General features: G+C 43.3%; 3 protein-coding genes across 3 annotated transcripts; all 3 read right to left on the reverse strand.

Moving 5' to 3' along the window:
• Window positions 1–9,067: 9,067 nt before the first annotated feature.
• pik3r6a (phosphoinositide-3-kinase, regulatory subunit 6a) lies at window positions 9,068–18,869 on the reverse strand (the record flags this gene model as incomplete). The annotated part of the gene is made up of 6 exons (XM_079219393.1): window positions 18,782–18,869; window positions 13,470–13,590; window positions 11,854–11,927; window positions 10,881–10,995; window positions 9,387–9,457; window positions 9,068–9,180 (listed from the first exon to the last, which is right to left on the reverse strand). Exons 1-6 carry the CDS (start codon window positions 18,858–18,860, stop codon window positions 9,068–9,070), a joined length of 573 nt encoding a protein of 190 aa, XP_079075519.1. The 5' UTR covers window positions 18,861–18,869.
• Window positions 18,870–19,264: 395 nt separating this feature from the next.
• pik3r6 (phosphoinositide-3-kinase regulatory subunit 6) lies at window positions 19,265–32,370 on the reverse strand (the record flags this gene model as incomplete). Its single annotated transcript, XM_079220194.1, has 20 exons — window positions 19,265–20,933; window positions 21,171–21,277; window positions 21,417–21,478; window positions 21,627–21,717; window positions 22,555–22,616; window positions 22,733–22,835; window positions 22,956–23,063; window positions 23,842–23,964; window positions 24,598–24,697; window positions 25,457–25,747; window positions 25,854–26,091; window positions 26,923–27,009; window positions 28,191–28,338; window positions 29,808–30,006; window positions 30,134–30,203; window positions 30,710–30,842; window positions 31,093–31,161; window positions 31,449–31,540; window positions 32,090–32,194; window positions 32,313–32,370. 20 exons carry the CDS (start codon window positions 32,368–32,370, stop codon window positions 20,777–20,779), a joined length of 2,403 nt encoding a protein of 800 aa, XP_079076320.1. The 3' UTR covers window positions 19,265–20,776.
• Window positions 32,371–42,756: 10,386 nt separating this feature from the next.
• On the reverse strand, window positions 42,757–57,578 carry pik3r5 (phosphoinositide-3-kinase, regulatory subunit 5; the record flags this gene model as incomplete). Its single annotated transcript, XM_079220401.1, has 17 exons — window positions 42,757–43,998; window positions 45,103–45,218; window positions 45,759–45,841; window positions 46,590–46,683; window positions 47,117–47,193; window positions 47,721–47,814; window positions 48,425–48,553; window positions 48,734–48,859; window positions 48,977–49,866; window positions 50,078–50,146; window positions 50,262–50,430; window positions 50,748–50,922; window positions 51,375–51,444; window positions 52,119–52,257; window positions 53,194–53,262; window positions 53,391–53,506; window positions 57,479–57,578. The coding sequence occupies 17 exons, from the start codon at window positions 57,576–57,578 to the stop codon at window positions 43,848–43,850; spliced, it is 2,667 nt and encodes an 888-aa protein (XP_079076527.1). The 3' UTR covers window positions 42,757–43,847.
• Window positions 57,579–67,546: the final 9,968 nt, after the last annotated feature.

The following is a 67,546-nucleotide window of genomic DNA, read 5'->3' on the forward strand; positions in this document are numbered from 1 at the left end:
GTATTAGGGCTGCAACTAACGATTATTTTAATAATCGATTAATCGGTTGATTATTTTTTCGATTAATTGATGAATCGGATAAAAAAAAAAACAGAAGTGACAGTGCAAATTCAGAGTGCAAAACATCTTCAGAAAGCACAAACAGGATGCTCCTTGAACATAAACCAGACCGGGGGGTTACGCCATGTCTCATCATGGTATGTATTTTTCCAAGCAAGACTGAACTATAACGGAACATAAAGTAACTTTTACGACAATACACAACACAAACACGTTAGCTAACGTGATAGCAAGCTGACTAGTTTGAGGGAAATGAAGACGCTGTAGACATCTTAACTCTGATTGGCCAAGACTCGACACGTCACATCAAAGATGTTCTATTTTTTGCGAAGATCACAACCTCAGCGTTTCTCCATGTCTCACTCCAATCTCAAACGCTGGCCGGCCAGTTGCTCTGCTCTTTTTTTTTCTCCGCGACTTATTGACTGGCGTAATAATCGCGCGACACAACGAATGGATAGTGAAATTTGTTGCCAACTCTTTTGATAATCGATTTGTTATCGATTTTATCAATTCGTTGTTGCAGCCCTAATCTGAATATAGTTACTCTTACTGATACTACAATGGCGCGAAACCGCTAGCGCGCGAATAGCCTCCTTTAGCTAATGATGCTATCCGTAGTTAGCTGTCTCCTGTTTCAGTACTAAACACTTGCTAAACATCAAAACATGGCGAACTCAACATAAATGTATACGCCGCTTGTGTACTTTGTCTCACCTGTGAATACAACAAGACAAATTAAATGAATCTCTGCTTCATATCTGGACTGTCTTGCTGGTCTAACTTGTTTAAGACAAGAATTACCGTGCCAGTCATGCCAAAAACAATACTGCCACCTATTGGTGAAAATGAGTATGACCCTGCAGCTACTTTAGGGTGAAAGCAGGTGAGTTTCACACAAAGCATTTTAAATTATAATAACCTGAAAATAATGCTGTCGGGGGGCAAGGTACTAACACAATCTAATACAATAACAATTCTGAAAACAATGTTAGCCCTTAACATGTCCAGGGTGCCACACCTGCACAATGTACCAATACAAGAGAGAACACATGTTTATTTTATGTAGCTCAAAATCACAAGTTAAAAGTGTGCTTTTCCCCGACCCCCGACCGGCATTTCTCCCGGCATTTCAGAGTTTTGCTTCCGGCACTGCTTTGATTCTCACCAGCTCCTTTCATCCACTTTTATTTTGTCAATTTATCTTCACATTTTACCTCCTGGTTTCCAGAGTGAATGCGATATTCACAGAAACAACGGAGGGTGAACTTAAAGTCAATGGTCGGACGATGCACTGTGTGCAAATGAAAAGCCTGTGGTGTGAACAGAGTTTAGCATTAACTGACCACTAGGTGTCCTCTGCGGTTAAATTACAATAATCACGCATTAGTGTGCTGTACACCCTAAAATCTCATAAAAGTGACATATTCAATTGAAGAATGTAAACCATTTCCTTTTGTACCTTTAAATACTAAAGATGCCAGTGTGCAGCGTTTAAGGGGATCCATTGGCAGAAATTGAATATAATATGAATAATCTTTTCACATGGATAATCCCCCTGGGGAAAAAATGGTGACTTTAGTTATATCCGTTTTCTTTTCATAACCTCTGTCACATCCCTTATCTGTCCTTTGCTTTTGCAGAAAATGACTTCTGCTGTGTCATTACTTGTTGTTGCTAAAGTGATTCTGTAACCACCCCGTGCTCAAAATATCCCCTCTGGACTTCAGAGCAACTTTGAAATCAAGCACGAATCAAGCACGAATGACTAAGTGCAGCATGCTGCACTTAGTCATTCATCTCTGGCTCATAATTATTAATATAATCTCTTCATTGAACTTCTTTTATTGTGGGTGTAATGGAAAGCCCATAAGTCTGGTGCCGGACAGTGTGCTTCTTCTCTACTTGGTTGTTCCACCTGCATTTATTCATGAGACGTTCAGATCATTGCTGCTGATGTGCGCAACATGTTATGATATTAATTGGTTTATTGGCAGTTTTTCTGAACGAAAACCATTCATTTAAGACGATTATATATTTCAGTTCGGTAGCAAAAACCACACAACCTAGAATAAACGGCAAAACAAAACAACGCTCAGTTGTTCGGTTGCTCAGTTAAATCATGAGTGAAAGGGACAGAACCAGGAGTAGCATTATTCCTTTGTCTGTTGAGCAATGTTTTGAGGACACATGTGGAGGGAGGGAGGAATGGAAGCAGAGAGAAAGCATGCAGGGAGGATTGACTTGGTGAGTCAGAGTTGTTGTTTTTTTAAGAGAGGAAATCAGCTTTCCCCCCCCCACCCCCTTCATTGGTGCGTTTAGGCGGGAGCTAATGAAACATGGCAGTGTTCAAAGTAAAGGTGCCAGTACTGCTCACACTCTGATTGCCAGTTTCTTTTTATTGAGAGAGAGAGAGAGAGAGAGAGAGAGAGAGAGAGAGAGAGAGAGAGACCCATTTAAAATGACAGAGGGTGTTTAGACAATATATGAAAGGTGTATTCAAATTCCTTTGGAATGTCATCACAATCCTCATCAACTGATTGTACAGTAATCATCCCCGTGGCTGTGCTCGTATAAGCACAGGAAGCTCAGATGTCAGTGGGTCGCTAATTAGCCACACAGCCCTGGTCCGGTTCCTGCTAGGGTCTAATAACTTTTCCAGTGAGTGCTTCAGAGCGGATCGCCCTCCAGGAGATCAACACACCTCCAAAATTGCCTCCTCTCACTCTCTTTAGGGGAGGAGGGGAAACACATTTGTGTGCATTTTCTCTCCCATTTTACTGCATTATTGTTTTATATTCGCAGTGCTCAACTTTATTTGAGTAATCTCAGAATGTATATGTATATTATCTGCTATAACAAACCTGTTAATGACAGAGACAGGACACAAACATTTAAAATGGCAATGTAATCCGATTAAAAAAAAAAGAAAAAAAAGATGAATAAATAGTGTTTATTCTCAGAATATGCACATTTGTTTCCAAGAAACAGAAGAACAGGGAGCAAACCCCCAGATAAAAGCTCATAATAACTTATATTCAACCAAAAGAAGGCTTAAGTTTGTGTGTTTGGTTCATTTTGAGATAAAAGGCTGCTTTTTAAGATATCTCTGTGGCGTTTGAAGCCATCAGGAATTGTAATTTGGTTGTTTCATCAGGCTGCGAGGAATCTGCACTCATGTTGAGTTGTGTGGTAACAATTCCCCTTTGTTCATTGCACTAAATTGCTAAATGTCAGCGAGCATCAACAAAGGCAGATCAAAGAGAAGGAATGATGACACATTATCTGCATCAAGTGTAAGAACAGGGAGAGAAAAATCTATCATCTCATCTGTCTCGTGAGCAGCGAATAAATGCACGATCATGTGCGCATGTTCAGTTTCTGCTTCCTGTGTCATGTTTTGTGCTTGGCAACGAGTGAGGAGGCAAGACATTTCCCATTTGCCCTTTTTATTCGGTCTCGCTCCTCTGCGTCTGTGCAAAGACACACGGACCCTTCAGTCAAAGTCAGATTACATAAAACTACAGTCTGAGGGCTGAGTTTACACATTGGGATTCAAGTCAGCTGCAGAGCGGATGTTTTCTCACAGGCAGCTTCCTCCCAAAACGTCCGGAAAAGAAGCATTTTCTTGACATAAATTTCACATCACAGATATACAAAAAAAAGAGCTCCCGTCTAACCACTGAGCTTCAACTTCAGTTATGGACATTTTCATTTTTTTCTTATCTGTGCATCCAAAAAAAACTCCCATCAGCTACTTTGTTAATAACACTCATATTTGACAATCAACAGCTTTCTAATTTCAAGAGGAGAACACATCTGCACAAGCTTTGAGGCGTGAGTATCTCTGAATTACAGAGAAAGGAAAGCCAAAAACAGCAATTGGAGAAAAATCTATAGCTCTAAGTACCTTTTTAAAGTGATACGCTTATTTGCTTTCTTGGTGAGATGAGAAGATCCATATATAGATATTGAGTGCAGGCGGCTAGCTTAGCTTAAAGACAGGAGAGGAGGCAAGAGGAAACAGCCTGTTCTTTCCCAAGTCAAAAACCATGCCCACCTGAACGACTGAAGCTAATTAATACAATGTATCTCATTAGTTTAATCTTTTACACAAGGAGACAAGTCGTGGTTTTACAGGGAGCTACATGCTCGAAATATTTCTTGGGTAACAGAAGCATGCAGGACCATTATTATGAGAGCTGGATATTGGACTCAGTCCCGCAGTCACAATTCCAGCTGGGCCCATGTAGACTTTACATTGTATAAGTAGCAGAAGAAGATATATATATATATTTTTTTAAATCCCTGTTAACTCACTAGCTATCTTTGAATTAGGAAACACACCTGTGCATTTGCAGTATTGTATTAAAAACTGTGTCCTTGGCAAAAGAAAATCTGAATAAAAAGTGTATATAAGAAGTGGACGTAGCTGCCGTGACGTCAACCCCACTGATTTGTAGCATTTGCTTTTTTTGCAACCAGAAGTGACACGGGAGGGTGGAGCTTAGTACAACAGAACCCTGACTAAGACACTTTTAGGGGATCAAAAATGTAACAATTAATTTTCATGAATAGAAAATACACTATGAGAGGTTTAAAGTTGTAAGATGAAAAACCGGACAACTCTCTAAGTGGACAATGTCAATTACAAAGAAGCCCCTTCCTAAAGCATACCCTGCTTTATGGTCTATTTTACTCTGTTTGGATCTCTGGAAAGTTTGATAAAAAAAAAACACATAAAAAAGATTCAGGTGTTGGCTGATAGGCCAAAGAGAACAAAACAGAGATCTTCGTTATTGTAACTTAAAAATGTCAAACTTCCAAACGAAAATCATGTATTAAATGACATTGTTTGCAATTTCAGCTGCCCTGTCCTGCGTTTTAGAGATATCTCTTGAGTTTTGGGCCGTAGCTGGTATTCTTTTCATTGCAATACCCCGAGTGGCCACTAGGACAAATTAGCAGCGAAACTTAGTGCCACCATACCGAGCTCTCTAATTACATCCATGAGCAGACCATGTCAATTTACTCAAGTCTTATAATTACCATGAGGTTGCCAAGCAACCAGCAGCAACTTGGCATTTTAATTATATGCCTTAGAGGTGTTAGTGGGCTTATTTTGAACTAAGAAGAGAGCAAGGCTGTTTCCCTGCTTCCAGTCTTATTTATCTGACAGCTATGAGAGTGAGATTGATCTTCTCAGCGCTCAAGAAGAAAGGGAATATTTCCCAAACTCCTAAACTATTCCTTTAAGAGATGAGGATTGCCACCATTTAAATAATCTGAATTATAAAAGTGAAACAAGATGTAACATCCAAGCTAGCAGCTGTTTGGTTGTACTTAGGCACAGCGGTGATTCAAGCTCATGTCAGCATGCTAGCACTGACGACGTAAACACGCTGATGTAGAACTGTACCTTGTTTACCATGTTAACCCTCTTAGTGTAGCATGTTAACCCTCTTAGTTTAGCATGTTAACCCTCTTAGTTTAGCATGTTAACCCTCTTAGTTTAGCGTGTTAACTCTCTTAGTTTACTAACCCTCTTAGTTTAGCATGTTAACCCTCTTTGTTTAGCGTGTTAACTCTCTTAGTTTACTAACCCTCTTAGTGTAGCATGTTAACCCTCTTAGTTTAGCGTGTTAACTCTCTTAGTTTAATAACCCTCTTAGTTTAGCATCTTAACCCTCTTAGTTTACCACAATATTAGAGACTGACCTGTTGATGGCGCTAGATCAAAGGTTTATAGATAATAAAGGTTTTTACAGTTCATTCAGGGGAACATGAATGTCTTCAAAGTCACACGAGATTGGGACAATTTCTATTGCCTCCACGCGGCTCTCAGCCCGGCGATGGCTAAGCCGAGGGCTTGCAGCTAACGGTGCTAAATGTGCTAACAGTGCAAACTACAGCAAAGACATTACTCCACCATGTCTTTATAAAGCTACTAGTTGTTTTCTGCTTTATTAGTGCTCTGATTCCCGTAAATTGCACCGTTAACCAAACACCATATCAATCTTTCTGTAGTTGTTGAGACATTTCACTGAAAACCACAGACGTCAACTTGCTGGTCAGGGGATCACCAAAGTCATGAAGAGTCATCTTCTGGGCCCCACGCGTGTCTGGGTCAAATTTCATGACAATCTGTCCGACAGTTGTTGCGATATTTCACTGTAAGTTTGTAATGATGACAATGAATCTTGAGATAGGCTTGAATTTATTACATTTGCAGCTTTAACTGAACATTTAAGAACCCTGTACCCCGAACATTATAAAAACAGGTCCTGACGGTCTTCCCCTAGCCGTTCAGCAACACATGCAGCCCTGCATCAGGATCCAGATGACTTTACTACACGGCACGAACAAATGAACCAAGGAGCGAGAGGATGCCGTCAAGTCACAGTAACCATAGTAGCGAAGCGGTGGCGGATACAGTGCCACTCGTCAGCACCCTCCTGTCTCGAGGAACGCAAACAGGCACAGGTAAACATACACTCGGGTTATTTCTCTTTTCTCATTTCTATCTTTCTCACACATTGTGCTATTTCCTCCGATACCCACTGAGGGCGGGCTCAGGATGTAGTGTTTGAGTGACAGCCGTGCCATTTTCACACAGCGCTCACTGTGAGCTGCCCTTGCGGGAGCTCACTGAGGATGACTCACACTGAAGATCACACCCCTATCTAACTTTGTGCTCTCCCACTCTTTCTCTCTCTATCCACCAAAAAAAGAGATCTTGAATCCTCGCTTGACTCGTGCAGCGCACAGCCATGGGATGTTAACACGCCCTCCAGCTGGTGTGAGCCGCTGGTTTCATGTCTAAATGTGAACAATGAAGAGCAGAAACATGTCACCCACAAAAGAAACAAGTACTGATTACATGAAGGTTTCCACAGGCGTGTGCATTGTGCAGCTCAACTGCGGGGAGCAGACTGGGGAAAAGGGAACATCGTAGTTTGAAGTCAATGACACATTGGGGTGGGAATGTGATAACTTCAGATGATAGATATTGTATTTCCAAAATATGTTCGCACCTAACTGAGCATTGCTGTCTCTTTTTAAAACTAAAATACATTTGTTCTGCTTTGGCTAAATGGTTTATAGTCTATAATACTTCACATTTCGAGACAAATCCCACATCAGGGTGTTCACCTCTTCCCACATATAATAAAAATAAATCCTTCCCCGGTGTTTTTTAGTTTTTCTACCCCGGCTGTCCTTTCAACAGTATTGGCACAAATCTAATTCCCCTGTGAACCATCATGACAGCACCAGACCTGGTTGCCGGGCGATATGTGACCCAAGGCCTCCATGACAGTTTTCGGACTGAATATCAATAGACCAAAAGAGACAGCTGTATCATCCCCAGGACAGGTTTGGAATAAACCAAGCGATACTCTGTCAAACCGGGACGAGAAACAAAGAGTACTGAGAAATATATCATCTATATCTATATCAATATCACATCGCCTCCTGCTTTCCTTCCATCAGGTCGTCGTGATAGTTAGTCCTCGAGTATTTGTTTTCGTCACATCTGTGAGGTCTCATCCCTCCGATCCATCCAACCATCCTCATTGTAAAGATATGGGATGTACGAGGTTGCTATGGCGACCATTCTTCTTGGCAACACAGAGGTGCTCAGTAGTTTGGCCGCTCCATCCCTGTGCCCAACATAGTGGATGTATGTGCCACGGGCCATTCAAGGGGTATATATATATATACAGTATATAAGTGTATATATATATTTATATATATATATATATATATATAATTAATATAGCGGTATATATATATATATATATATATATATACACCGCTATATTAAGTTTAGGAGTCTGCAGTGTAAGCTGGGTGCGGATCCATATCGTTTGTGAACACATGCATATGGATGGTACAAAAGAGAGCGCAATGGACTAAGAAGGACTCATTCGAGTGTATTCAAGTCATTTTAGTTGATATGCGCTGAGTTTGCTTATGTGCAACAATCAGAGTATTAATAGTTTGAGTTGCCGCACTTTTCTGGAGATCATTTCCCAGGACATTGTCAGTGATGATCTACCTGGTGGGACAGACGGGGATCGCTCCATCAACTAATTGGTTTCTTTGTGTTGAAGTCCGATTCAAAAGACGTGCAGGTTTGGGCTGTAACTAACCAAATATCTATTCAGTCTCATCTTACGTGCATAGAAATTATGACAAATAATGAATAAATATGATGGCAATGTTATCCGTTTTTAAAAGATCTCTGATCGATAGTCTAGTTCATTCTCAGCGAGAAAAAAAAGAGACTGATTGTGTACAATTAAAGGGAAATGCAGCATAATGAGACACCCGCTCTTTCTTCACAAACCAGCGCTCTTTAAAAGGTTGTCCCCATTTAGCACTGGAGTCAAATCACAGGCAACTTCCTCCTGACGGAGCTCCTGATTAATGTCAGTTTCATTAGTGTTGCTGAGTGCCAACTGGCCTGCTGACTCCTGGAAAACAGCGACATTTTATTTTTAATTAGTAGAGAACAGTTATCATAGCTCAGTGGGGTCTTTACATGTCGAACTCACATGGCGTCATGGTAGTTGATTCCAATTAGTCTGCTTGTGCTGTGCTGTTTCTGTCCCTCAAACCCCGTCCTCTGAATAAACAACAGGCGGCGGGTCGTTCCTTTTGGAAACCGTGATGATTATTGAGATTGGAAAAAAAGTAATAATGAAAACAGGAGTGGGATGAGAGACATGGAGAGCAGAGAAAGAAAGATAGCCGGATTATGAAATCCAATGAAAGAGACAAACAGATCCGACACAAGACAAACTCGGGTCCCTGCATGGAAACACTCGGCACATGATGTTTGTGAAATCCTTCGCTCTCCTTCTGGGAAACTGTCAACACGTGTCTGTCTGTGCTGCTCCAGCCACGCTTCAACGTCTTTCTTGGACTGAAAAGCTGAAACTCAAAAATCCCCCCCCCCCCCCCATCCCCACCCCGCCCCCTGTGTCAGCCTCTGCAGCGGGGTCTACATGATGGAGCATGAGAAGCCACAGCACTCCTTCAGCAGGGTGAGGCCCGTCTTGGCGAAGGGAGAGGAGGCCTGCTGAGCCCGGGATGGAGCCCGTCTGGTCGGAACACCTGAAGCCCAGAGACATGATACTGTGAGGAAAAGATGACATAGTCCAACTAACTAACTGCCAATGCACAAAAGAAAAAAAGCACAGATCGGTCGAAAGCATTTCTATTCAATGCTGAATCAGTCAGTGGACGGAAACACCTTGAACAAGCAAAACATTTGGAACAAGGGAAATATTTGCAGCTGCTTATTTAACTCAAAACCTTACCTTTCTTCTTCATATTTCTTGGGAATTTGGACTTCAGAAAATCTGCCATTTCTTTATCTTCTTCTTTCTCCCTGTAGAGATTGAGAAAGATTGATATAAAACAAAAACTAAAGTAAATGCATGAATAGATAAAGCACCTGGACTACAGTGTAAAGTTTTCACCTCGCATTTCAGATCACAAAAGAGAAATGTAAAGGATTCCCTTGTTCTACAGATGTAAAGGTCATGTTACTTGCTGGCCATCTGTTCCACAAGTGAATGAACATTTCACAGAAGGTAAAGTGAAGAAATTAAGCTGTACAAGAACCCTAGCGTAGTTCTGGCTATTAGGGAAGATTGGATTTACTCTTAGAGGCTCCACTGATAAACTCAATAAACTCAATAAAACCGGCCACTCTTTTCTATTGGATAAACACACTCTGCACATTTGAATATTTGGCTGTTTGAAGCGTCTCGGGATGTTCTATACTGCTAAATGTATTAAGTAGACCCTTATTGATATCCTGCTTTGAAAATAAACTATGCGTTGTAAAAGTACAACATAAAAACTGCAGATTGGATGTTCAGGGTAAAAACAAGAGCTCTCTATATTCATCAGCATGGACAACATGGCCTTCCTCCCCACTCTGCGATCCATTACTCCTCTGTTGGTCTCTTGCTTCCTGCCTCTCACCTTCCCAGCAGCCCCTCTGTTTTCACAGCGTGCCGTCGGCTGCCAACACAAAGTGCTTCTCACACAAAAGAACTGCGATTAAGCCTCAAAAACATACTTGTTGTCCTCTGTCGAGTCACATTAGGTCACGGTAACGTGACCGGTTTCAATTCTTTACCAGCGCAAAACTAAATATGATTCAACAGACAATAAGTCCACATTACGCTACATTTGACATGATTTGACATGATTTTACTCTTCTGGATGAAAACAAAATATAACGACAAACGACCTGCGTCTAATGTGCTAATATTATCTCCGGCATCAGCAGCCAGCAGCGGAGGGAAGAGGCCTGGTGCACCTGATAGATGACAAAATAGAACCAAACTGGGATTTCTGTTTTTTTCATCTTTCTCTCCAACCAATGGCAGCTCCTCTGGCTCCACTGACGCACGCTGACACATCTTTAATTGAAATGGCTCTCTGCTGCGCGCTCTGCGGTGCCCTCTCTCAGCGCTGTGCCTCAGGAGTGGTTCTAATGGAGCGGCTGTGCGTGAGGCGCGCATACGAATGACAACCAACGGAGATACAACTTCACCAGCAGCATTGGTGGCAGCGAGCCCGCTCATGTTTGTGCTCATGAATTTGGCGTTATCACAGAGTAATTTGCATTAAAAGTACACGTCAAACTCGGACAAAGAATTCCCTGAAGTCCTTTCTGGGAGGCTGCACTGTATGTGCACTGCATCTCTATCTGGTGTGCAGTATAGGACTTCATCTTTAATTATTCATTCACAGGAGTCCCGCTGAGCTGTGATGAGACCGGAGAGGCAGAAGCACACCTGAGTCGCTCAAACTCCACATCGTCCACCAGGAAATCCCGGGTCTCGACCAGCTTGTGGATCTGCTGCAGCAGTTCTTCCTCCTTCTGCCGGTCCTCGCTGGACTTGTCATTATCTGCAGCACAAGACATCTGAGTCATCTGGTGGTTGTCACAGAATATACTCTACTGCAAATATAACGAGGAAGTAAAGACACAATTCATGGACTTTATAACTGAATAAGGAGCCGGGTCGATTAAAGGAATGGTTTGATATTGTGGGGAATACGCTCATTATATGCCATAAGTAGTCCCTCTCACTGTCTATACGTCACCAGCTCTGAGGGTTGCATGTTTGGATAATTGGTCTATCCACCAGGGCCATGGGGGTAATTTACTTTCCAATCGACATCGATTACATGCCACCACCACGCTAAATGTTGTGAACAGGCCGCGACCCTTTCACGTATTTCTGTGCGATCAGGCAACAAAAATAAAGAAGAAATCTCAGGAGGGATGCCTCTACCTGGATGGACATACGTGCAATGGATGTGTTGTGCATACAGGAAGCAATTAGCATAGCTTAGCATGAAAACTGGACGCAGGGGGAAACAGCTAGCATGGCTCTGTCCAAACTATACAAAAATATGCACGCCATCATTTCTAAAACTGGCAACTGTTGTATCTTAACTTTAACAGGGAGTAAAAGCAGAAACACTGCACAGCAGGACGGATCATCTGTTGCTCCTGTTTTATTTTATGTACGCGTCTGATTGCATAAGGATTAAGCGAACAAGATATAACACGTTCATTAGTAAGCGTTAGAGGTGCTTGTAGGCAGATTTTCATTGTTGTCGTTTCACTTTTGAGCTTTCATATTTAGCGTGGCATCAATCTTCTGAACACATCTTTGGCCAGAAATCAGATATTTTCCCTTTAATTGCTCTGCCCGTTTGTAATCCTTCATCAACTGCCAATACCCAGAGGACTCCTACCTGGTATGGACACTAATTTCTGCAGCTCCTTCTTCAGACGAGTGATCTCCTTGCACAGCTGAATGTCGTCCATCCTGCACAGGCGTGATGGAACAAAAGAAACACACAAAGAAAACACTTGTGTACGTTCTCTGCACATGCCGCAAAATGTAAAGGGTCGAGATGAGTGGACTCTGGATTCTACTGTCAGGGCAAAATGAAATTCAAACAGAGATGGCGCCATATTGATCTTGATATTTCGCACGGGAGATGAAACAATCCTTTCAGGAGCAGAAATCCCCACGTGGCGTCTCGGAGCCGGGTAGCTTTCACTCCTTCTGTGAATGGCCCTCCAACAGTGGCTCATTACTGACTGAGGCGGGGTGGAGGGCCCTCTTTCCCTTCCCCCTCTGACGGAATTAGAGGCCCTCACGTCCCCCAGCTTCGTCTCTTTGAGAAACATGCAGGCTCTCACTGGGCCAGGCTCTCACTTAGAGAGAGAGAGAGAGAGAGAGAGAGAGAGAGAGAGAGAGAGCCTCACCACGCACCTCCTCTACCTGCCATGTTAGATGCTCACAAACGGTAGGTGGAGAAATGTCCATGAGGTCGGGAATACAAATGATAGGCTTTACTTTACTTTGTTTGTGGCCCGCTTGGGGGGGGGGGGGGGGGGGGGGGGGCTTCAAATAGTGACTCTCCATCTCCGTCCACGTCCCCTCCTCCCATCTCTCATTCTCCCATTTTATCAGCTCGAGTCTCGCTTGCTACCCCATACACACCACTCCCCCCCATCTGCTGTCTGAGCAGTGTTACTGCCTATCTTTCAGAGGAGTGGATGAATAAATATCCATGCATTAGCCGGCTTGGCGGCAGCAAAGGTGGAGCCTTTGGAATTATAATGGGGGCCAGCTCGGGGTGTGATGGAGAGGAATGAGGAGAGAGAATAGAGGCCAAAGCTGCATGATGTGTTTATGATACCACGGCGTGATTTGAACTGCTTTAGGTGGGGAAAAGCTAGGAGAGGGATGCAATTCTCCGGTGAGGCGCTGTAGCTTGTGTGCGACACTGGGAATCAGGGAACTTTTGTGACGGATTAATAAACGGAATACAAAGAATAGTCGGCTGCATCGAAAAACTATTTAGAAAACCTGACCTTCAATTTATGGCAATGGCACCATTCAGCAAAGAGCTTTCTCAGGATGGATGACAATGTGTTCGTCTAACGCTTGTGTGAAATATTTTGCCATTTTGTGTGTGACATTTTTTGACAAAAAGGTCCGGTCCCTTTAATCCCGCTCCATAAATAAATACAAATAGAGCCTGAGGTGTCCTAAACAACCACATCACCAAATGAACGATGGTGAAGGCTTGGTTCGGCAGCTGGGTCATGCTTAAGCTTCAGGTCATGATCATTGTACAGACAAACCAGGAATGTGAAGCGGTGCCAGTGAAAGTCAGCCAGGCACGTACAGCCTCCTTCCCGCTTCTGGCACTAAACTCTGGCCAGCATTAAAAATAATACGGCTTTCCCCGTTCTACCGTATGTTCCGGACTCTGGTTTGCGGTGATTGAAACCGTTCCGGCTCCAGTAATCACACCGGCTGCAGGTGGCCGCTGTGGACTGATGAGCCACTCACATGTATCTGAGCTCGGACTCCCTCCTGACCAGGACGTCCCTGATCCTGTCGATCTTAAAAAGCTCCCCCTCAATGTCGTCCGTGGTGATGGTGGAGTCCGCCATGGACACCACGTCGTCCTCTGGGAGAGAGAGAGAGAGAGAGAGAGAGAGAGAGAGAGAGAGAGAGAGAGATAAAGAAAGTGTAGGAAAGCTTTTAGTTGAACAAATATCTGATATGAAACCATGAAAGTGCATTTTGAATCTTTTCTATATCAAAAAGGAGGTTACCGTGACAAATACTACGCAGAGATAGGCGGACACACTCAGACTGATCCAATTTTCAATATCCAATTTGGCACCACGGAACAACAACTGACCATGAATATGCATTTTATACTGAATAAACGGAGCAGCAGATGTACTCTGAAATTGATGCTTGATGAGGCGCAGAGCATCACAGTGAAATTACCATCTCTCTCTCTCTCTCTCCCCCTCCCTCTCTCCCTCTCTCTCTCTCTCTGCAGAAAGGGTGGTGGGTCAGTACAGGACAATAAGCCTCCTCCAGCACGCACACACACACACACACACACTGCGGTCCTGTCTACGCTGCCGTTGGCTGCTGTAGAGCGATACAGGGGCGTAAATAGGGGACACGGGGAATAACACGACCCCGGATACAGAAAAGGTGCAATGAAACCGTCATTCAAGTTGTTATTCCAAGTTGGGTCGGGCATGATTTATCTTCTTCTGTGGCTGGGCATCCTTATGATATGCACTGCATGGGCTTGGCAGGTGCGTTAAATGTCATGCATGTATTGCAGATTAAAGTTGTCTCAAGCGGACTGAAAAGTAATTCTGCTTTAAAGCTCTTAAACCATCATATACTGCACACAGGATGCTGACGTCAAACACAGTGCTGCGTTTCAATCCGTCACTCCACACACCAGCCCCCCGTGCATCCTTTTAACTGTCCCCTTTCAAATGAAACAGATGTTTCATAATGAAAACAAAGCACTCTAAAATAAAGCAAACAACGTAAAAGTTGAGAGCGTTTGCTGAACAATTCGAAGCCACCGTTTTACAACAATGCGTGGGCTCGTTCCGAACGCCATTGTGATACTTTTGAATGAATCTGAACGGACATCAAAGTGTTTCGTGCAGAGTGGCTTCTAAACACTGAGCAGCTGCACTAGAATTAAATCCACCAGCATATCAAACATGTAGCTGCAATACCAACATCACATTTAATTTACCCTGAGATCCAAGTATGGTTGACCTCCTTGAAGGTAGATGTAGTGGCAGTCGTGACTTTATTATTTAAGAAAATCTCCGTCTCCTACTCTGGAATTGTTCCATTTATAGCGCCGTGTTGGATAACCCTGGATAACTGTCACCTCCCTGTAGAGAGCTGCACAGCATGGGGCCAAGACGATTACAATCAGGGCGATACCAATGCCTCCTGTGACCCTTTCATTTATTTTTATACACACACACCATTACTAAGTAGTACTCTAGTATGTAATATTTCCATTCTAGTCACAATTGGCCTCGGGGAAGGCAGGGCTCAAAGTGCTGCGAAAACACGTCCTCTGCACCAGCATGAAAGAAAGACGAATGAAAGTGGATCATAATAACTCAGACTGGTTTGTGTGACTTCAGGTTAGTAGTGAAAGCCCCGTGGAAAGCATTAACCACGCTTGCTGCTAAATGCCGGGTTACATAAACTCGTATCCCTGCTGGCGGTAAAGCTTTGTTTGAGGGCACGTAACTGCAGCCTGCTTTGTGTGACCGAAGAAGAAGAAAATAGTGTGTCTTGAAGTATGGACACACATCTTCACACAAGCACTCTGTACTCTGTTACTATGACATCTGGCTGACGTCATGGCTTCAACACAACCTTGACATCTCAGAGGAGAAAGCACTGAGTGAAGAGCTGCAGCGAGTTTTAAACTGTGAATGAGATTAGAACCGTAAAAAGATACTTGATAGACCTACAGGTCTACACCAGCGGTTCCCAAACGTTTTAGGCCACGCACCCCCTTCTACATCCTGTATAAATTACAGTTACACAAGGCGTCACTTTTAAAGAGCAATAAGGATGGCGAGGACACACGCACAGGCTCAGAGGCAGATTGCATTTTAAATGTATTTACTTAAACACAGTAAGACACGTAAAGAACAAAGAGTGGCACATGCATAGGCTCAGAAACAGATATAAATAAAAAAGGAGGAGTCCATATGAGGATTTTCACATGCAGCGCAGGTGGCTCAGCCTGCAGCAAGAGAGATAGAGAGAGAGAGGGAGAAAGTGAGAGACTCACGTGAATGAGACTGCAATTGTTTTTGGCTGTTTTGTAACTCTTCCAATTTTGATCTAAAAAATGTAAGGGGCTTCTGACTTGCACTGGCATGCTTGGTGTTCAGGTGGCGACGCAAATAAGAGGCTTCAGACAGCTGTTAGCCAGAACCTCACTGCACAACAACTGATGCTCACTCTCGTTTCCTCTTTTTTCACCTTGACTCCGCGATGGGCCTCTGTGCTCCCGGTTTGTCTGTGATATCCCTTCCTCCTTCTCGGTCTCCTCTTTCTCCGACTCCCGGTTGATTTCTTCTCCTGGTCTCTCCCCAACGCACCTCTCCGTTTCTCTCCCTCCGGTTCCTCCCTCTCTCTCTGTCCCTCTCCTCTTTTATTACTGATAGCTTCAGATGTCCCACCTGACAGCTTCCCCGATTGCAGCCAGTTTAACATATTTTCATGGATGTTGCTGAATGAATGAAATGACGTTAGGTGCACAAGCTAGGCTCGCTAGTGTGTACGTAAAAGACAGTCTGGCGGCCGGACCGGAAGTGCATCTATTTATTAAATTGTACGTTTTTAATTTAAAATTTAAATCTTACAAAGGGAATTTTTATATATATTTTTAAATTATGTTTAATATTAATTATTACACCATTAGACCACCATTACATTTTTCCTCTCGCGCACCCCCTAGAGGCAGCTAATCCCTGGTCGACACCTTCTCGTAGGTGTCGGTGTGTTAATGAGTGAATGTTGTGTAAATGAGCATTTTGTGGCTTCTTTCCCCCTTGGATGCCCCTCCCTATAGGTGCCTTTAAATGGAGAAAACCTGATGAAGTTTCCTCTCAGGTTCCCTTCCAGTAGAGAAAATATGATGTAGCGACTTTCATGAGAGAAAACGTCAAGAATTGTCCTCTGGGGTGTCCTTCAAGTAAAGTAAAAGGGTGCCCTTACACAAGAAAAAATGAGATGAAGCTCCTTAGGGTGCCCAGAAATGTGATGAAGGGCCTTCTAGGGTGCTCTTAGTGGAGAAAATGAGATAAAGTCCTTTCTAGGGTGCCTTGGAAACAACGTGATGCTAGAATTATTCTCTGCCACTGCAGCCTGCAACACCTCTAAAGCTCATGTTTGTGCCAATGCTTCTTCATGCTAAGCTAGGTTGATTGCCTCCATGTTCAAGCTCCATACTTATTGTATTGATGAACGAATTTGACAGAACACATTCTTATCTGTCAGGCACAGGTGTGTGTGTGTGCGTGTGTGTGTGTGTGTGTGTGTGTGTGTGTGTGTGTGTGTGTGTGTGTGTGTCTGAAAGTGAGAAAGTGACAGTAAAAGAAAGACAGAGACACTCACTCCCTCTTTGTGTTCTCATCTCACGTTGCACGCTGCATTCAAGGCGCATACTCGGTACATTATAGACGTCTGCTACACCTGTAACATCTGATTCATGACACTGAAAGAAGAAAAACTGAAAGTGCCTAGTCTGCCACGTCATCATATCTCAGGAATTGCAAGCATATTGTTCATTCACCACTAAAAGGCATAGAAGACCAGGGATTCCCATGTGGCGGACTGAGAGACTGGACCGTGATCTGGGAAATGTGCCACATGATGTTCAGTTGATCTTACAAAGACAACATGTTCTGCTGCAGAGGCTCTGGAGGACAGGTTATTCTGCTGCTGAGCAGCTATGACTCATCACTAGACCTCCCTTACACTTCCTCACTGCCTCTCTCGCAGTTCTCACGTCCCTTTGCGTCTCCTCATTTCACCCAATACCTCGCAACCCCTGCCGCCTCTCTTTATCCAAACCCCCGAAGATGTGAATTACACTGATGAGCTCAGTTTACAGTCTTTGCCCCAACTCCTCTTCTTCTTCTTTTTCCTTCTTCTTTTACACTGCCACAAATTGCTTTACACCTAACACCCTACGGATAGACGGATCAGCCAGATTAGGGACCAAGAGGCGAAAGTGGAGGGATGTGGAGGATGATGAGGAAGTAGTGGACCGGAGGTCGGGGGCGGAAAGGAGTGAGAAGAAGAAGAAAAAAGAGGAAAACAGATAGAAGGCTGAACAGAGATTTCTGCAGAGCTTCGCAAACTTCCCTTCTTACATTTATGAATGGCGCATTAGTATGAAAAAAAACAACCTCGACAAAATGATGCTATCATGAGCATCATGAATATAAAGTAGGAAATCAACGACCATCAGCGATGCAGAGGAATAGAACTCAAACCCAAAGAATGTCGAACAATATTACAGCTTTCGTCGTGGAGATTTGCTGCTTTTCTACGATTTTAAATGTCTTTTTTTTCCAGAGGGGTTTGGACTATTGGTCGAACAAAGAAGGACATTGGAAGACATCACCTTGGGCTGGGACATTGTGATGGACATTCCAAGCGATTCATTGAGAAAAAGCATGCCTTATGGACAATCGAATCACATGTTAGCTTCAGGCTTTGGAGAAAACATTTCTACTGCGATAAAGACTTCCAGTGACTTCTGACCTCATAATCTATAGAACGCTGAGATTCATCATCTGAGGGAGCAGGTTCCTGAGTAATGGGCTTACGCAAATAACAACACACACACACACGCACACACACACACACACACACACACACACACACACACACACACACACACACACACAATAAACACCTGTGGATTCTTGACATTTGCAAAGCTGCTGCCTGTGCTGCAATTAGAGAACTACATTGATCTGTTCCATTAACTACAAAAATAACCCAGATATAAAACTGTGGATAAAATACTGTAGTAATCCCGCTAGTGGGAATATACTGTATACAACACAACCCTATGCTTTACAGGAATATCGTGGGGATGCGACGGACTATATTATAAAATATACAGTGTAGGAACAATAATAATAAAGTAATTCCACTGTACAGTTATAGCTCAGTACATTTATATACATATAGAATGTATATACATATACACATAGGTGTGTGTGTGTGTGTGTGTGTGTGTGTGTGTGTGTGTGTGTGTGTGTGTGTGTGTGTGTGTGTACCTGGTTTGTTGGTGTCTCTGCTCCATTCAGTGCGCTCCAGTGAACCGTACTGATGAGCAGGTCCCTGCTTCTTCTCCATCGGTGCTGCAGCTGCTCCTCTCCTCGGTTCTCTCTGCGCTTCCAGTTGCAGACCGTCACCGGGATCCGGGATACGGGGGGGGGGACTACTGGGGAGGGTCTTGCGGTTCGTTGCAGTGTTTCATTGAGTCATCGGCCAGCCAGACGCCAACCTGTAGAGGCGGGGAGCGCGAGAAGCTCCAGCGGTCACTCAGCAGCTGTCGGCAGGTGTCGGTCGGTGTGCGTGCAGCGCACGGGACCGTCCCCGTGTCAACCTGTGCTCAAGCTGGGCAGATGGCAGCTAAATGGCGCCATCTGGTGGCCGCCGGACGCACCTCCGGCGCGGGGAAAGTTCACGCAACAGTGCGTCAAAACTACTCACATCCACTTCCTCTTTTCAATCGGTTTATTCAAACAAAAAGGCACTGAGGTTTACCACATTTATTATAAAACACAAACTCGCTTATACAATGAAACGTCATGTATTTACACAGTTACATTTTTATTTGTAATGGCGTCCTCATTGTATATGGATGAGATGAAAGATAATGTGCAAAATGTATCATCAATTTGAATGATTTTTACCCTGCCAGGCTAGCAGAGACACACACTCTCACACACACACACACACACACACACACACACGCGCGCGCGCACACGCACACACACACACGCTCAATAATACATCACATCCAGTTTAAGAGGCGGTTGACCTTTACTGCCTGAGATCATACCCGAGGAGGTGGGGCATCAGATATAAGCTCCTGAGACATTCTTGGGTATGTAGTCTAATAGTTTTGTGGCAAAAACAATATCTTCATCTTTTTCATATTTATGCCGTAGTCATATCACATGCTTTACACACTGTTTCCCCTCAAACAATGTTACAAAACCTGCAGCTTCAGTGCAAAATAGATTCAGTTTCGGAAATGTACGCATCATCACACACACGCGGCAGTGAGTGGATGGAGGTGAGAGGTGATTCTCACACCTCAAGGCCGATATGCGTCTGAGATATTTACCGGCAGGTGCACAGGTTTTGCACTTTGTCTCCAGTCCTGCGCGTCTGGCCAGTAGACAGCGGCCCTGAAGGCCGACATGCTACTTCATGCACATCCGTCTGTCTGATGCTGCTGTTCCGCAGCCTTTCCTGTCACGTACACGGACCATAGTGTGCTTCTTGAAGCGTCATGACATGCTTTTTTTGGAGTGATTCAGCAAATAAGAAGGAAGAACAGTTAACTGTCAGCTGTCGTCGTACCAGTCTTTCATCAATCTGCACGTTTCAGTCGCTGACAGACCGGGCCAGTCCACATTCTTTTGTGTGTACTGTGTGTGTGTGTGTGTGTGTGTGTGTGTGTGTGTGTGTGTGTGTGTGTGTGTGTGTGTGTGTGTGTGTGTGTGTGTGTGAGCAGTAAAATGTAGTGTCTATGAAGTACAGTTACTGTTACCATCAGCCCCTAAAATCGGCCTCAACACGTGGTGACTTTGAGAAAACTAAACTCTGACTGCACAGTTTTTTTAGGTTCTTTTTCACGTGATTCGGGATCCAAATTCGCAATATCTTACTTATTTCCCCCTGCCGGTCTCTCTAGTGTTACAGACAGTATTTTTCTTTGGCAATCCACTCTGCATAGATGTACTGAACACATGAACAGTAGTAGAAACACTGTTAGGAGTTCAACAATAACCCTGCTGTGTGACACAACTCCGTTATTGTCAAAAAAAACATGTCATCTCCAAGAGGTGACACTAGTACTGTATGTGTTGCTTTGATTCATAGTCATGCCGGTCAAACTGATTGGTTCTGTTTCCAGGAGCAGCTCAGAGCCTTCTGTCTGTTCGTGTGTCAGACTGGACTTGCAGCCATTCCCGCAATCAAAGCACAGCGCTGACGGTGCTCATTCTCAAGTTTCTCTGCGGGGCCGCTGCTCCACGTCAGGTGATGATGCCGGAAAATGTGTTGATCGGTAGCGGGAGTCCTCTGTTCATGTATTTGCTCAGGCCGGCGTCTTTGTCCTCTCCCAACTTGAATTTGGACCGAATGGTTTTCTGGACGCTGTATCCGGGATCGAGACACGGGGAGATCTCGATGCTGCAACACAAACAGGTTGAAGATGGAGACATCGTCAGTTTTTTGCACAGAAACTGGGTCCACCGGGGAAAAGGGGTGCAAATCAAGATGTGGAACAAACTAGACCCTTTCATATACGCACATTAGGGTTCCACTTAATAAAGAAGAAGATTTCTCTTTGTCAGCAAAGTCGGCTTTCAATAATATTTTTTGGATGTTTACTCAGTGGTGAAAAAAAGGAAGGCGAGACTCTCTCACCTCTGCACGTTTGTGTAGCTCCTGCGACAATCTCTGTCCAGCGTCACAGTGAAAGGTCGACTCTCCAAAGTGCGAATCTTAATGTTGGAGGCCCGAATCTTTGAGTCCTGAGAATTTCAAAATGAAAAGAGGATGAGAGGACTTATCGTTGAATAGATCGCGTACATTCTATGAGTTGTTTTAACAAACGCCGTCTACGGGAGGCGTAACCACTGGGGGTGTTTGAGCCCGGCATGTAAGACTCACCACAACGCTGCTTTTGTTTTTTGTTGGAGGTTCATTCAGAGTCATGGTCAAACAGTTCAGATCTATGGCAGAGAAAAGAGAGAGCGTAAGAGTAAGACAAAGTCATGGTATATATATATATATTTTAAAGCATACAGTGGGGTCTGAGTAGTGAATGCTGAATGTGTTATATTAATAATAATAATAATAATAATAATAATAATACTGGACCTTCTGCCTCATTGGAGGGAATAGCTGTGATCTGAACACCTGACGTCCTGACCGACATTCCTTTGTCAACGTCTCGGCCACTCAATGTCACCTGGACAGACACACACACACACACACACACACACACACACACACACACGAGTGTCAAGCCTTTTTGCATTCACACAAACAACACGATACACAACGCCATTTTTCGGAGAAATTCATCCAGTAATTGATGAGGCACGTGGCGGTAATGTAATAAGGAAACCAGAAAGAGTGCAGGTCTCCGCCAGGTGAGTCTGCGATGGCCGCTGCTGTGTTGTCACATTTGAATGAACAAAACGCGCGTGGTCTGAAGCCGTCGCTCTGAAATTGTCCTCGACTGCAAGCGTATGAGACGTGTTTTTCACTCGCTCGTTTCTCATTTGAATCCACGCAGATGCCTCTGTGCAGGCGTGCGTCTCAGCTCCACTTCGCGGGTCTATTTTTCCAACACGATGCATATAAACTTGAGGTTGATGCCCAATAAAAAAGGCCCAACATAACTGTGTCTGCGGCGATGCAATCAGCTGTGTGCGTAGTTCAGTTCGCTGGTCGCCAAACTCGCTGTACGAAACAATTAAGCATGAAGCCAGCGTGGGCAAACAGTTTCCCCCAAACACAGACAGTCTACGGTTTCCCCCTCACTGTGCCTCGTAGAGTCGTGGGCGAGGAGTCAGTGTCGGGACAAAACAGGCAATAAAAAGGTTGTTTTGAGAAAGTGTGGGTCACCGCAACCACAACATGTCTTTGGGCATGCAGCCATGACTGGCCTCCCAAAATACAATGCCGTTTGTTGCAGCAGAACGAGAGCTTAGCCGTGGACGGACACAGAGGAGCACACTCACTCGCAAACGTGTGTTTCTCCTGGGGGGGATAATAATAGATTCTTTTCTTCTAAACATACCTTTCTGTAATTCAAGGAGACAACCGCCCCGCACACCTCCCCTGAGCTCTTCTTCTGCTTCTCTGTGTGAGAGACAGGCATGTTGTTAAAGTACAGACAGGCCGGTTTGTACAGAAATCAAAAGACGACATTGGTAAAAAAAAAAATATATATATATGTTCCCGTTCACTCAATTCACCTCTGATTGATGCCGACATCTGTCTGAACTCCGGCAACTCCATTTCCAGATGGGTGAGAAACACGTCTTCTACAGGATCCTTTTTCATGTTGGTGAACGTGATCTAAAAGAGGAAACAAACAACTCTTTGAAGAAAAAGAAAGACATTTGAAAAATGCGAATCGCTACGTGTTAAAACCTTTTGGTGTAAAGCCGTTCAGCTCAAACTGTAATCATACGCTACCTTAACGAAGTAGATGGTGAAGTAGACGGGCTGCTGGCCGGTCCGGACGTAGTAGGAAATGACATCAGGCACAATGGGCTCCTTTGGCTTCCCTGGGTCCATCTGTTGCTAGAGAAGACAAAAGACATGAAGTCAAGACATCAAGTGAACATTGTGAGTCCCCAAAAGGTGAAACAGCAGCGCTGGGTAATTTGCCCGGAGTCCATAAAGTAAGAGAAAGTGATCTTAAGTTCGTCCTTTATGTGTCACGTGACTTCAACCATTCAAAAATGCACAATTTGTTTCCCCAAGTAACTTAAAAACTTCTGAGAAACAGGGGTGGATACAGGATTTCAAGGAACACATTTTGTTGTGATTGGATGAATATTTTTGCTATTGAGGATTAGCTGAGTACATTGCTGTTTTTTTTTATTATTTTATTTGGCCTCCCAAAACGAGGAGAGGAAGCACATTTTCACATCTTACTTTGTGAATTATTGCTATTTATGGAACAGTGGGAAGACTGTTTTAGTTTGGTGAAAGAGAGAAACTTTAATTCAGGAGCTGCAAGGCGGGCAAACGAGTAGAACATGGGAAGGTCAACACTAGAATGAGAATTATTATTCTCATGAAAGAGAAGTCACCCACCACAATCTCTTCATTCTTAAACTAGTCATAGATTATTACATCTACCGCTGTAGCTGTGCTTCCATGAAATCGCCGTAAAAGATGTTACACACTTCCAGTGTTTTCAACGGCTGCCACTTCCTGTTTAACTGAAACATGTACGTCATCCAACAAAATGTGCAAGTATCCAAACTACAGAGAATTCTTCTCTCTCACAAGTCCCTCAAACACAAACAAGGGATGTATCGAACATCAGGCTGCTGGGAACAAGTGTATTTACCATCTTGGCCAGTTTGGGGATCATGCTGCCTAAACTCCTGACGTTAGCGTTGTACCACGGATCCACCATGCTCAAGTAGGATCCAAGAGTGCAGAGATTTTCCTTGGATTGATGGAGGTTTTCCTAGAAAGGAAGGAACAGAAATACAACAACTTAACAGCAGTGAGGGAACACAATGAGCCTGGAGGTTTTCACTCCTTCTGGTTCTTCTTTGTCATCGAGGGTCAATTTTGCATGGGGAAAAAAACCATAATCCTCAAAACAGCTCAAGTCTATTTAAATGGAGGTTCTTGGTGGAGAAAAGACACAAAAGCTAACATTTCTTTTTTTAAGTGATTTCTCAATGACATTAGAACAAATTCAAATCTAAAAATGATCACTAAAACCAGATTGTTAGAAAGAAAAGGGGAGCGATAATTACAAGTCACAATGAATGAGGCAGCAAAGCCGATGTTTATATATCATTATTTTTCTTTTCTTTTCAGAAACAAATTAATTTATCCATCCCATTTTAATTACCCTTGACGTTTGCTTATTGACCCTTATTGATAATATAAATAGACAATAAATAGATAATAAACATTGTAGCTAAATTCAATGTCTTGGAATCTCGTCATCTCATTACTGAGCCTTTTGTCCCGTCACTGTTACTGTGGGATCAGGTATTGTGACGTCAGTGTCTTGTTATCTCTAGACGTGCGCGACTCTCATGCAACAGCAGACCGATGGTGCGTTCACAGGAGGAAGTGGCCTCACCTTGGCAGAGGAGATGGGAGCTGTTGCCTCGCAAACAGGGATGTAGTAAAACTGGAGGTTTACTTTCGTTGTAAGAAAAAGCCTCCGCGCTTCCCTTTTCCTGCAAAGACGAGCAAAGATGTATGAGAAACACCAAATGTGTTGCGTCACTCACAGAGGTTTTGAGTTTCAACGTATGACATTGGCAAGAGAAGAGCATAGCAGCATTTAGCATGAAGAGAATGTAAAGTAGTGATTTATTAGTCCTCCAGTTCCGGTCTCATTGTATTCTGAGTGCTTCAATGACAAATATATATAAAGGGAATAACAGGAATTTAGGATTCCACGTGAACAGGCCACATGTAGCTTCCTATTACTGTGACAAAAATAATTTCCACCATACATTTACAGTAAGGCGTCGTTATTACATACACAGGTGTCCTATCAAAATAAAATATTGTATCTATAATCAACATGTATTTTACCGTAGCAAATATTGTTATTGCACCAAAGAGGGGTATTTTCTTTTAACTGTATTGTTTACAACAGTTTCAAGGAAAATACATTTTCCTCATTATTATGCATGTTGCTCCAAAAATCTCATATCGTAGTCAGATGATAAGTACCGATAATATACGGGGACGAATAGTGGAAACCAAATTTTTTGTTTCGGCAACCAAAAGCTGAAAACTCGTCAGCCTTGCAATCGCTTTCTGAAAGTTAATCTTGAGAACTGCTCACGAGGAAATAAACATCATAAATGATAACCTGCAGATCTCAGTTGCCAGAAAATGATACAAAACAACTACAGTGCAGTGTCATAGAGTTAAATCAAACTAAAAGACGTATATGAGCTCAGTCAGACACACACACCCCTCACCTGAAGAAGAAGTAGGCCTTGGCCAGGCGACCCAGCACCCTGTCGTCTCCCATGACGACTATCCTGGCAGTAAAGGGTCTCTGCTGCTTGGGGAAGGGGTTCTGCAGAGTCGACCCTCGTCTTCCTCTTCCTCTTCCTCCTCCTCCTCCTTCTCCTCCTCCTCCTCCTCCTCCCCCTCCGCCGAGGCTGGCGTGTTCCTCCAGGGTGTCCTGCATCAGCACCATGCTGTCCTTCACCGACGGTTTCATCTTGATGGCCCTGCGCCGGGACAGCCTGCTGGACTCCTGCTCGCTGGGGAGACGGAGAAGGTCATTGCTGCTGTAGTGAAAGACCTAATCGTTTCAAAATGACCTAAAATACACACAACTTAATGTAAACTAAGCGGTACTTGATTTACCTTTTGCACTGTTCCCATGATGCATTAATGCCGGCATAGTCCAGAGAGGACGACAGGGAGGGATCGGCGCCGGGGGGCAGGTCTCTCTCGATGCCGCTGTCGTTGGACATGACGGAGTAGCGAGTCATGTCGGACGACGTCACGTCGCCGGGCGACTCGCCCAAGTCCACGTCCTCCTGGCTGAGGGAGAAATGCTCCGACCCGGAGCTGGATCGAAACCACCTGGCCAGCACTCGCCCTGGGGAAAAACATCAGCACCCGTCAGTGGCGCGTAATTCAGACAAACCACAGCAAAGAATTTGTATCAGCTGTGTGTGTGTGTGTGTGTGTGTTAGTTCAGCTGTCATACAAGCACATGCCCCGCTTCACATGCAGACTGAGGGCCCTTCATAAACAGACGTAGACTTGACTTTTCTGTGGAAGCATTTTGTTCTGGAGCTGCAGGGTACGCACATGGCTGCTCTCCCTCTGGGAAACAACTACAACTACCATCTGATCATTCTATTCACAAAGTGTGCCCACATTTGGACAGCATCTGCCTTGTGATCCCTCAGAATTTAATGCTTCATAAATTGCACTCTGTACATAGGCGATAACCACTGTCCTGTATTTACAGGAAACAGTGAGCGATGACATCATAATCTTAAAGTAAACGTGCACACTCAGTTTCACAGAGTCAATGATTTAATTCAAATCAGTTCGGATTTAATCAGTTTGATACATTTAGCGAGTCCAGCTCTGATAAACCCTTGTGCAGGATTTTTTTTAAGATGGTGGGCCTCCTCTCAGTCAAGACTTGATGTTCGTACTTTTAAACTGCCTCATACTTACACTTAACTAGTCATTTGTGACATATTTCAGAATGACTTTCAAAAGCTCTGTGATCATCTCGTGATGCTGCTGTTGGTGAACACACTTTCATTATAAAAGGGGTTTCTACCTGTCTGATTTCCCATTTATGTCTGGTTCCCTTTATTGAGGACATAATTCCAGTTTCAGCCTAATTCGGTTGAGCCGACTGGTAGTAAAAACTTCCTCAAGCCCACCCACAGGTTCCAGTTCCACTCACAGATATCCAGATCCTCCGTCCACATGTGGAAGCTCATCTCTGGGTTCGGAAGAGGGGAGTCGCACAGTCGTCCACTGGACAATGGCTCTGCAACACACACACACACACACACACACACACACACACACACACACACACACACATGAATGAAGGAAGAGCGATAGGAAGAGACCAAAACTGTCACAATGACACTCAAAACAAAAACACCTCCCCGACCCCCATAACGTCCTGTCTGTGAGCACTGCTGTCCATCCCTCCACCTCCCAGCCGGGGAGAGGAGGGAGCAGGTTCATCGGATGGGTCGCTGACATGATACGAGTGGATGTCACGGAAATAGATATCCGGAATATTAAAAATAAAACACAGAGGACCGACTCGACTGATTCGGCCGTGGAGGAAGCCGCTAAATAGAGAGGCACAGTCACATGTTTGAACTCAGGGACAGCCGGTCACAGAAAACATGTCTCACATCTCTCAATATAAGAGATCTCATTGGAATCGGGAGGGCAGCAGAAAGATACTTAATGGTCCTAAAGAGCAACTTGTGGTTGTGAGAATTATGGCTAAATATGCTGTTATTCAGTGAAATGGTGACGTGGCGTGTGCAGGGCTCCTGTGCCAGGAGTCAGCCATGTAGAGGTAATTCCCTCTTTGACACGTTTCACTCTTTGAAAACAACTACCATTCTTTACAACCTTCTTAATTTTTGTGATCTGTGACTTGCGGCGCTCGCATGGCTATGGAAGCCCATTCCCGCCAGTAAAAGAAAAAAATGATGAGATAAGAAATCTAAATTATGAGATAGAAAGTCAAAATATATATATTTTTTCATATATTTTTTCTTTTATTGGTGGAAATGGGTTTCCATACTAATCCCCTTCGTGAAGATTCTTTTTTTTTTTTCAGACTGCAAACCAAGAAAACCCTGAATGCCCAAAGACGATAGGACATGTGCAATACAAGCACAGGTCAGATGTATCATCCCTTTACAACTGAAGTGGATGTCATGTAATGCAAACAAATAGAAACATATCTCAAAATAAAAGCAAATAATGCCGATGGTTTTGTATGGTATTTGAGTATCTTTTTTTATCAGTTAAGTTGCTAGAACGTCATCCAACGCGGTCACATCCTCGTCTCTTGCTGCTTCCATTTTGACGCTGGTTCTTGTGGCTTTTCTTCCTTCATTGGACGCTCGGCTCCACCAATAAGTTGCGGTACGCCTCGGACAGAGAAGCTCTGTGTGTGCCGCCTCGAGGAGCTCCTACCTGAGTCTGCGTCCGTGACGATCTTGCTGTACAGCCGCTGCAGACGGCTCCTCAGCGCTCCACCCTCCCCTCTGCCGCCCTCCTCCGCGCTCTGCTCCAGAGCCGCCAACACTTCCTGAAAGTGCGACTCGACATCTTGACCCATGTCCTGTCGCGGAAAACACACAAAACACATGCGCGGGTGAACTCACGTGCACACAGGAAGACAAACACACACAAACACACACCAATACACAGAGAGAGTCTGTATTAATAGCAAAGAGGTGAGGGGTCAGTAGCGCGCTTGTTTGTGTGCGTTTCTGCCCTCGTGTGCGTCCTGCCGAGGTGTTACTTTAGGATCGGTGCCAGGACACACTTCCACCAACAGACCTTCATTCAGGATGTTTTACACAACACGTACATATGAGGAAGGGACTATTTTAAATCCAGGAGGGGGAAAAAAACTGAAAAAGTTCCTGCCATCACCAAAAATGTAGCCCGACTGCATTCTGCTGACGCTACTCTGAACTTGAGTCACTCTGGAAGGAACTTGATGTCGCTCAAAATGTACAGAAGTGACAGCAAAGGGTCATTCAGTCCCTCCTGAACGGCAATCATCAGCAGCAGATGTAATTTTGCATTCACATGGGGAAAAAAGATGTGCTAAAAATAAAACGAGATGTTGTGAAATAAACTAGACAACCAATCACAATCGTTCACAGAGTGGAGATCAACCGGAGACTAAAGAGAAGAGTAGCAGCATGTCAGGCATAACATGACTTTCTTACTGTAGAGCTGCATTGTTATTAAGGCTGACCCGAGGGGCTTAGACTGTTTTTTTAAAAGTCTGAGGTCTTTTCCTCGTCTCATTAGACAATTAACAATATGAGTAAATATTGTTTTCGAGGTTGAGGAAAGCTTGTATATCTGTTTCTCTTACTGTAGGTTCTCTCCCCCTCTCTCTCTCTTTTCCTCTGTGTGAGCGAGCATATGTGTGAAATATTTGTGAAAGCTATTGATACGGTTCGCCAATGTTACACACTGAAGCCTCAAGGCCCCAGAAACGGTACGTGGGACAACCCTGACCGGTATACAGACTAGAGGTTTCAGGAAACTCAGTTTCCAGCCATATTTCAACACCCATAACAATCGGTGAACCGATTGAGGCTCGTTGCTTGCATGGTCGACTTCCTCAGATGTATTCAGAAAGGGATTTCCGTTTATAATGTTGGATGTAAGGATGTAATTACATTTCCTAGAGAGGGCCTGCCATGTCAGAAGACTTAGTGTTTATGTGAAGAAGAGCACCAGTCAGTCAAGTCCAGGTTACTTGCATCTTTTGCAACAATTACAAAAGTATAGAGTCTGATTTTGAGTCAACAGTCAAGTCACACTGGAAGAGGAAGATGAAAATAATAAGTAAGCAATTAAACACGGAAGAATTCTGAGAGAAAAGAGAAAGCATGCGGAAAGCGTTCACATTTACTCTGCACGCCAAGTATCGGTACGAGGTAATTAGAGAGTCAAACTCAACAAAAAAAATAGACATAATAAAATAAAATCTAAAGAAATATGTCAGCGACACCCTGAGCTGAAAGGAGAAGGCGGTGACTGCACCCTGGTGCGGTTTCCACTGACCTTCAGCGCTCGAGCCAGTCTGGGCCCGCGGCACCGCTCCGCTCCTAAAGACGCCTGAATGGAGTGTTGGACCACACGGCACATGTGATCGAGGGGACTCGGAGAGCCGTCTGCAGCTGAAGCGGACGTCTCAATGTCGCCCGACAGGACTCGTCCCAAAGACCCAGAGAAGACTTCTGGGTCGGCCAGGACGAAGACCCTGCAGAGATTTACACAACGGGAGTCTGACTGCATGCGGCGGTACGAGGAAATAGAACAAGCCTGGGCAAATCTCCAATTCCCCAAAGGCTTCTTCTGATGCATTTTTGTCTTTATTCATGACTCACCTCTCCTGAAAGGGATAGTGCTCGTTTTTTAGTCTCTGCTCGCCTGTGACCATCCTCTGGTACATCAGACCTGTGGATCAAAACGGCAGTTTAACGGCAGTGTGTGGTTGCAAATCCTCCCGTGGATAAACTGACGTGTGCTTGATGAATGAACAGTTCATTAAACATCACAGTGCAGTAAGATCTGGAGTTTATTTATCTTGTGTCAAGGCTGCTAAAGTCTGCTTGTGTCAGTCATTCCAGTCTTTATTAAAAAAGCATGTGTCAACAGTATGAGTAATAGATAATTCATGTTTTGATTGACCCGCCTTTGTTTGAAGTGACAGCGTGCAATCATGGTAAAAGGCGTCATCTTTGATCTATAATACGATATCTTTTGTTCATAACATATCCAGCATAGCAATGAATGCAGATTTAATAGAGCAGCATATAAACGTGTCAAAATAAATACAGGTCGACTGTGGTTGATGACAAGTTGAGCTCCTCGAGCAGGAAGTTCTGAATAAATAAATAATGAAGCAATCGCCTCCCGTTTCAAAATGGGGCCGAAACGTCGAGCTTTGCGTTGGCTAATACCTGGAACGGAGCGCTCCGTTTTGATCTGCCTCGTGTAGCTGAGGCCCACGGTGCAGTAGGGATGAGGGTAGATCAGGAGTCGCTTACAGAAGTCGTAAACCCGCTTGTACAGCTCATCTGGAATGTAGGCTGTCTGGAATATCAACACACAAACAAACAAAAACACACACACACACACACACGTTACAACTAATACCAGAAATGAATACACCTTTTGGATTTTTACGGTAAGCGGATAATACATTGATGTTATTCAAGTCGGAGGAAACACTGTGTCCCCTTTCTCTTTGGCATTTTGTTCCAGAAATAAAAACAAAACATTCCTCCTCCTCCTGTGAAGTACTCTTTGGAGTACCAGTGCTGAAACTACTTTTATAATGTACCTGAATGATGGCATACATCAGTGTGTGGAGCAGAGGGATGATGCATTTGCGAGAGTCCCATCGCTCAGCCTGCAGAGGAAACACACACTCAGTCAGTCAGCCGATCAGCCACGTTAAAGATGTGTTGTTTCCGTTTGTTCCAATTTCATGGATGAAACGATTAGTTGATGGACTCAAATTATTATTAGCGAATAATTAATAGGGTTCATGGTCAATCAATCCGATTACAAATCGGTAAATATTAAAACAACCAGATAAAGCGAGCCAGCCACAGATTGTGTTGTCTGGTAGCAAAAATAACTTTTTTTGTTTTTTGTTGAAAGATTGATAACAGAGCCGCTGCTGACGTCTCATACCTTTTCCAGCTCTTTTATCAGCACCCACACCAGAGATAAGCCATTCGCAGGATTGTTTTGAACCTTCTTATGAAGCGTCCACCTCAGCATACCTACACACACACACACACACACACACACACACACACACACACACACACACACACACACACACACACACACACACAGAGATAAACACAGAAGCCATTAACAGATGCAACATTTCCACAGGGCTATCACAGACTCGCACCCTCTAGCTCTCCATGACAGCTCTACTCTGAAATATAGTCTGATGACTGAACTGCTGACACGGCTAAATGTTGCACAGTGGGATTAACTCTAGCAGGCTGGCTCCGGGAAATATCTGTTGGTTTACTGCTTTGGATACAGAAACAAAAACACACAGAAAGTCGTCAGCAGAGAATCCAGTCAGCGTTGTGACGTCTACACACACACCACATTATTTAAATGATGAGGTCATTCAAAAGTGTTGAACTCTGTACCAAAAAGGACAAGTTAAGACCCTGTGACATGCTCAGATGATGTTGTTTGTGAGATCTCATATATTACATGTGAGCAGAGCCAACGGCAAAAAAATACATAAATCTTGACATGGTGATACTTTTACATTGTTTCAGAGTGGTGCAGTAGATCTACTGTACCTTTGTGGAGACAGTCTTGGGGCTGCTGGTTGTCCGCCTCCCTGGGCAGCACAGCCATGACGCTGCGGTAGAGCTCTGGCTCTGGAACGATGGGCGAGCAGCCGGCTGACAAAGAAGATGAGCAGCGGTTGAGTGTTTAAGTCTGCAAATGCACCGATGTATGTGTGCAGGAGGGAGATTCATATTGTGTGTGTGTGTGTGTGTGTGTGTGTGCTGTGCGTACCTGTAGGCTCCATGCTGCGCATACTGCTTGCGTTATCCCAGGGGGTCTTGTTGGTCATGTCTCACGTGCATTGTGGGTCTATCATCTGTCAGCAGAGAGAAGAAGACACAGACACAACGTTGTCGGCTGTTTACTGGCAAGTCCGAGGTTCAGACGCTCGGTGGTCGGAGAGCCGGCCTCCCGTGTGGTGGCTGACCGTAGATGTGTGTCGGGGTGGATGACTGTTTCTCTTACATTGAACGAAGCTATTTAAAACTCTCTCGTTCACAGGCAGGGGGACGATAATATCATCGCCATAGGTTTCTCTTTTTGAATTTGCGTGTGAGAACTACAACATTCATACTGCTGAAGGGTTGCACCCAAAGTTCGTGGTTTTCAACGGTGCTCGATACGCAAGTCGGAGCATATCGGTTGATTCCACGCGTCTCTCAACGCGGCGGCGGCTAACGGTGCAAACAGTTGTTGCCTTCGTGACCACCCTGTCCTTCATCAGCTCCAACTGAGCGCGCACACACACAAACACACACACTTTTTTATAGATAGTTTTTATTACTATTTTACTGTTTACTTATATTTATTACATGTTTTTTTATTTTTTTTTTATTTTACTATGGTCTCTTGCTGCTGTAATCCTGCAATTTCCCCAGTGTGGGACTAATAAAGGATTATTTTATCCACACACACACACACACACACACACACACACGGTGCAGTTGTCCCACGCTAGCCCTCCCCACCACTGTAAGAAAGTGTTCCTATAAATAACTTCAACCTACTTCAAAGCTCAAGCCACTTTCTTTATCTCGGGTCCCACACAGGTTAGTGAGTCACCTCTCAAACCTCCGCAACACTAAATTCACAATGAAATCTGCATTTATCTGAACAAAACAAAACATTAAAATCACACTAATGACTCGTTTCCCATCCTTCATGATGAAAACAACACAAATAAATCCCCCCAACCACAACAAACGCTCAGCGCTGGTTGCCACAGTGACTGACTTTCCTGCAGCGTATGAATGCAGAGTGCATGTGGATGATCACGTTCATGCTTTAGGGCAAATACAAATAAATAAACTCTTCTGCTCTGCTCTCAACATACCGAGTGTAAATCATCTTGATACGAGAGCTCATGGCGCTGATCATTATCTTTGTGTTAAATAAACACCAGAAGTGTATCATAAGAAGCTTCAGTCACAGAAACTAAACATCAGAAACCAAATGCTCTCGCTCTCTCGCTCTTTCGCTCTCAATGGAACTTATTAGTTTGTCAGCCCCCAAACAGATTGAATCAAAATGTCATCAACGTGCATCCGGAACGTCACACGAGGCAGCGAAACTTCTCCCATTATTAACATTTAGCGGTTAAATCACAACAGGTGTAGATGAGAGATAATAATAATAATAATAATATCATGGAGACTTACTCGGTCCTGCAGAGCGTTTCCATCCACACGAACGCTCTCTGTACTGAAACTAACAAATGTGACACATACACCACACAGCGAGAGAGAGACAGAGAGAGAGTCACAGGCAAGTGAGAAGAAAGGGGTGGGGTGTTTGTGCAGGTGTCATAGAGTCAGAACCTGTTTGAGTGCTGTTTTGTTGGCTGAATGCATTTGGATTTGAACTTCGTGACTCACAACATTTTGCTCTCTTTCATGTCGGCGCACACACACACACACACACACACACAGCGCAGGGGGTCAAAACTTCCACAGGCTGCATGTGTACAATGAAAGGATTTTGTGCGATGGATTAACCTCCATCCAACCCCCGAACAAGAAGCTGTGCTTTCAGAAGTCGAGCAGCTAACAGCAGCGCTGCCTGTTTGACCACAAGTTTCCGGTTGCCTCTGATGTAATCTCTCTCTCTCTTGTCTCTCTCCGTCTTTCACCCCCATACCTCTGTTTACGCCGTCTGACCTCTATTTGGAGTCTGCGTCTCAAAAGATCTTTTCTGCGTCTTCTTCGTGAATGGCTGCAGACACAACAGGCATACCGCACTGCGTCGCTCTAACGTGCACGCGGAAAGCATCCTCGTGCATCCACATACACACATGCGTGCAAAGGCCATCCAAGGGCACGCTTTGTGAACTTTGGTGCAAACTCACATTCTGTTTCTGCTTTTCTGACGGGAACTATTAATGCAGCGTAGGAGCTGACACACACACATACACACACACACACACACACACACACACACACACACACACACACACACAGCATTTCCTCTCTGTCAGAATGAGTGGGCAGACAGCGCTCTATATTTAGACGGCCCGAAAGAGAGAGAGACAGAGAGACGGAGAGAGAGAGAGAGAGAGAGAGAGAGAGAGAGAGAGAGAGAGAGAGAGAGAGAGTGAGCCGGAGTGACCGGGGGAGGCAGAGTTTAGAACAGTTAAAAATAGATGCACCACATCATTCACAAACCTTTACAAATAACTGGCTTGGAAAACCCACAGTCTGCAGAACGAGTTCTGAAGGAAAGCAAGCCTCTAAAAACACAAAATAACCACCATAGCTGCATGATGGTGTGGCATTGTTGTCTAACATTAAGTCCACTGGCTATTTCTGTGCTTCTCCACAAAGAATGTTCTAAAACACGCAATTGCTCCAACAAGCATCACCAGGGAGTCGAGAGGGTATTTGAGTTTGAACAAACGAACACTGAGGTGAGAGCATTGCGATTCACAAAGCACGGATAATATACATAAAATGATTATACGATTAAATTACATGGGAACGCCGCTCCAGACGTCTCCAATCAGCAGCAACACATCGTCTTCCATCATTTGAGCAAACCACGAGTGATCAGGTACGGACTGCAACATCCATGACTTGAATAGCACACATTGTTTCTGTGGCCACTAAATCCTGTCAAATGGCCAGGAAAAGTGCTCATGAATCAACCTTGAGCTGAAAACACTTACAGATGCCAAGGCCGCATGCCAGTGAAGCAAACTTCCCCTACGACTGTTGACTGTTTGCAGTTGATGTGAATTGGTTCCTGATCAGAGTTCCGCTTTGATACATATCTGTCTGGGCGGGTGGTGGGTGTTCAGCTGTGCATCTCGGTGTTCAACCGGGGTCTCTCAAACAATGCGGCCCCCGAAAAACAGAAAACAGGAGCGCTCGTTTCCGTTCAGGCGCGCTGCAGAAATCTCAGAGAAAAAAATGATAATAAAACAGGAAGGACCTGACGGCGTGTGGAAGTGCGTTTGTACGTAGATCAAGAGAGAAGTGGTGCTGCAGTGGGGGTGTGTGTGTGTGTGTGTGTGTGTGTGTGTGTGTGTGTGTGTGTGTGTGCTTGATTGGAAATCCCCAACATACGATAGCATGGTGTGTCTAATCCTCTATTACATATCGACCTGGAAATAGTGGAAGACCAAGGATAGCACCTGCAGAGTTTCTTCCCTATATAGCGCGCAGGAAATAGCTGAAACAAATAAAAAAGTACAGAGTGTTAGCACTTGAAGTTTCTCACAAGGAAATGCATGTTGCAAACTATGTGTGCCAACAAAAAAATCCTCTTCTTTTCTTTTTTTCTTCTCAAGGAGATAGAACAAATATGATGCTGTGCAAATGTGGCATTAAAAAAAGATGTCTGATTGAGCAAAGAAACCTCAGTTGACTGAGACCAAAAGGGGACACAAACACACACACACACACACACACACACACACACACACACACACACACACAAGTTGCAAGTGTACGCCTGAAACGTTTAATTCAGTGTGAGCATCGGGGGGGATATCAATCAAAGTGATTTCCTGCATCAACATGCTGGACAATATGAGGAAGTCCTCTTCGACCGGTGAATGTGTGTGTGCGCGTGCCTGTGCATGTGTGTGTGTGTGTGTGTGTGTTTCTGTTGTCCTGGCTGGCCTGACTGACCAGAGATTATTTTTTCTTCAGGGTCTGCATACAGTGTATGCAATAATGCTGCAAAACCTGCCACAAACAGATGAATATGCTATTTAAAAAAATGAACTAAAGGAAATGTGGTGATTGGAGGAGTTGGTGTAAATATGACTTCCAGCAATCAGAGCTGTGGGTGGACAAGGTGACGCTGTATGCTGCTGGGCGGAGTGTGCTAAATCCATCAGGCAAGAGGAAGATGTGGAGATACAAAGGGGTTTCCCGAGAAGTGTGCGTCTGTGTGTGTGTGTGTGTGTGTGTGTGTGTGTGTGTGTGTGTGTGTGTGTGTGTGTGTGTGTGTGTGTGTGTTCTCTTCTGTGGGGTCTGTGATGGCGATAACTGGGTTTATTGGTCCATTAGGGGTGTCAGGGGTCAGAGGATGTGGCATTTAGGCAACATGTGTCAGTTAAGGAGTTTTTAACAACACAAATGCACTGTGCAGACAGAGCAGGCCGGTCTGCTCCGGCATGTAACCCGCTGTTCGTTCAGTAACAACGCAGTTCCAAACTAATCTTTACCCAAACGACAATCTTTTCCTAAACCTAACTAGTTGTGTTGCCTCAACGTTACTAAGAATGTCACCATCTTTTCCGAAGTGATGGTGACATTCCTAAGTGCTTTTGCTACTTAACTCTAACTACATGCGTGTGGTCCTGTTATTCAAAAGACCATACGCATGTAACTAATGACACGTGTTGCTGGCTTTGGCAGGGACACTTTGCATAAGACATCATACGAGCTGAAGTGAGGATGCGTTGCAGTGAAACAGACACACTGTGTGGTCACACATGAGCACGTACACACAATATGCATGTGGATTCAGTGCACTTGCAACTCCCACTGACAAGATACCGGCGCTTCTTCTAGTGCAGCCGTTAAAAAAGACGTTTGAAGTCAATTCAAAAGACGCATGACCCCTTATTTACGTGCATGGTCATCAGTGTTTTTGGAATCGTGAATAGATTCATTCTTCATGCATGAAATACTTCTAAATCCGTTCTTATCGCGGATCAAATCAGCTCCGAACAAAGACAGCATTGTTCCCCGAGAGGCAGCGGCGGCTTCGGACACAAGGCCTGCGGAAAACCAGAGAGCTGTGGGGAACGCGGAGCGTGAATGATTCATGTTTTCGATCAATCCTCTGACTGAGTAAGAAAAGACAGTTCTGTTATCCAGAAGCATGCTCTCCACTCATCAGTTGGGACTTTGGCTTACAGCTCCTGGACAGTTTGGGAAGAAAACTTAAAAACTTGAAAAAAAAAGACAAAAAAGCTGCGAATGTCTGTTTGTTTCAAGTATTTTAGTTTGCTTTTCTTCATGTTAAATCTACAGGTTCTCAGTTATGCTTATACATAAATTGCCAAAGTCCAGTTGCCAAGTGGTTTGCAAGACTGACACGGGTTTGAGTCTCTTCTTTCGAAGCATCCACGCTGTTTGCCCGCATCTCAGATTTTCCTGATATTGAAGCAACCTGCAGAAGGGCGCAGTCCGTCTGCAACATTTCACACGTTCTCAGACCAAATATTCGGGGTATTCTGCAACTGACGCGAGTGGAAAAGTAAACATTGTTTCCAGACATGGAAAGGCATTGGACAAATGTGAGGATTCCTGTGGATCGCCAGTCTCACCAGGCGGCGGACCGTATTCAGCCGCAGTGGCACAGAGAGGCAACGCAGTAACAGTAATAAGCGCTAAACGTTCACTGGAGGTCACTGGGTGGAAAGTGATACAACTGCTACAAGCACAGGATGCTCCAAGTGCGTCACATAGGCATGATCAGCAGCAGAAATAGATCTGCATGCACACACACACACACACACACACACACACACACACACTTGGCATGAAGTCACGATGGGAGACTGCTTTCCAAGGAGCCCGCCGGTACACGACTGCCAAGAAGTGTTTGACGTTTGTTTTTCCTACTCCTCCACACCACAAGCGCGAGGGTGGCGTCCCAATGTTGAGGAGTCTTCGTCTGTCTGCATTTTCGGAGCTGCAGTGTGTGGAGTTTAGGGTGTTTTGTCATGACTTTGTCACGTAAAGTGTGTCAGGTTTCCTGGAAAATACCGCAACCGGTAGGCCGGGTTGGGCCCAGCACTCCAGCACAGACTCGGCCTAAAGTAGCAAATGCAGCCGAGAGGTTACAAAATTTCTGACGATCGATTCATTGAGACACAACAAGTTCCTTAACAACACGTACTGTAAAATGCAAAATGCTGTAAAGAGTGGTTTGTGCATGATTGTTAACTCTGATAAAAACACTGATGATTGGAGCTGGATTGCATCATCTGCCTCAGCATTGTGTCCCCAGTGTACAGACATGGTGGAGTCCATTTGATCTATCTTCCTTCCAACTACGTCTCTCTGAAACCACAAAGGGGAGAAAAAGGGACCACAGCGGGGTTTTTTGAGCTGCCTGCCGCAGGAGGAACTCCTCTACCTTCTTTGTGTCTGCAGCACAATCACCGGCCTGTTACAGATCAGCTCAGTAATAATTGATTGCAAAGTCTTAGGTGCATGTGTGGCACGGTGTGTAAGGGAAAAAAAGAAGCTTGCACCTGCTCATTTTTTTTTTTACCAAGCTGCTTCTCCGTGCGAAGACTCCCTTGTGATGCGCTGTGTGTCGGATCCACCGCTGGCCTCACGTGGGCTGACTGAGTCATCCCTGTTTGATCTACTGATAGCAGTGTCTCTCATTTGCACGCCTCAATTTTTTAATGAGATCATTATTTATTTTTATAAATCAAACTATTACTTTATTGTTAACAACAGATTTGAATTTCTAATTAATTCGAGCCAACTGCACGCGTCTTGCCACATGTGAGATTAGCTGTAGACAAACACAGAGGTGCACACTCACTCAGTCACGTCCGCACACAGTCACACACACACTATCTGATCTATCTATAAGTTATGATGTGTGTATCACACAACAATCTTTGGCACGATTATTGTGAATTCTCAATGTGTGGATGTACAATTTGTTGTGTTCTACTGAATTACTACTTTATTGTTATTTTATGACTTCACGTGAAATATCAAAAGGTGGCTCACTCGATGACAAAACTACTTTTCACTTTGGTGCTATTAGCATATTAATTGCCACAATAACTAGGTTTTGAAGCTTGAATTAAATGTTTTCTCAGGGTTGGTACATTTTGCAAACAAGAAATAGAGTTGTGTTCAAACAATTCTGAAAAGTGGGCTTTCAGTTGAGAATGTTAAGACTGTTTCAAAAAAAGCAATAGAAATGAGTCAAAGCAATTTAGATAAAAAACACTGTGACCACAAAACAAAGTGTTTTTGGTGTTACGGCGGCTTTGGAATACCCCTCCAAACTTTTGTCCAAAAATGTTATTTAAGATGGTGATATCATTGAAGAGGACTGAGTGTTCTTCGTATGGTCACATGGTGATGTTAACCCTCATTGGGTGCAGGGGCACTAAGTCCCATGTATCATCCATCTAATTTTAACAAAACATGAAGGAGACAAAGGACTCTGTTACAGATAAAGTTCAAAGGTGACCTAGATAGTAAAAAAATAATAATAAAAAGACAACTTAGGGTGAGACTTAACGTTGGTTCATGTTGGACAAACGTTGGAAGGGCGATACATTTTGTTAAGGGCTCATATTCCATTTCTGCTATAAGAGGCACCCTGTTTGCTGCACACTGTGCCTTCAAAACACATTACACTGACTTTCCAATTAATCAAGATGAAATGAAAAATGCCTTTTTAACCCTTTTTGATCAAACCCCCGGTCACATCTAACAATATATGAAACAAAAAATGCAAAAAAACTTTTTTTTTGTATTTTTGTATCAAAATCCAATCGTCTTTTCTCCCTGTAAAACGAAATATGAAGTGCGCTCACATAAGCTAGTCCCAACCAGTTTCCTCCAATAACATCATGACGTCTGTCCACCCAGCTACACCTTTAGAGACAAAGGAGGTGTGTATGCAGTCAACAGTCCTCTGGAGCTCCGTATCGTGCGATACCTTCCAAGCCCGCACACTTTTAAGCGGTCCAGTCAAACGCCACGGATTTGATTTAAATTCCTCTTGTAACTGTACAGCGCTCAAATGTGCCGATTCCCTTAGGAACACGTCACAGTACAGAAACTAAAGATGCTCTTACGCCCGCTTTACTGGAACTATTAAAACGGGTAGGTCTTGAATCTTGCACCATAATTCTGTCATGATACCGTCTACACCTGACAACCATAATGGCAGTGTTGCTGAAGTGCCTTAAGAAACATAATGGCTACTAGATGCCAATTACACAAAACTAATGTTACTGAGGAAACCCCAACTGTACTGTAGCTATTAGCTACAGTACATACTGTAGAGTAGCTAATGGGTTCGTTGACACAACAATGTCCCCTGTTTCATGTCTCAATAAAAAGACACACATTTTGAAAATGATTGTTCTATTAACACAACTTGTTTTGGGGGGAGTTTCCTTAATTGGCAGTAGCCTCATCCTGATAAAGAGACAACTGAAGAGACGGCAGTGATGGGTACATCAGTGGCGTTTCTTTACCGTCCTTGCATGGTGACAACTTTCTACATTGAACTTAAGCAGTTACAGTAAAAAAAAAAAAAATTCAACTGGTTAAATGATGTTCCCTGGTCTCATTTACTCCAAGAGGATAACCTAAGCTTAGCTTTGTGTTGTTTGAAGCTTAATATATTTAATGTGCTCATTATTATTATTAGCCTATTACCAAGGGTGTTGGGTTAAGCCTCTGACTAATGACAGCCAATGAGTTAGTGGTAATCTGTTTTTGCGTTGATGTTTAAATTGCTATCCTGGTTCTCCTGATCTAGTCATCGCCTCGCCTGAACAACTATTCACATGCTGCTTTCGGCTGCATTATGTCACTGTAGTTTGTGGTCGTGACATATTCTGGCACGGTGATCGCACTAATGAAAAGCTTACCATCGGATCTAACATCATGTGGACTGTAACCTTCTATTTTTGCCTCATCACGTGTGGTATAATTGGGATAACTGTTTGTTACTTATAGTTTTACAGTGATATTTGATATTTGAGTAAAATGAGTAAATGAGTACATTTTGAGTACATTTGATATTTACAGTGATATTTGATATTTGCCCCATCATGTTTGAAGTTATTTCCTCTATAGCAGTTCAAGACTGGCTCTCCAGCATTCAGCTGAGAGTCGACATATTTCAAACCACTGTGTCACTGTTTTCACATGTCTTACTGGAACGCCTCACCCAATCAGTGACATCACCAGTCTGATCTGTTTGGGGAGATCATTTTTAACTGGGCGTAGTGTGGCGGTGAATGGCTGAATAACAATTTGCACTCAAGATTGAATACATGCCTTATTGTTAAGGATAGCAATGCCCTTATACTATTAGTTAAATTAAACAATTACTGGCTCGTTTTTAGGGATAAACAAAAAAAAGCACTTGCAAAGTCAATGAAATGGACACACACACACACACACAAACACCCCCACTGCAGCACCACTTCTCTCTTGATCTCTTGATTTTTTTTCCTATTCACACATGAATAGAAACACACACACACGCACACGCACACGCACACACACACACACACACACACACACACACACACACACACACACACACACACACACACACACACGAGCCCCCCTGCGTCCCCTTCACCCACAAAGTGGTACCAGGAAGCTCGCACCTACAACAAGGAAGCTTGAAGAAACACAAGCGTGCTGTTCGAGTCCCAGCAGACACAACAGAGAGCCGGGGCTTCAATCAGACCCGTTATTATTATTATATATATTATATTATTATATATATATATTATTACCCGTGTTATTGACTCAGGAGGTGGACGAGATAAACAGAAGTCGGATCTCAGTGCATAAACCATGACGCGTGGACGTGTTTTTCTTTTTAAATAGCATGACTTAGAAAAGAGAGAGAAAGTCCAAATATAAATATGTCGCTGACATGTCCCGCAGCCTCCAGCCTATCCAGTGACAGCTCTGCGTCTGCGGGACGTGCTAGCTCAACTTTACGCGTTTCGCCGACACTAGACTATAGAACTATAGAAATGTCAACATGTCTGCAAATACTAAAACATTTCAGGTCTTTTCTGGGAAACTTACCTGCTTCTATGGTGTGCAAACAGCGCCATTGACCAACCGTCTCATCCCTCGGTCCGTGACACCTTTACTCCAAGTGTCTGTCAACCTGACAAGTGTGGCTTGTCTTCAGGCCACGCCCATCGCCGAAGCCGACCAATGGCGTGTCACTGCACTCTAACCAATCAGAGCACGTTTACATGTGTTCTATTATTTACAGTAATAGACAGACAGATAGATAGATAGATAGATAGATAGATAGATAGATAGATAGATAGGTAGGAACCTCTTTAAATGAAAGCAAAAATCATGAAGAAGATTAAAGACATACATTTTAATGAAGATGGGTTTCTATTGCGTAGATGATAGACATAATTATAAATATGCATTATGGCAATAGTGCCATCAGAGGAGGCATGCAGGGCATTTATCTGAACATCAAAGTACCTAATTCATTTATCTAATATTCAAGTGCTCCAATTCAATACAAGATATTGACCTGCAGTGCTACTTTTTCAGTCTCGGTCAGGTGATCAGGGTATTATCCCTTTTCCAGCAACACAACAATGTCATATACATATTTCAAATGTCAAACATTATGCAAAGTGCAGCGAATCAGTTACTTTTTATAAAGGTATTTTAGCACCACAATACCAAATTTATATTTTCCATCTGTGCCCTTGATGAAATAAAGGTGAGCACTTTGCAAAAGCTCAAATATGGTTGATGCATTAATTACATTATAGTTATTACAAAGTGAGACGACAGCTATCGTTTATTAAAGTAATCTGTACTTCAACTCAGGTCGGTTGGAATGTCAACAGCGCCCTCTGCTGGTCACACACATAACTCCTTCGGAGAAACGTTATCACTAAATTCCCATTCATGCCAGACATAAAACATTATGACATTCAAGGTAAAGCATGCAATATCATATTTTACAAACATATTATTTACATATTGTGTACATCCATAGTGTCCATTCTCAGATATAGTCACATAGTCCTCTAATGGAGGCATTAGTTCAGTCTGGTCAGCAGATGTAAGATTTCCTCCCTTGGTCCTTTGAATCGAAGACGACGTCTACATTTCAACATACCATCTCCTGTAGATGCACACTGTTTGACAAATTACATTATAATCTTACTGTGGGTTTGCATGGTCACTTCTCCTTCAGCAGGAAAAAAGGAACTGAAACTCCTCGAATGTAATTTCAACAGTTTCCTTAACAACAGTGAACGATTGCTTCGCACGGAGGAAGCTGGACTGCGCGTCATTAGAACAGATGTATACAGTGGTTCTTTTTTTCTCTGGTTCTTTGGTATGTATTTGTATTGACGATCATAGGCCGGGTCTGCTGCTTTCCATCGTGTTGCACCCCACTGCCGCTTCAGGCCACCATCGTGTGAACTTGACGACGGCGTCATTCAGTGTCTGTTATCGAGAGCATGAATAGGTGCGCAGAATACTTCCCTTCGAAACGCCCAGTTCAAACCAGTGGTCAGCAGCTTCAGGGAAGAGCCCCACTGAAAGTGACTATGGGCAGGCAGAGGAGGGAGCAGAAGGTGGGGTTGAGAGGCTGGATCTGGGCCGAGGTCGGGGCTTTTCTGAGCCTCCAGTCGGTGGAGCTGTCGGGCTTATAGCAGACTGATATGTCACATCTGTATGGGACAGAGGGAGACACATGGGTTAGACGAGCAACAGCTGTGTGTGTGTGTGTGTGTGTGTGTGTGTGTGTGTGTGTGTGTGTGTGTGTGCGTGTGTTTCTATTCATGTGTGAATAGGAAAAAAAATCTAATTGCACTCAGAATACGTCAAGAAATAATAAGCCTCTCTCATCTGTCTTTAAAATGAGAAATTATTTCTCTGACATTTGAAACTTATTTAAGCTAAAGACGTTCAAAGATCCGGTCTTGGGGAGATACCACCACTTTACAGAAGTGAAAGATTAAATAGTTGTGGTGTACCACTTCTTTTCCAGACACTGTTTATGTCTACATCAATGTCCCCTGTGTGTGTTGCATACCTGTGTGTGTTGCATACGTGTGTGTGTTGCATACGTGTGTGTGTGTGTGTGTGTGTTTTGGACACGTTATAAATGATTGTGTTTGGGACACTTCTAATTAAGAGTGAGTGCTGATAAAAGAGCTGGAACAAGTACTAGATGTCAGCAGTGGCTCTGTTATCAATCTTTCAACAACAACAACAACAAAAAAAGCTGTGGCTGACTCGCTTTATCTGGTTGTTTTAATATTTACCGATTGGAATCGAATTGATTGACCATGAACCCTATCAATTATTCGCTAATAATAATTTGAGTCCATCAACTAATCGTTTCATCCATGAAATTGGAACAAACGGAAACAACACATCTTTAACGTGGCTGATCGGCTGACTGACTGAGTGTGTGTTTCCTCTGCAGGCTGAGCGATGGGACTCTCGCAAATGCATCATCCCTCTGCTCCACACACTGATGTATGCCATCAGTCAGGTACATTATAAAAGTAGTTTCAGCACTGGTACTCCAAAGAGTACTTCACAGGAGGAGGAGGAATGTTGTTTTGTTTTTATTTCTGGAACAAAATGCCAAACAGAAAGGGGACGAAGTGTTTCCTCATACTTGAATAACATCAATGTATTATCCGCTTACCGTAAAAATCCAAAAGGTGTTTTCATTTCCATTATTAGTTGTAATGTGTGTGTGTGTGTGTGTGTGTGTGTGTGTGTGTGTGTGTGTGTGTGTGTGTGTGTGTGTGTGTCCAGACCTGGTGACACTCTGCAGTATTTTCTTCTCATCCTGGTCCAGACATACAGCAAAGGTTGTGTTTCCAGCACCGCTGACCTGCACCTTGTCCACCTTCACCTCTGTCACGCTGAGCTGCTACAAAAGGAGGATTGCACCTCATGAATAAACATGTTGAAGAAGAAAACACACACACACACACAAAAGAAATGCAAGATGTTCGGAAAATCCCTTCAAAATTGTGCCATGTATATTTGCACATCGTTTGACATGATGTCCATGGCTATTGCAGCTTTTTCTGAGTTGTTTTACTTTTGTTTTCAAAGCATTTGTTTTTGTCCCTGGGTGTGAAGAGAGCCTTGAGCTAAGGACCGATCTGCTGAGGTGCAAAACCACTGCTGCAAATCAAAAACCACACACACATCTAAATGAAGAGATTAAACTACAATGTTGCGCTCATCATATTTTTGGCAAAACAGACCCCAGTCTCGCCTGTGATGTGGCTTTTTGTCAAACTGACAAACTTTGTTCTCAGCAGACGTGAGGATGAGAGAGAGAGAGAGAGAGAGAGAGAGAGAGAGAGAGAGGTCTATGATGCTTTCAAGCGTGTACAGAGGTCTTTGTATTTAAATAGAGAATGTGTTTGCTGCTGCTATAACACCACAAGCCCCCGCTCACCTGGTTGTAGCCCTTCTTGCTTTTGCAGTTCTGTCTCTTCAGGACTTCAGTCATCGTGAGCTGCAGGCACTCCATCTTTGAGTCTGAAGGAGATCGTTTACAACACAGTGTGAGCACACCTACACACCTGTAATTGCTACGTAATTACAAAATGTGGGCATCAAAAGGAAAACATCAAAAGGATTTCAATTCCACATTGGCTGGAGACACAAATGCTTGTTGAAATATTGACTAATGACAATCATTAAATATTATGTCTATGTGCGGCCTCAATAGAGTGCCTCAGGCACAGCGTAGCGCTGGTTCCCTCGACAAAAAGGCACTCGGGAGAAGTTCATCACCAAAGATCTTAAATTATCTCTTAAAAAGACGAGCACTATTTTTCACCAAGATGCAAGCCCATATATATATATATATATATATATATATATATATATATATATATATATATATATATATATATATATATATATATATATAAGTTTAGATCTAAGTTAAAGAAACCCTGTAAATAGAACTTTGAATATATTTTTGTATATCTGTTTGTTGGACTGAATCTTCTTCTTTTTACTTATTTACTTTTCTTTTTTCATGGCCCTTCTTGGCCAGATGCATTTATTTTATTCTTTCTTACCTTTGAAGGATTTATTTCTTGTTAAACTAGGTAAAAATACCTAAATAAAATATAAAGTATGAAAAAAGAAAACGATTAACTTTGAGACGAGGGAACCCGGAGTGCAAAAACGAGACATTTCTAGGTTTTGTGACTGTTTCCTGCAGCAGCATAACCAGCACAGTTCAGTGCGTAGCGTTATATATAGTATAGCGTACCGAGCGCCTCAGGATTCTTGCACGCTTTGGTTAAGTTTACTGACGTGCAGACTTTGGTCTCTCTCTTCCACTGGCTTCTCCCGCTGATCACCACCTGAACGGGAGGAGAAGGGAAACGATAAAAAAAGAGAAGAAAAAAAAACATACACATACTGGGAAATTACAGACACCTGCTGCTTCCTTTCAAATCTGTGAACAATATTTCAATCTGAGGAAACAATGTATGTAATGAAAGACTAATGACAGATGATGAGTAACATCAGTCTGGTCTCTAATGCGTCACACACACAGGACTCGTGACTGATCGCCAGACTGGTTTGCCGCACCATTTCGGTGCCTCATTTCCTGTGGGGGGAGAAGTGACCACAGCCGAAACCAGTTGACTCAGGGTAAACGGGGAGAACCTTCACGGCCTCCAAAAGTAGACAACGGGGACGTTTTATCTGCTAGTATTTATGATTTAATTCCTGTAAAGCTCAGTTTCAAGACTTTCCTCTTTGATAGAGGATTAAAAATCACCCGCTTACCCTGTTGTACAGCACCTCCAACATCAGAGGCACTGCTTCTCGGTCACCGTCGATACCAAACCGTTTACTGGCAGCACCTACACACACACACACACACACACACACACACACATTAGTGATCAATGAGAGCAGTGTTTCAGTTATACCATTACAAAAAATAAAAATATATTATAGTACTGTTTAATATGACTACATGAATTCAGACTTATAAACAAGTGGAGAAAAATGAACACTAGAAATGCTGCATTGTAACAGCATTCAATGCAGATGATAATAAAATGACAATGAAAAAATAGTCCCATTTAAACAAGAAAGCAGAAGGTGCACCTAATCTAAATTATGCAGGAAGCATGAAGAGCTTTCCCTGAATTGTAACTTCTGTAAATGAAATTAAAAAGCAAATTTGCAAGCGTAGCTGCGACAAGTGAAACTAGAAAAGTAGAAGTAGACTGAATCATGGCATATAAATAACTGATGTTCCGCTATATTAAAGGTAGTTCAGCTTCAACCTCAGAAAAAAACAACCGATGATGCATTAAAGTGCTTGGAAAATTGCATTAATTGCTGGCAGGGTTGCTCGGATATGTGTGCGTGTCACACTCACCCATGGCCTTGATGGCTCGTGTTCCTGCGGTGTGACCCAGCTCCAGGGAGTGGACGAACACCTCCGTCCTCCTCTCACCACCGGCTAACGTCAGCTGCAACACCAAGGATCAATCATCATTGTCCCCTTTGTGAACAGTCAGACTAAATACCATGGCTCACAGGTTTTTTACCCTAGAATACTAACGTTAAAAATAGTAACACCATCACTAACGTTGGGTATATTTTACCAAACGTTTTACCCAACGTTTTATTATGTACCTGATCAAAAATACTTCTCATCAGTGTTTGTTAAAATACAACAATAAAAGGCAAATTGAAGTACAGGTATCATGGGGGGGTCCCTAAAAAAGGCTCAAAATCGGGTGAAAAATTAGGGAATCTAAATATAAATAAAGGAGCTATGAACTTGTTCTTTAGTCCACCTGTTCCTGGCACATGTGAGCCTTGTCCTGTGAAGGAAAAGTCTCCCTTCAATGGTAAAACCCATCCACATTTTTTTATAATTTTTCCCAATAACGTCAGTGAGCAGCATGAAGCCACACAAGGACCCACGCAACTCAGACAAAAGCAACACAATGACAATAACGTAACCACAATCGCTCGGGGTGAAAATCACCCAATGTTAGTGTTCTAGGGTTAAAGGGATGCATATAGTTTACTATGGCTGTATGTGTGATGTTTGTGTATAAGCGTGTGTCTGACCTCTGCCTGATAGAGCTGGATCAGAGCTGGCCGGGCAGCATAGCGGCAGTAGTACAGCACCAAGTCGGCCAGGATGGGCAGACACTCACCGGGACTATCGCATGAATCCGAGTCCGTCTTTGAGGTTTGCTGCAGAGCAATGAAAAATAATGAATGAATACTTCACACAATAATATATACATCAAGATTCATGCTCATAACTGGAATACATATTGGTTGAGCAATAGACTACAATGGAGATGGTCTTAGCTGGATAAATGTGAGGTTGAATTTTGTTAAGGCAGTGTAAAAGTTGGACTCCAGCTGTACCTGGCAGACGACGTTGGTAGGCAAGTCAAGCAGGCTAAGGGTGTTTCTTTCGTACCAAGGGTCCAACATACCGAGGAGGTGGGCAATGTCGTTGGTGCTGTCCCCTGTGACCGCGAGGTGAAAATCCTGCTTAAGCAAAAAGCAATAATTACAACAGCGGAATTGTGACAAGTCTTTCTTTGCTCTCTTTACAGTGCAACTCTTTGACAGCTTAGGAAAATGATGTCATGCTCTAAGACTCACATGAGAGAGGGACACTCCTTTTGGACTCATGCAAGGAGACTTCGCAGAGGCTCTCTTCACGGGCACAAAGTAGAACTGGAGCTTGAAGGCCCTGCTGAGACGTGGACACGCACTCTCCTTCCTCTGCAGGCTGTTGTAGGCTCGGGCCACCTTTCCTGCCACGCGGTCGGCGCCGAACACCACCACCCTCAGCGTGGTGTTCTTACTGTCCTCGTCGCTGCTGAGAATCGGCCTCCTTCGGAAGCAGACGTGTCTGAGAGTCTGACTTGGTGGCTGGAGGTAGGGCTCGGGACAGCCTAACTTGACTTGCTGCGGAAGAGAGTTGGAGCGCTTCTCCCGCACCACTAAGCGGTCTTTCGACTCCGTGTTTCCGAGGCTTTTGGCCCGGGACAGCGACCGAGGCCTCTTGGGTTTGATGAAGAGTCGGTACAGGTGCTTGCTGAACCGGGCCGAAGCCTTGGACTTGGGCGAGCATTTTTCAGCGACGGGGGAGGAGCAGATGTCGTCAGAGTCGTAGTAGTCACTGTCGCCGCCCGACGTGACAGAGAAGAGCGACGGGGCGTAGGACTCCGAGGCTACGGACATGGTGGAGAACATGGAGTCTTTGGAGGCGTTGGACAGGGAGGAGATGGTGGAGAAGGTGGAGGCGCGGTGGTTGGCGGTGTAGTCATTAGTGATGGTAAACATTGAAGGCAATTCCACTCCATGTTCCTCCTCATCTCTGTTTTCATCCTCATCTTCTTCTTCAACGTCAATCTCTGTCTCATCCTCCTCCTCCTCTTCTTCCTCCTCCTCCTCCTCCTCTTCATCATCATCAATGTCTCCTTCCTCTTCCTCCTCAGCTTGCTCTTGGTCATCAGGCTCGTGTTCCAAAAGGGTGTTCAGAACATCTGCAGGGATCAAAAAAGACAAATATCCATTTACATTGAGAAATTTAGAAAGATAAAAAGAAAGAAACTCAAACAAATAGAAATTGTAAATGTATTTATGTCACATTAAAAAGGGGGCTGGATTCCTATTGTGCTGACTTCTCTCCATCCACTCAAAGCAGAGAGATATTCCTGTGTATGAATCAATAAAGTATCATGCAGAATACTTTACCAAAGTTATCTGTTTCCCAGTGAAACATGTAACACTTGGCTGTCGGCAAGGGTAGAGTTTGTAGCATTCCTAAAAGGGACGACATCAAAATAACAGCGTCTCAGAGCAACAACCACTAGAAACTGAAATATTATAACGTGATCGTGTGTTCGCATCTCCCAGTTCATAAAATCTGCCCGCTCACCATCAGACCTCCTTCCGTTGGATGCGGGTATTCTCATGCTCTCCCTCAGCTGCTCAAGTCCCTGGATCACGTGACCGCGGCTCTTCAAAGGGTCGCTCATGGCAGCGGCCGCCTCGAGGACATCACTTACCACGGAGAAGATGGACCCCAATTCAGTCACGTCTTTTGCCTGCAAAGAGCATTCACAAGATGTTATAGTCAAGGTACGTGTCCTGAGACATGCAGTGCTATCCCGTCGAATTCTTCAAACAGTGACACACTCTGGTTTGCATCGGCTTCTTTAAAAGTATAGATGTGATCGAAATACTATAAACTACTGGTGTTCGTTTTAAACAGTGTAGTTTCATCTCATATCTGTATAAATGACACTCTAACCCCTGAACACAAAGGACATTTCAAACAGAATTCCTCCTCAGAATATCATTTAATTGTGTTTAAGAACTACCCCTAGACCTCGGTACACGGCCCCCAGCTCTGAGCACATACCTGCAGGGCTCCGTGGATGCTTTGTAGCGGGTATTTGGTGCCTAGTGTGGACTGGAAGGCGTGTTTGATCAGTTTGATGTAGATCTCTCTCTGCGAGTGCTGAATGCCACTGAGCTGCTCGGCCACCGAGAGGAAGTCAGCGGGCACCTCGCACGGGTTCATCAGGAGCACGGTCCTGCAGGCAGCACACAGAGGATGTCACTGGCAACGCATGAACACGTATGAAAAGGGACTAAGTGCTAATCACCTAAATGCTATGATTCAGTTGTTATTTTTGTGGACAGCAACTTTTTCTTTCTTTTTTTCCTTCAAAAGGTATGGCGTCAGATCAGATAAAGTTACTGTGAACCACTGACAATTTTTATTTAATTTTTTTAAATGGTTCATTTGAACAAGAAAGCAGAAGGTGCAAAGATAACACATGTCAGTCTGCACCGGACGAACCATAGATCCTCATGAAATGGCCGCTGATCAGAGAGGTCTTACTGTCCTCATACAGTCCCAATATCACCAACAACTGTTCACTCTACCATAAATCCTAAATAATGAATACATCGAGCGCATGTAGTGTACTCTATAGTTCTCCAGTCTGTCCAGATCCAGTTAGTTTGTATTGTGTGAACGTACATGGTCTTGGAGCTAAGGCTCGGGGTGTTAAGGAACTGTTCTTCTCTCACAAGTCTCTGAAAGGAAATCCCTGTGAGGAAAATAGAAAAAACATTTTATTATTGTTCTCTTCCATCTGTTTATGGTTTCTAAATTAACAACTTGACAAGAACACGGTTATTCATGACAGTGTGCTGGTGGAACAGGCAGAAGGAAGTTACAACATCATCATCATGTTGGCTATAAGCAGTTTGACCTGAAGCAGCTCATCGTGTTCACAAGTTCTCAGCTCTGTAAGTATTAGGCTACTAGTATCAGGGTTGGAAGTCACATATTATATTCATTGATCTCACTGTAAAATAAAAGTTGTTTTGTATACTATATATATTTTTTTAATTGCACTTTACTTTAAGATAAGCACACTTATTAAACCAAAATCACCAAAAGACTGCATCTGTGCCTTCGACTTTCCTGAGAATTTCAGCGTAGGTGTTCAAATGTGTTAAATGTGCGTTGTTTTGTAAATGCTTATGCTTTATCCGATTTTTAATGGCATTACTTCCTGTCATGACTGCTGTTGCTGCAAGTGTTTCTGGGATAAGAAGCACTAAATGCAGTTCCCTGACTTATCACTAGGGGGTGAGCAATTACCAGGGTTTAAAGAAACCAGCAGGGTTCCACTCAGTTCAGACTGGGATAGAAAAAGAAACACACACACACACACACACAAACACACGCTGGCAACACAAACCCATCTATATCTACCTGGGGCCTTGATCTCCAGCTGTAGTGTGGTGAGGAGGCTTCTACACACACTGCAGTACGGCTCAGGCCATGTGAGGAAGCAGCGAAACACCTCAACAGCGCGCTGCAGCAGCTCCGTGTCTGCAGGACAGTAAGGTGTCTGCAAGCGAGGCACAAGTCGGTTATTTCAGTGGCCGTCCGCAACTCTGAGAATAGCTTCATGGACTCCTGCATTAGACTGGACCAGAGGTTTTACCCACAGCAATTGATAATGTAATGACTTGGATCAGATTTGTAAGAAAAACCTGTGAATGAGGTGTATTCCACCCATATATTTAGGGGGAAGCATCGTTTTCTCTCTCGACAATTTTGCCTTAAAACATTTCTTCTTTCAGACTAGTGGAGAGGAAACTTTCAAAACACACATCCGGTGTTCCTTTCACTATTTTCTTTTGCTATAGACCCACCTGAAGTGTGTCCCTTTAATTGACCATAAGAGGTGCAACACATTTTAAACAGATGATAGTAATAACAACATTGGCTTATATGTCACTTTTCTTGTTCTTTTACATTACTGCTTCATTTTAATATTACTTCATCAACGTCTCACATTCTATATGAGGTAATTAACCCAGCTTCGTGTATATAATAATGTGCCACTGTTTTACTATGTTACAGGCTTTGTGACAATAAATAACCAAAGGCACGTTTGTCACGTCATCACAAAACCTCAAAGGTGAAACATTATCAGTTGCTCCAGAGCTCAAACGGAAGTGAAATACTCAGAAGAAGTGTGTTGCATTTCAGTGAAATAAATTAGTGTAAGAATCATGTTAACCTATTGAAACAATCAAACAATGGCTAGTTCTTCTCTTTTCTGTCAAACCAGTAATAAATCAATAAATCAGACATCCAATTATGTGATTTTTGTGTCCTGTGAAAGTTGCGCTTCAGGGTTTTTCAAACTGTGCTGGAGGCTTTAGCCACATACTCTAACACCTCAAGGGAAATGTCTCTATGGTTTGTGTTGAGGAAGCAGCACACATTTTGAGAGGGTACTTTCACATCACATGGTTTTCATCATATCTGGATGCACCTGAAGCAACGTGGAGGAGAACATGATGGCGAGGGGAGCCACCAGCTCGTACTGACACTGCTCCTGAACCTGAAGATGGAGACACACAGAAAGAGAGAGTCGATGAGGCTAAACGCTCAAAGATTACAGCACCATCTTGCAGCCGTGAGGACATTACTAGTCGACAACTGGGTCCTCTTTGCCCTTTGACCTCTCACCTCTTTGGTCTTCCTGAGGATCTGCTTCAAGAGGATGAGGAAGCTCTCGGGGTCCCTCTTCACCAGCTCCTCCAGGCTCCAGCGGTTCATTGACTGACCCACCGAGCACATCAGCACTGAAAGACAGCACATGTGGACTTGTGTTAATGCAACAACGTACACGTGTTAAACATAGAGGCAGAAGAGTCCAGAGCCCAACAGTTTTGCTACAAAAAGACAGTGGCCCATTGTACTGTCGACTCTCACGCTCTGAGTTTACCCATAACAACTTTCAAAACTAGAAAGGCACTCGGAAAGAGCAGACCTCCGCTCTACACCTTTCCACCAAGTTTCCACCAAGAAAATCAGGCCGTAACAACAGTTGACGCTCTGTGGATATGAACAATGCACGGCATGGTCTTGTAATGATAGATCGTCAAGGGGTTGAAGAGAATAAAGGCTGTAAAATTGATGATCAGTGCACACATGCATCTATGACGCACTTCAACAGCTATGTTGTCAGGGTTGCAGCACACTTGGAGGAGACAGAGTCCATCACTAAGGATATTTAATAAACAGCAGCGCCACAAGCCAGGGCAATAAATACAAAACTCTGTTTGTGCTCCGACAGACACACTCGTAGAGCTATATCTGTGTATGGCCAGCAGTGTGAGTTTACATCATTTTCTATTTGCTTTGACTGCTAAATGCGGCTGGTGTATACTCTGACAGCAGCAGAGCGAATACAAGAATGTCAGCAATGCAGTGATACAAGTAATGCAGGCAAAAAGAATGAACATGCTGGGAAAGAGAGCTCAGACAAAACGGCAAGTTTCTTTAGCTTTTATTTAATCAACTATGAATGTCAGTGGGATTAAAATATCCTTTAAAAGAAAGATTTGCTAAAAGAAAAAAAGCCCTGTAAAACAACAATTTCTAGTCCTTCTGTAAATTGTTCCATGTTGAAGAGACACTGCAGAAGTAGGTTTTGTCTCCAGTTACGTTAGCTAGCAACATTTAATTTGCGAGCACGGACAGTAGCGGTTCTGGTTTCTGAGGATATACTTCATGTATACAGGAGGAACCAGCCCGAGGTGACATTTCTGAATCAAAGTCAGCCAGGGAGGTTTGGCTATTGCACGTACAGTGAGGCACAATGGTGTGCACGCTTCACCCGGTGAGAGAGCACAAATATCAAAATGTATGAGAACTCGTTGTATCTTGAATAGATGACATACAGTTAGACCATGAATCCACAGACATTCACTCTTTTACCATCAATGTATTGTAAATTCAGACATCCAAGCAGTTTTCTGCATAATATCACAACAACTGGGAACAATTACACAAACGCTTCTTGTTTATTGCAACCTGAAACTTCAGATGATAGGAGGCATTTTATTCCAGCTGTGAAATCCAACAAATCATAGCCCTTAAGAATGGAATTGCATCTAATGTCATCATATCATGGCATCTTGGTTATAAAGTGGGTTTCAGAAATCTTGTGTTTGGTTCTGAGACTGTACTGAAGTCCTCACAGCAGGACTTTACAGTGCTGGCGCAATTCAGGGGTGTTTTTCTTTTTTTAACACCAATAGTTCAGTGTTTCAGTTAGGATGTTTTAGCAGAACAGATTTCCTGTTGCAAGAGTTAAGGTATCTTCCCCAAAAGACTTTTGGGACTAAACATTTAAATATGATAATAATAATCAAAAGGAAAATGATGAGGATAACTAGACCCACACATCATTAATGGCCCACTGGAAACTTTCGGTCGGAGGTTTTCTATATAAGTGTGAAATGGAAACTTGAGATGAAACAGCGGCAGAGAGCTGGGCATACAGTACGTCAAACCACACCAATCTGACTATGCTGATAAAAAAACTGCCTCACTTTCCATTTGATCCCTCGGTCTCAACAGCTCCGAATGCATCTCTGAGGAGCTCAGGAAGTAACACATCAGCCCTTGTTCAGGTTACGCAGAAATGTTTTCCTAGAAACGTGTCAGTTGCTGTCTGTCTCTGCACGCGGGAGTCCTATCTCACATCTCTTGACGGTATGTTTGCATATTTACTGGAGAGTTGTACGGCTCTTTATTTTGAAAAGATGCCAGCACTGGAAATGAAGCTGCAAGATCCTCATGAGATGTGGATTTGAATATCTCAGTACTTAAGCTCAAATGGATGTAATCACACTCATAACATACAAATCCCTGGAAATCATCTAAACATGGGATGGAGTTATAAAGTGAGGAGGAGAGTGAAACATGAAAAACCGACTCCAGCTTCAGCTCGCATGCTTTAAATGTAAAAATTCTCATCATCACAGTCTATCAGGATATAAAACCCAAGAACATGTTTATGTAATTATAAGACACTCTCTCTGGCAATGGCTAATTTAATCTTCTGGCCTGATCTGTTTTTACACCGTGCACCACAGTACTCCTGCCCCATGATGCCCCACTCACACACTGCGGTCTGGGCCACCACTTCCTCCCAGCTGTCTATTCACACAACTTCTTCCAGCACACAAAAACACATTCCCCCCACAGTGATCTGACGGCAGCAGTGTCACCAACAACAAGCTAGGACACACATCTACTCGTAGGCCGCGCACGCTGTCTGTCACACGCCGCCCTTGTGTTGAGAAAGCGTGAACAAACAACTGCCTTCTCTTCGAGGCAGCAATATAAACAGCACACATCACATTTAAATGTGTTTGTGTGCGTACTCGATATTTCTGAGAAAGTTTGACGCCTGTACCACCGAGTCTTGCTCAACTGACCCTTCGCTAAGCCCCGCCCCCCTCAATCCAGCTGTCAGAGCTATGTTGTCATGGCGCCCACACTGTCACTAACTGCACTCACTTGATAGATGTTATCTGATTTTTGGAAAAAACTAAAAGCCTTTTCAGAGAAAAGCAGACAGAAAGGTCGACAATACACGTTTAAAGGACATCCAGAACGTGAAACTGATTCAGCTGTGAATACAGGTTAAAAAGATAAAGATAGAAGCTAAAGTCTGCAGATCACTGTGTAAAGGTGAAGCGCCACGTCACCTGCTGACTGAGACAGAAGACAGAGGAATTAAGGAACAACACTGTTCCTATTTATTCACTGTTATAATCATTGAAAATGATTGTCAGAATGTGTATACATTTAGTCAACCTTTAGTAGCTAGCGTAGCACAGAAGTGCTAAAAACGTAGCTAACGTTTTGGAAGCGTATAGCTCCTTCCAGCCTCTTCAGGTAACGAGTATCACACAACGTTTAACCATGACTAGCTGAAATCCACAAAACCAGTTTGAAAATTAAGAAAATATGCGGGAAAATTTGCCATCAGCCACAAAACAGGAAAATTAGATTTTACATTACCTTGGCTGGGGCACTTTTCAACAGCAGACATTTTGACGAGCACAGGTGGTACTAGCATTACCCAAAGCTCAGTTCTACTGAGCGGCCCAATAAGCTATCTTAAAGACCAGCATGCACTATCAGAGCCTCCCCGAAGTGGAATGCAGCCATCATCAATGTTATTAAATACACCTGTACTTTCCCTACAATAACAATTATCAAAATGCTTCAGCCCCCCTAAAACAGGCCTAACGACGCCCCTGGTTGATAGTACTCCTTCTTAAAGGAACAGTGTGTAGCATTCAAGGGGATCAATTGAAAGAAATTAAAACATATATTAAATAAAATAATATTAATAAGTGTGTTTTCTTTAGTTGGCTGTCACCTGAAAATAAGAAGTTGTTGCGTTTTTTGTTAGAATGAGACGTTTATATCTACATACTGAGCAGATCCTCTGCCATTGTTTCTACAGTAGCCCAAAAGGGACATACCAAACACTGGCTCTACATAGGGCCATTTGCGTTTTCACGTTGGCACACAGAAGTTTTAGTTGGTTGCAATCTGCAGCCTCGCCTCTAGACGTCGCAGAATCCTACACACTGCACCTTTGAAAGCCTGCTTCTTTGTGAAGTTGTCATTTCTAAGCTGTAAGGTTTTAACTAAAAATATCCCTCGTCTTCATCGAAGCGGTGTAGAAACATTGTTGTCACGTATCTCAAACCAAAGCTCTAGTCCTCGTCCTCCTTCTGGCCTCTTACCGTTCCAGTGCTGTGCGGCTGTGGGGCTTTGTCTCAGCCCGTCCAGACACATGTCCAGAGCATGCTGGATTCTGTCCTCTGTGCACGAGGTGTGCTGCATCTTCACTGCTCAGGTTCTGTGGAGGGACGGGAGACAGAGTCAATATTAAGTATCAGAACATAATGCATTCCCATTCATCCATTCTGTGGAATGTTATCTTCAAATTCGACAGAATGCGTGCATAACATCTACATGTTCCTCCCTATTCATGACCGGTATGCGTTATCTCGTCAGTTTTGCATGGATGCAGATAACCCGGTAAGTATGTAAAATAGTCGAGGAAGACACACAAACCATAACACGCCGTGGGTGTGAACTTGTTCCTTGCACAGTTTGGGAACATGTACAGCTATGTGATAGTGCAAAGGTTTTAATTGTATTGTGTTGATGTGTTGTTTCATTTATAGCTGTGTGATTTGACGAATGCTTGCATAATGCTACTGTATACTTATATTTATGTTGTTTATGCTGCCAAATTCAGATTCAACTTTATTGTCATTGCACATAGTACAAGTACTATGACAACGAAATAGAGTTTGCATCTGTCCAGAGTGCAAAAGAGAAGCAGTTAAGGTGCAGTGCAATGTGGTGGATAATATAATGAAGACAGTATAAACATATATATACATCTATCTATACATGCCAATATGTATATATTTTTGTCTTTACATGTAAAGCACTTTAAGTTTACATGAAAACGTGCTGTATAAATATAATTACCATTGCCATAAATGGGACATTTCTGAGGGGGAAGGAAAAACAGATGCGTGTGTTGCTATTTTGTTGCCATAGTATTTGAAATGTCACATCCCATATGATTGGACGTCTGGTCTGCCTCAAATCAGTGAGTTTTATGAAAGGTCTTTGAAAAATGAGTCACATGAATGATTTTGTTCTGCAATATATTTAAATATGAACTCATACAACAACAAACAGCCACAAAACATGCACAAAGGATGAGGGATTGTTTTATAGACAGACTTATTGAAACTCTGGTCGGGCAGATGTTGAGCAATTAGTGCAAAAAACAAAACAGACAACTTTACTAATAGCAACATTCAGACAATTTGAATGACTTTTATGGATGGGAACAGTACCACAGTCACCAGAGTTACGAAGCAATGCTGCGGATCAAAGAGACATGGTGATAAAGAGTCAAATGTATAATTCCATCAGTGACCAAAACAATGTAAGTACATCATGTCCTCGGCACTGGGTTGTACTGAACTTCACTTTTATCGCTTTTTTTTCAGTTTATCTACGCACTTAGTGGTTTATCGTGCAGCATCTGAGGACATCCAGGTGTGGCAAGTTGTTTCAGTTCTGTTATGAACACATCTGATCAGAAGCAATATGCATAACAAGATAGCAGGGATGTCCCATTGGTGACTTAAAAAAAAGGGTTGAGTCCCAGATTTATCTTTCAGAGTCGATAAACAGCGGTTTAATGACAACCTTTGAATGAAGTGAGTCTGCCACCCCCGACCGAACAAAACCGAGTCAACTCAGACTGTTTCATCAACCAAGGAACATGTTTCAATGAAAACGTCGGCTCAAAATCGTCCATTGACCACTTACTTCTCCACTGGTGGCTACAGCCTTGCATGGTTTTGAAATTCCCCTGAAAACTGCGCAGAGGAAACAAGCTTGCAGCCAATACCATTTGACACAAATATTAACATCTGTACAGACGCAGGTGGTGGTCAACACAAGGTACACGTACAGTATGACCCCATTCTGCACATTGCATTAAAATGTGGTTTGAGTGATCAGATTGCAGTCGGTTAGCGGTCACACATGAGAGCGCGGATGTAGATGCACCCAGAAACGCACTGGAGACGGATTGTGATCCGATCAACCAAACCACCAATGGATGATCCAACAAGCGGATCTTAATGTGGACATTGGGGATATATATATTACAACCAGGTGTAAATGTAATCTAGATATGATCTGGATTACAATGAAAAGGGGTCTATGTTGCTGTCCTGTCATCATTTATTAAGGAAACCCCTTACAGGCGGCAACTTCCGGGTCTGAAAAGTAAAGCCAATATGGATGTGACTCAGACGTGCGTTCTTTCCACTGCCATCAGGGGGCAACTCCTCTGATAGTATAGAAGTCTATGGGAAAATGACCCTACTTCTCACTTGATTTATTACCTCATTACACTTGTAAACATGATATTTTTGGTTGTTTAGAGTTATGGATTATCCTCACCATTATCTTGGTGAGATTATATATTTCTCACATTGTTCAGCGTCTTTGGATGTAAATAAGGGAGTGACTCAGTGAATGGGAAGGATTGATACACATGTTCATATATTTTGCCTATGAATGTACGTAATAAGACACTGCATATATCTGTGGGATTTAGTTTGGATTCATAAAATATAGTGGGTTAGATTTTGTATTTTAGAGAGAATCAAAGATGCTGCTGGTCATGAGTTTAGTTCCTGCTTGATATATTTTAAAGCCTGACCTCATACTATACTTTTGCCATGTAAATACAGTATCTATATTCTGTGTGCAAAATACTGGAAAGTGTCAAAATCTGAGAAGCAGAACAACTTTACTTCCCCATAGAAGATTTTTTTATTAGAATTGTGTTGTTTTGAAGATTAAAAGAAAAGCCAAATTCTAAAAAAATGACATGATTACATCTTCTCAAACTTTCCCCAGTGACTGACAAATTCCCCGTTGCACATGAAAGCCAGAAATAAATGCAGACTGCCAATGTTGATGAACGACTCACTTGCTCTTACTCACCAAATAACCCCACCACACACACACACACACACACACACACACACACACACACACACACACACACACACACACACACACACACACTTTAAAGCAGATGTGGTTGAACTCCTTTGATTGTGGACCACATACAGAAAAACACAAGGTGTCGCAGGCCAAACACCCTGTTAAAGTGGGAAATTGACTTTGCTATATTTTGAAAAGAATACTTCATTGCAATTAATATGCCTGATATTTCACTTGGGAATATTACGCAATATTAGAGTAAATTATACGTTTTACATCATTATTCAAATTTGTATTGAAAAACAAATAACTTGAACTAATAGATGTCACCATAGAACTGCAGTTGACTACTTACATTAAGGCAATTTTTTTTGTATCATGAGTTTCTTGTATTTTTTTTGTTTAAATACTCAAATGAGGCAATATCTTATCAAATGTGTGCTAATTTGCATACATTTCCAGAAGAGAAATCATTGGATAAAGCCAGGTACAACACAGTTAAATATTGTCTTGTTTTTAGGAAAATAATTTTGTATAAGTCAGGCAGTGAATGAAATATAAACAAAGCCCTCAGTAAAACCCTTTAGAACATAGATAGTAATGAGAGTGGAGCGTTTGGTGTATGTAAGTGCTACTGAAGTGGAGATTTCTGGCTCAGTCTGAGAAAAAAATACTAAAATTGCATACATTTTGGAACCCGTCTTGACAATACAGGCGGTAAACCAATAAATACAAACATTAATAAAACGTCACATTAAGGCATTTATTATTAGTATTACACGTTTTCTGAAATGTTTTGTTTAAATATGTAAATGAGGCATTATCTAATGCAAATGTTTAGTGAATTTGACGCAAATAGACAAGGTTTAGTGAAGTAAACACCAACATCTGTACGTCTTCATTCCGCTAGTCAAAAAAAAGACATAAATCTGGCAGTGCAGAAAAAAAAAGTGTTTTTTGCCTGGGGGTGTCTCGCCTTAAAATGATTACCTATTGAATTTGTATTCCACAAACCATTGTTCATATATTCACACATGCGTGCACATACACACATTATACAGTACCCATACACACACACACACACACACTGTACAAACATCCGACCTACCGACCTCATCATTAACGCCGGTGGAGGGGCAGAGTTCAGGAGGGCAGAGGAATGAAGCTCAATTATCCCCCACCACTCCACTCCTTTTCCTACGGTTGCCATTCGACAACAATACACCGACAGGCCCAGAGGTAAACACTCAGCCCTTGTTCTCAGCGCCCCCTCCCCAAAGAAGCATTGTATCTAAGAGGTGTCCCGAGTGGGACTGAGCTGGATGAGAGCCCGGCTCAGAGGGGAAGGAACTAATAAGTCAGAGTCCTGATGACTCCTGCATCCAGGACGGGGTTCAATGGAGACGCTAAGGTGATAAAAGAGGGGAAGATCTGATATGAGGTGGCACGATGCAGTGAAAGTGCCGTTCTGAAGGTTCATCTACTAGTAATGGTTCTGCTGACGACATCAAGTTGTGTTGGTGTCATTTCACTGGAAGGATTTCATTGTCAATGAAAAGTTCGACACAAATATGCGGCATTGAATTTATAGACAATGTGAAGATCATTTAAAGTCATCTATTGATCAATGTAACAATGTTTTTTTGTTTTTTTTTGCAACAATACAAAGATGAGGTTTTGGCAACAGTGCCACATAAGTTTAGGAAGAAAGAAAACATGATTGGGCTTAAAATAACAATGTGCAGTAAGGTTTAGGCGACAAAACCACATGACTTTGGGACATGAGGTGTCAAACACCGGTCTCATGGTTTGTTGGACCCATCCGTCTCCCCTCCCGCCGACCACTCGATATTAAATACTACTTCAATAGCTCTGACCATTGCATGACCACGAGGATTTCAGATGAAATGAAAAAATGATCCTAATTGACTTTCCATTGGCATTGATTTCGTCCTGAGCGAGATGTAAAAAACAACAACTGGCAATTTGTGTCCACGTGTAAGAAAACCAACCACGATGCATTTCGTGACTATCTTGCGAGACCTGGTCCGACAATGTACACTGATCTGGACTTTTGACAGACTACGTCAACCCCAACTCCAGAGTGTCATCATAGTTGTTTACGCAGAGTTGCTAGGCATGTTGCTAATGCATGAGCCTGCAGTGTTTCATAAGAGGATGTATGCAGCTCAGCCCCAGGAGTCAACAAGGTCACTTCCACTTTTTCACGGGTTGCAACTTGCAACAGTCAGACAATAACAGCAAGCAGCAGAACAGCTAGATTCACCCTGGTATCAACCGAATCCCTGCTGAGATGAGAGCACAGAAACACGTCTTTCTCGTACACGTATCGTCTCCCAAGTGAACCTACGCGGTCCCAGCACTGCACCTCCACCTGCGTCTTTATTTCTCCCTCCAGCTCCTCGCAGGCCTCCTCCCCATCTCCCACTGATCCCATTACCAACTGCTTCCTCACAGGAAGGCAGCTTCCCTGCTCAGCTGAGGAAGCAGGTGCCTCCCTATTGTTGTGGTGTGATCGGACTCTCAGATGCACTCCCACAGACCAGGGAGCAGAGCTTGTGTGTGTGTGTGTGTGTGTGCACACTATGCGTGCCTGTCATTTTCTTTTCTTTTTGTACGATTGATAGAGTCTGATATTCACATCCAGTCTTCCTCTGCTGGCCCACAGAGCTGCCCCCTTTTCTCTCCGCTGACCTCCTGGATGAGAACGGTCCTCTTATGGCTTTAGGAAGCAACAGCGGCCCGACTCCAAAGCTCTCCTCCAACTAAGTGCTTCCCTTCGGCCGAGGAAACCTTTGTGTCAGTCGCATCACGTGATCCTCATCAGCCGACTGGTTCGCCCAGCTGTCGTGGAATTATGCGTGTTGACATTTCCTTTTTTGTTTGCGACGCACTTCAAGGACTTCTTTGTCATGTTGCTATGAGCTGTTCCCAAAGTCATGGATACACTTTCAAAGTTCCACTTTTTCAGCCTTTTTTGGGGGTCTGCGGGCAATTTGAGAAAAGATATCGTATATTTGCTGTGACTCTAAGACGATTCGTCCTGTGCTTTACTGCAATATCTTGCTGTACTTATAATCCCTTGCTTTATGTTAAACTCAAGTCAATTATTACTTCTGCAACACCTTTATAGACGTGACTCAAGTTGGAAGCATCCAAGGCACTACACAATGCATTCAAGGTACTGTACATCTAAGTACAGCACCAAGAGGTTGTTTGTCTGAATATTTTTGGGGGCATTTTCGCCTTTTTATGAGGACAGCCAATACATATGAGAAAGAGAGAAAGAGGGAAATGTATGACATGCAACACAGACCAGAGGCCCCAATTGAACCCTGGATTTTGCCGTCGCATGCGCTGTAACGGCGTGGAAACAAAGGCGCTCCACAGAGGACGCTCTGTGACTCAGAGAACCGAAAGCCACTCCGTCTGCCTTTTGCTCTTCGCTTCCTCAATAAATCCTGATAAACATACAATGAAACGACCATTAATGCAAATATCCAGTGCCGTAATATCAGGTCTGGTCTGGACTCTGCTACAGCAACCGGACTGAGCGAGTCCTCGTCCTCGTTTATGTCACGCTGGTTTCATGGTCATTCCACAAGTGATGAGCATGCAAGTGTCCATGATTTCCAGTAGAAAACCAAATCCTAATCCTGTTACATTTGTTTGAATGTGTTTTTTTGCAGCGACAGGTGTGTTGTGCATGTGCGGAGATGCATATGCACACACACACACGCGCGGGGGTGTTGACCTCAAAGTACGAGTCGTGAGTGAAAAGAGTGAAGAGACAAACAGGAAGCAGCGTTGTGAATAACATTGCATTGGATCGACCTCAGCTCGATGTGAAATTAAAAAACCCAACACGCTGCGACATCCTTTTCTCTCTTCACATCTGATCTCTGTGGTCGACAACAAATCTCCCAATCTACATTATTAATCTGTGTTCTTTTCTTTCCCTTTCTTTCATTGTTGCATCGAGCCCGACACGTGACCTGCGAGGGCAGTTGTTATTTCTCAACAGGAGGAGATGATTGTATTCAAACTGGTTGCGCAATTTTCACAACTTCTAAGAAGAGTAGATGATCCCTTCCTCTGTTGTCACTTGACAGGGAGGAGGCAATCAAACCCTAACCCTCCAGAACATACATATCAAAACTTAAGACTTGGACACGAGTCAGAATCACAAAAATGTCTTGCACTTGAAAAAACCCTGCATACCTACACGGGCGGAATATTGTTTATTTGATTTATGTGAAAAAGTGATTTATACTTATCAGATTAAGAAAAGGACACCTTTACATGGCACAGCTTGGAAGGGAAAGTGTTCAAGAGCCTGGTTCCTGTAGTAAAATAGGATGTTGAGTTCAGGCGTTGGCTCAGCTGAGTTTCAATGGGGTGGAGCCCCCAACGACCACTGACAGCCTGTCAATCTGAAACCAGCAGGATTCTTTGCTTGCATCTCACTTTTCAGCGCCGTTTTTTTAAACCCATCCAAATAAATGATGCTCCTTTTATGAAGTATGGGAACGGGCGGCAAACACACACACACACACACACACACACACACACATACACAGAAGTCTCACATCCACAGATATCACCGGCTGTCCCTGCAGACATTTAAAGTGAGATAATACCTTGGCTCCTGACACGTGCTTCTGCGTCTCTACTTCCTCAGCGTTTATTAAGAGCATGAATCATTTAGGGCATTTGTAAAAAGCAGAAGTTCCCAAAGTGGTATCACAGAGGGGGGGTCCGTGATCTGTCAACACGCCTACAGCCCTGCATTTCCCATCAGTGTGAGGCGCATGCTGCCCATCAGCTCCTCTGACAGAAAACAAGACGCCCGAAGGCTTTCAACGTGGCAGAGAATTTAACTCTGAATATTATAAAAACACATTGGCATGAGTCTGAATAAAAGGAAAAAACTGACTGACAAAAACAGCTCAAAAGACAAAAGGTACCAAAAACGTCATTAACATCCATATAAAATGGACGGATGAGGCTCAATCATTTGGAATGACATTCTCACAAATCGTCATCCTCTCAGATACCCAGGCGCATGGCTCGAGGGAAACGTGAGCAGGGAGCAGGTGCCCTTCAAAACTGAATCGGCTGCCTCCGTTGGCTTACCTGCAGTTTACTGTCCAGCGTCCATGGCCTCCGTACGTGTCTGAATAGTCCAAGGAAGAGTGTCTCCGTTTCAGTGCCACTGCCATTCATTCATCACACACGTCAGGGTTTAACAGGCCAAACCACATCCTGGGCACGGGCGGAGCAGTGCGGCGAAGCAAGAGCTCTGGTTGAGCTCTCTGCTGCGCTCAGAGACTCCTGCGCTTCACACATACACACAAACAGGAAGTGGATGAAAGAGGTGCATGTGAGCACAATGAGGAAGGCTGCTGGTGTGTGTATAGGTGGGAAGTGCAATGGTGAATGGTGTGTGTTTCTATATGTGTTTGTGTGTGTGTGTGTGTGTGTGTATGTGTGTGTGTGTGTGTGTGTGTGTGTGTGTGTGTGTGTGTGTGTGTGTGTGTGTGTGCATGCGTTTGACAGAGAGGTTGCATGTGGATTATGAAAGGATGTAGGCCCCGAAAAGGAAGTCATCTGTTTGACGTGTTTATTTTAATGCTATTTTCACACTTGTCAGTAAGGTGTCTTTGTTTGGGTGTTTGTTCATTATTTTCTGTTTTAAAACATTGAACAGAAAAGAAGAGAGCTTTTGTTTTTCAGTGATTATGAGGAGCATCAACATTTCAAATGGAATGATGCAAAAGAGCAAATATTAATCATTTTATTAAAGTTATTGGAATCCACTTAAAATAAACAACACAACTCCAAACCCTTCGCCAAGTCCCGCCCATCGAACGCAGACTGACCAATCGTAGCGTTGGCCAGCTCTGACCAGGGTCCGGCAACTATCCGCTCCGCTACGTAGACCCTAATGCTCGCCATTTAAATGTTGAGATACTCGTTACCCAGAGAGGTTGGAAGGACAACATTTAATGTTCTTAAAATTTTGCATTCATAAACTGTGTCTTTACATCTATGTCCTCAAAGTTAGTGAAGTCCATATTCCTTCTCTCTCTCTGTGTTTGTTTGTGTGTGCGTGTGTGTGTGTGTGTGTGTGTCAGGGAAACACTGACCTTACTTCCTCCTCCTGCTTTGCCTGTCATTTACATTTCATGTATTAGTGCGACTATGAATTCCCCTTCTTTTGCAGTGAGGTAAATGTGGTGAAGCCATACAAAGCAGTGACAGTAAACACGCACGATCGCTCATCAGGTTTTCGACATGAGGGTTTGTCGGAGCCTATTTACGCCATAATGTGAATGAACAGCACTGTGTCCAGCATTATTTTATTTTTTTAGGACAAGTATAAGTGGATCTATAAAAAGAGTCTGATGATGGAAGGAGTGGAAAGTGTAATAATACAATACAAATGTATTGTATTATTAATTGATCAGGTTGTAGTTGTGATCTTGCATGATTAATAATCAAAACTGAATCCAGAAACTGGCCATGTCTTCAAAGATGTCCCTCCCCGACTGCTCTCCCTGCATTGGTGTCACTTTAATAGCCGAGCGCTTCAGTGAGCCACGAGACATGAAATACTGTGCTGCACCTCTAACTTTTAATAACAAACCAAACCTGCAGCCAGTTACACCAGACGCCGAGGGCTCCCATACATAAGGGCTGTGTTGACAGAGAAATAAATGACTGAATGAAATCAAATTCAGAAGAGAAAAAGAGAAGAAAAAAAAACAAGCATGGTTGAGATTAAAAATAAATAACTACAAGACGAAATTGAAAAGACTAAGAGAAAAAGAACGGGATCACATTTGTTGTTCTTCCCCCTTCAGTTCATTTCTGCCTCTTTTTTTTTTTACAATTATGTGTTTTCTACAGGTCTCCTGGTCTCTACAATGGATCTTCAGTGTAGCATTTTCATTTTCTCTCGTTGAAATGTGTGAGTTCAAAAAGCCTCGGAAAAGAAACCTGCTGATTGGCCAGAGGTTGTTTAGTTTGTTTATTTTGGACATTTCTGTGAGCTTCCACAGGATCAATTTGATGATTTCCAGGCAGGGGACGTTTTTTCCCGGTTGCACGCTTATTGTGTTTTGTATCATGGCAACTGTTGTTTTGTGTGGTTTCGCTGTAAAGGTGTAAGGTTTGTTGACACGTTGTCTGGTTTTCTTACGTTGCAAACACGTATGGACAGCAAGAGGCCG

This window comes from Taurulus bubalis, assembly GCF_910589615.1.
Source record: "Taurulus bubalis genome assembly, chromosome: 6".
NCBI lineage: Eukaryota > Metazoa > Chordata > Actinopteri > Perciformes > Cottidae > Taurulus > Taurulus bubalis.